The sequence below is a fragment of the Rattus norvegicus genome, chromosome 4 (genome assembly GCF_036323735.1).
Source record: "Rattus norvegicus strain BN/NHsdMcwi chromosome 4, GRCr8, whole genome shotgun sequence".
Lineage (NCBI taxonomy): Eukaryota > Metazoa > Chordata > Mammalia > Rodentia > Muridae > Rattus > Rattus norvegicus.
This window is the reverse complement of record NC_086022.1, coordinates 42,764,157-42,825,104: the sequence shown is the minus strand read 5'-3', so window position 1 is coordinate 42,825,104 and position 60,948 is coordinate 42,764,157. Positions and strand designations below refer to the sequence as shown.

At 39.0% G+C, this 60,948-nt stretch overlaps 2 protein-coding genes across 2 annotated transcripts; one reads left to right on the top strand and one right to left on the bottom strand.

Annotated features, from left to right (window-relative positions):
• The first annotated feature begins 250 nt into the window (after positions 1-250).
• On the top strand, positions 251-28,391 carry Tmem168 (transmembrane protein 168). The gene is made up of 5 exons (NM_001014054.1): positions 251-450; positions 4,654-5,906; positions 12,683-12,825; positions 17,204-17,478; positions 26,362-28,391. Exons 2-5 carry the CDS (start codon positions 4,779-4,781, stop codon positions 26,907-26,909), a joined length of 2,094 nt encoding a protein of 697 aa, NP_001014076.1. The 5' UTR covers positions 251-450; positions 4,654-4,778; the 3' UTR covers positions 26,910-28,391.
• Positions 28,392-29,391: 1,000 nt separating this feature from the next.
• LOC100911252 (peptidyl-prolyl cis-trans isomerase A-like) lies at positions 29,392-30,144 on the bottom strand. The gene has a single exon (XM_039108606.2). The coding sequence runs from the start codon at positions 30,097-30,099 to the stop codon at positions 29,605-29,607; it is 495 nt and encodes a 164-aa protein (XP_038964534.1). The 5' UTR covers positions 30,100-30,144; the 3' UTR covers positions 29,392-29,604.
• Between the last annotated feature and the right edge of the window lie 30,804 nt (positions 30,145-60,948).

Genomic DNA, 60,948 nt, shown 5'->3' with positions numbered 1-60,948 from the left:
AGTCCATTCCTAAACTGTGACCTTGCTGCTTTTGAGGCCTGATCTTCGGTGGTGGTCTTCCGGTTCCCTGCTCTTGCTGCTAATAATGGGTAGGAGTTAATCCAGGCCCAGGGTGGGGCTGCTGGCTTTCCCCATAGCGTTTGTAGCACTTGCCTCCTCTAGGCTCGCTGCTGGGCGTGGAGAGCCACTGGGAGGCCGGGCCAGGGAAGGAAGCGCGCATCGCGCGTTGACCCTGACGGCGATCCGTAGCGCCAGCAGTCAGTGGCGGAAATATGGCGGCAGTGTCCGTATTAGAGAAAGTTTCTATCGAGGCCCTGTGGTGCTAGTGCGGGAGGCCTCAGGCTCAGGTCCCCACACCACCTCCAGGTTCTGACTTGGAGGCTTCGCGCCCTTTTGTTTTGTAAGCTTCGCAACGGACGGAGAGAGGCTCGGTGGCGACCACTGATTCAGGTAAGGGGCATCAGAGAGCCGCGGGGCGGCTGAGGTCTGGGGCGCCGCCCAGGGTCCGGCTGACCGGACCAGGCCCCGCCCCGTCGGCCTCCCGGTGGGCAAGATGCCAGCCTGGGACCGGCGACCGCGAAGGGAGGGCGTTCCTCGGTGTCCCTCGTTGCCCCGACCCGGGTGTCTCGTTGTGTCGCCTTGTCCCAGGGTTAAGGGGTAGCGAACAGCCAGGTCCCAGCCCCACTTCTCCATCTCTCCCTAGATAGAGGCCTAACGGGAGAAAAGTTACTATAGCTGTTCAAACGGGAGGCACTTAAAGAGTCCGAGTTGCCATTCTTATAGTTAAGAGGTGGCCTGAAAGAGTTACTAGCAGGAACTCAGAGAAACAAATGCAGTTCTCCAACTCTTGACTGCTTAGTGTTGTTCTTTAAGGTTTTGACACTTCCCCTAGCTGGAACAGAAATAGACTATTTCTGAAAGATTATGAAAGCAATACACTATGTTTTAAAGTCCATTGTCTTAGGACACGGGGAGGACACTTTTCTGTTTTGGAAGAAATTTGGTGAATTCAGTAAAGGTTGGAGTAAAGCTAGGAACAAACAAACCAAAAATTTCTGGAATCTCCCTTAACTACTAGTACTAGCTATGGCATATTAGAAAGCTGTTTATTTTATCTGCATTTCTTAAGTAGTTGTTTCTATTATTAGTCCTTCCCCCATCCCCCAATCTTAACAAATTGAATGTTAACTTGATACTGAGCACTCATTGTGGAAGACAGATCTCCCCCGAGATTTTGTGACCTAGTGAAGAATGCAGACGTTAAACAAATGGTGAAGAAAAAAGAGTAGTTTTACTTTTCCATTTCAGAGGGAATGGTCAAGAGGCGATTCTCCTAAGAAAATACTTTTAAGCCCAGACCTGAAGAGTTTGACAGATAAAGGGCAGATGGGAGGAAAAGGAGTGTGTCCAGAGAGGGCATGGCATTTATGTAGTTCATAATTGAAGTGTCAGTGTGCTTGGAATAAAAAGTGAGAAGAAGAGCAGTAACAGTTGGGGCAGTTATTCCTGCCCAGTTTGAAGTGCCCTATAAGGCACTGAAAGAGTTTAGACTGTAATTCCATGGCGGTGGAAAGCCATTAGAGAATTTGCATAGTGGAGAATAGCAAGGTAAAATTTGCTCTTAAAGCACACTTTATGTAAGAATGGCAGAAGTTGGTGGGGAAATTAAAAAAAAAGGGGGGGGGAAGACATTCAAGAATGAGGTTATTGTCACCAAAATTTAGGTGGTGATTTTGGGGATACAAAGTAGAAAAAAAATGTGAAAGAGATGCTTAAAAAAAAAGAAAAACCAAGAACTGGTGAGGATTAAGTCACGGGTGAAGAAATGTGGAAGAAGGTTAAAGAAGTAGATAGGATTGAAGGTTGGGGTACTACTGGGGTCAAACCCAGTGCCTACCAAATACTAAGCATGATTTCTGAGTTACAGCCACAGCCTGAGTTTTTTTTTTTTTTAATGGACTTTAGCAATGACTTGCTGATTGACTCTGTTGTGATCTGTTTTTATTTGCCTCTGGAGTTTTCCATCAAATCTTTAGGGAAGGCAGCTCAAGTAAAAACAATCACAATGCTTTTTAAATTTGTTTTCAATTCTTGTTGAGGCTGTTTTTAAAGGTTCGAATGGATTAAAAAAAAACTTTGAAAACTAAGTCCTTTAAGAACGTGGCTGCAAACTATTTCAACAACACAGCTGTATTGTCTTTTTCAAAATTACATAATATGTGGACGCAATTGAGATTGCTCAAAGCCTAGGGTTGGGATTGAGTGTCTAAGGCATGATTTGAAAATGAATAACTTTCAAGAGAATCATGGATTTCTTGAAAAAATATGGATTCTTAGACTTTAGAAGCCAAGGGAAATTTCAGAAGGTGATAGTATTCATCAGTCTAATCATATTCAGGAGCTTGCAGATCATTCCAGAAGTTGTCTGAGCAGTTACACTGAGGGAATCACACCTTTCAGCGTCTTGAAGTGAGTGTATGAGAACTTAAACATTAGCTGTCAAGAGGGGAAAAAAATTGAGCGTGGAAGACAAGATGGGGAGAACAGACTTTTTGTGTCGTTGTTTCTTTACCCTTCTGTAGTTTTAAAAGCTGACCCACAAATGCTTAAGTACTAATGAGTGAAAGAGATATGAGAGCTTGGAGAGAGAATGGGATTCTGGAACCGGGAGGATTTATACAGGAAAGGGGAATGGATCTTTTTGACTGGAATGAAGAGATGCAGAGAGAGGTGGATTTGTGCTATTGGAAACCTAAGGAAGCTTCTTTTCTATGACCCTGTAGGAAGCAGTCATGTGGTTAAGATGCACTGAAATGTGGGTGTCAAGAGAGTTGAGAGAAAGGGATTAGCACAGTCTCAGATCAGGAAAAAGTGTTGACCAGGACACACTGAAAGGTTGTTTGATGAGTGTGGAGTAGTACCTTTTAGCAGAGTGTGGGAATTCTTTCTCCCTTTAGTAGCACTTATTCTGAGCCTATATTCTACTGTTAGTATTTTAAAGATCTCTCATTTTCTCTCTCCCTTTGTGTGGTATAGGAGTAATATTTTATGAAACTTTTTTGTAGTCCAGATTTTAATCAGTTTGTTACACTTATTTTAAAAAATCCACTATAAACAACAACAACAACAAGAACAACAACAGAATACTAGATATTTTCATTAATTCCACATGGCAAGAGGTGCTTACATGGAAATGTAATAGAGGAAAGTTACTTTAAATGCTTAATGAGTAGACTTAGAAATAAAAATAATTTTTGGAACCTTTGAAATTAGAAATAGGAATAGCACTTGAAATATGCTTGAAATCCTACAGTTGTTTGAGAAACATTCCTCCACAGCCAAATGCTAAGTAGGGGTTAATTCTAAGTTATCTCGTGTTTCTGTTGAGTGTCTTTATGATACCTGTATTAGGAAAAGTTTAAATAAACTGATCTCCTGTGTGTGTATTTGTTGATGTGATTCAAATCTAATGCCTTGTGCATCTTAAGGAAGTACCCTAGTACTAACATGTAGCCCTAGACCACAAAGTATTTGTTGTCTGAGTTAATATATGAGTTTTTGAGTATTGTAAGGTTATAAGCTATTGCGATAGATCTGTTCTTACGGTATACTGGAAAACATTGAAGAACTACCTACTGGGTGGATCAGTTCTTCTTTGTGTGTGTGTGCACTCTCAATATGTGTGCGTGTGCAGTGACATGCTTGGAGAGGTCAGAGGACAATTTGCAGGAGTTGGTCCTCTTTTTCCAGCATAGCACCATATGAGTCTCAGTGGTTGGATTTGTAGTCAGGCTTCACAGGTGAGCTATCTCAGTGACTCCCACAGTATATATATTTTTTAACCATTATTGTATTTTAAGTCAAAGTTATGAGAGCACTTATGTTGACTTAATTATTTGGGTCCTAGAAAAATAATTGTTTTAGTGACTTTTTGAAGTTCTTCTTAACTTTACTCTGACCTGGTAAGTGTTTCAGTATTTGGGTTTTTAGAAAGACGTTCAGTAAGGGATTTACTAAATAGATAGTATTTAGATGTGAAAAGTAAGTGATTATGCAAGTAATTCATTTTGGTAGGAGTGAAAGTACAAGAACTATGGCTCAACTTTTGGGACCGAATAACCGTATAGAGTTAAATTTTACTTCTAGTTAAGTTTATTAGCTAAACAATGTGACGACTGAAATTTTATAGCCTTTTTAAAATGGTCTTATAAAAAGATGTGGAGGATCACAGTAGTAATAATGGCCACCAGCTCCGTGTACTAGTGCTTTCCAATTAGAAGTAATAATGAAGTCTTCATTCCATTTAAAAGTCGAGTGACATTTCAGAGTGTCAAAGCTAAGGGCTTATGATGTACGCCAAACTGAATATTCAAACAGGAATAGATTAGATAAGTTCAGCATTAATACTGACACAGAGACTACCGATACTTTGTGATTCAGTTTATCAATATGAACAGAAATCATGGGCATTTTCCTTTGTGTAACTTGCAGAGTTTATAAGCCAGAAAAATTATTATTAAGATATATACAGTTGGTCTTTGAACTGGATTTCAGAAGAACCTATAGTTTTCTCTGATTCATTTATTTAGTATAAAGAAGATGGTACAAAATATTATATACAACTAACTGTGAAATATCTTTTTTTTTCTATAGGTCACTATAAAGAAAACTTCTGAGAAAATGTTGGAATAGGCGTTACCAACACATTGGATGCATTGAATGAAATACAGAAAGTTAGTTTTTGTGACGTGTGGGAAGCCCCCCGAGCGCCAGAGTACATGTGTAAATCACTGCGTTACTGCTTTAGTCATTGTCTCTACCTAGCAATGACGAGGCTGGAAGAAGTCAACAGAGAAGTGAACATGCATTCCTCCGTGCGCTATCTCGGCTATCTAGCCAGGTTCAACTTACTGGTGGCCATTTGTTTAGGCCTTTATGTGAGATGGGAGAAAACAGCAAATTCTTTAATTTTGGTGATTTTTATTCTCGGCCTCTTTGTCCTTGGGATCGCCAGCATTCTCTACTATTACTTTTCAATGGAAGCGGCAAGTTTAAGTCTCTCCAATCTCTGGTTTGGATTTCTGCTTGGCCTCCTGTGTTTTCTTGATAATTCATCCTTTAAAAGTGACGTGAAAGAAGAAACAACCAAATACTTGCTTCTGACGTCTATAGTATTGAGGATACTGTGTGCGTTGGTGGAGAGACTTTCTGGTTATGTCCGACATCGGCCTACTTTACTAACCACAGTAGAGTTTCTGGAACTTGTTGGGTTTGCCATCGCCAGCACAACCATGTTGGTGGAGAGATCTCTGAGTGTGATCTTGCTTGTCATGGCTTTGGCCATGCTCATCATCGACCTGAGAATGAAGTCCTTTCTAGCTATTCCAAACTTAATCATTTTTTCAGTATTGCTATTTTTCTCCTCATTGGAAACTCCCCAAAATCCAATTGCTTTCGCATGTTTTTTTATTTGCCTGATAACTGATCCTTTTCTTGACATTTATTTTAGTGGACTCTCAGTAACCGAAAGGTGGAAGCCCTTTCTGTACCGTGGCAGAATTTGCAGGAGACTTTCGGTGGTTTTCACAGGAATGATCGAGCTTACATTCTTCACTCTTTCAGCATTTAAACTTAGAGACACTCATCTCTGGTATTTCGTGATACCAGGCTTTTCCATTTTTGGAATTTTCTGGATGATTTGCCATATTATTTTTCTTTTAACTCTTTGGGGATTTCACACCAAATTAAATGACTGCCATAAAGTGTATATCAACCACAGGGCAGATAACAACAGCCTTGACAGAATCATGGCATCCAAAGGGATGCGGCATTTTTGCTTAATTTCAGAACAGTTAGTTTTTTTTAGTCTTCTTGCAACAGCAATTTTGGGAGCCGTCTCCTGGCAGGTAAGCGCATGGGTTTTCGTTTGTTTAGTTTCTTATGTCAGTGCTAAATAAGATCCTAGCTAGAGGTGCTGAAGATCTCAGGAGATGTTTGCCCTTAAAAGCAATTATTTTGTAAAGAGAGGAAGAGACTAAGATGGAAAGAATTTAATCATAAACTGTTTCTATCGTGACAGACTGTCTAGTTGGAGTTCTTCAGGCTGGGATGTGGGCATATAAGAGCAACTCTTCTTGGTGCACTGCTTTGCTTTGCCCCAATTTGTTGCTGCTGCGTGTATTATAGACGTGAGTGTTAAAGGGAGATATAGAGACTTGCTGGGGCATGGTGCTTCTATTCAGTGTGGGTGCCTCTAGGAGCCTGTGTGGGAGTCAACCCAGTGGTTGCCCCAGGGCAGCTTCCTCCTGCCAGCTTGCAGTAGCCAGGGACTTTCAGAATTAGATGATGTCAGAACGCTAACAAGAACTTCCCCCTCTTCCTCCTCTTTCTGAGTTGGCCACTTTCCCAGTCATAACTACTTATTCTTTGCCAAGTCAGCCTCATTCATGAGGGTTCTTTCCAGGTCATGAAATTCTGTTAACCAAGTACTTTCTTGGTCAGTAGATTTTTCTGCTCTGCATGTATCAGTGGATTTCAATATATGTATCAATGGGAGTACACCCAAACTTTCTATGGAATCTCTCAGCAAAGATAATGTTAGGACGGTCAATCTCAAGGTTGTAGCTGTCAGTGGTAGTGTTTCCTAAAGTTGACCCTTAAGTGGTATCTCATTTGGGTTTTAATTTATAGGTGCCTAGTGCAAGTTGTATCATTTTGTATATTATTACACTTTCAACATATTTTCTAATATCCCTTCCAATTTCTTCTTTGACCCCTGGGTTATTTTTATTTTTATTGTGGGAAATCCTAATATTTGTGGATTTTCCTACATCCATCTTGTTGATTTTTGGTTTTTCTTTTAATTGGATGATACAATTTGTATGGATTTAGCTTTTTAACAAAGACTTGTTTATGATATAAAAAAAAGACTACAGTGCTATTGGGCAGAGCATACTATAAATATCAGCCAAGTCAAGCTGGATAGTGATGTTGTTCTTATATCAGTATCCTTGATGATTTTCTATCTAATTCTGTCAATATTGAGAGATATTAAAATATGTATTTTCTCATTTAAGAAATGTGTGTGTGTGTGTGTGTGTGTGTGTATGTCTGTGTTAGGTATAGGTTTAGATGTACATGCTGCAGAGATCAGATGGCTGTCAGATTCCTTAGAGCTGGATTTGTGAATCACCTGATGTCGGTTTTAGAACTCCTTGTTACTTGATTTTATCATGATAGATGGCATAATTTAATACTTTCAATAAAAACCCATTACCTCCTGCAAAGCTTAAAATATTAACTATAGAAAGAGTGTACCAAGCCTTGTTCTCGGGATCTGTGCATTTGAGTCATGTGATGTTTAAGTTCTGAAGTCTGGGATTCAGTGATTTGGGGAAGAGTTTAGGATTATGCTTTGCTAAAAGTCTCAAGGGATGAAGTGGGCAGGTCTCTTCAGCAATACACCTGTTAAATGCTTGTTAATTTAGCTCTTCAAAACTAATGTAAATCCCCCTGAATAGATTTACATTTCCCAATTGGCTGCTACTTGATCACTGTTGTCTGTGATGCTGGCATTGTGCCTTACAGAAAAATAGACTTTTCAGCATAGTTTTCACTTAATTGATTATAGAAAGATTCCAAACTTTTACTCTGCCCAGTATTCTGTGAAAGGTAACTACACCAAGGGGGGCGGATGAAAGATCATCATTTCTACAAATCTGTCCATGAAACCGTTGTCTCTAAAGCTCACACACCTCTATATGTGAGCTCTCCTTGAACTTCTGCTGAAGAGCAAATGTAACATTCATATGAAACATAATTTGGGAAACACCCACTGGGTCTATACAACTTCCAGTTATTTCAAATGATTTTGAATCAGAAAATTACATAGTGAAAGGGAAACAATTAAGGTCTTCATTGATATAAAACTATTTTTGGAGAGAGTGACATTGCTAATTCAATTACATTGTTGGCTATTACAAATTAAATTGAGTTTTAACAGATTTTTATATTGAACTGTTTTTTACTAAATGTTTCTAAATATTGTTCCAAATATTCTCATTCATTCTCTCTCTCTCTCTCTCTCTCTCTCTCTCTCTCTCTCTCACACACACACACACACACACACACACACACACACATACACACAGACACACACACACACACACATACACACAGACACACACCACATTTCTGTAAGATTAATACTGAAGTGTGATTTCTTATGTCTCATTAATTCATCTTTCAGAGGATTTATACTGGAAAGGTTTTCCCCTGATTGGGTGGGCACAGACCTAATACTACAAGGAAATACAAGACGTTAAAGAAACTTTTCAGCAGATCAGTTTGCCAGCTTCTGTCAGGGTACATAAAAATTGAGATGGCATAAGCAACTCCTCAGTTATTTTTCTTTCATGACTTTTTTTTTTATTGTAACTAAGAAATCGTCACAAACTCTGTTTAAGTAGGTTTGCTTTTTGTTAGTTTTTCCACTCTGATATTACCAGAATGAGGCAAAAGTTTCATTCCAAGTTACTTTCATTAAAGCGTTGGAATTTCCTATTAGCTACTGTTGTAGTTCATAATCTCTGACTTTCAAACGCACCATCATTACAGCTGCCGTTTCTCACAGTTTGTTTTACGTTCACTTCCTGCCGTTTGCTTGTGTCTTACACTTTTCCTTTAAGTCAATTAGAAAGACACAGTAACATAGCATAGCTAGTATTGCTTTTATGGTAACTGATAGTTCATAGAAGGGTGTAAGGGAGACTGTAGCTCACTTAGAAACCCACCCCATTGTTAGACATATTTAGACATGCTTGCTGAAATATTTCACTTAAGCTTTCATATTCTTTTCCTTGCTGACTACTTCATTTGAAGATTCCATGGGGATTTGACACAGCTTTTTGTAGAAGCCCTTTTCACACCAACTAGAAAAGCCATAATACGGTTAATTTCACTGTAGGTGAGAGAATGACCAGTCCTGAATATGATGGAATCTTAGTGTATGCCTCACATTCAAAGGTGAAGTCTGTCAGTGTCGCATGACTTCATTTGTAGCACACTGGAAGGACTGCTCTGTCATCACTTGGCATGGGCAACAGGGAGCTCTCCAGTTTGCTGCTGAATTAGAAGTGCACAGTACTTTCATTTTTTTGTTTCACTTATTTGCCTCAGTTTAGTCTAGGTTATAAAGGGGATGTTATTTTTGTTTAATGCCAAATTTTTTTCACTTTTTCTAGAACATTGTAAAATGGAATCTTATGCATTGCTGTGACAGTGACACACAGTAGGACATTTATAAAGAAATGACATTTACTTTTGCAGTGTTAATACTGGGAAGCCCTATTTCAATAGTAGAACTTGGGGAGGTGTGTGTGAAAGGGAAGGGTTTAGAAGCATCTTTCACAGCTTTGAATCCTTACATAAGAATCATTAATTCATTTTTAAAAGTCTGTTTTAAGTTCTGTATCCATACACTTCCAATTAGACTTCATTTCCTAAGATTGCTCTATTGAGAATTCAGTTTCCAGAGTATGCTTTGAGGGAACATGTTGAAACCATTTCAAAAGAGTAGATGTTCTTTTCCCACTAAATCCCCTCCCCAGCAATGGTCCGAATAGTGTTTTCTCCATACAGTATGAGTGGATACAGTTCCCAACAGATAACTTCTAAGCAGTGAATTGGGAACATCATGGTGTATGCTTTCATAGATCTAAATTATATGTCAGTCACCCTGTCTGGCCTGTTGATGCAGTCAGCAAACACAAAGTGGGGACTGATGCTGGTAAATGTGGTCTACCACTGTAGGTGAGAGAGGGACAGTCCTGAGTATGATGCAGTAAACTTTTACTATGTAGGAAGTACAGGTAATAAAAACATGGACCACTAACACTCATTTACTGTTGACTGTGTGCTGTGTGTAATTATATGACCAACAGTGCGGGTTTCTTTACATACAACACAACAATGCTTTACACTACGTTACAAGACAGGAGGAAGTTTTCAGTTCCATTATGATCTGTGGGACACGAATAGATAACTTGTTTACAAGTACAGAATTGGTGTATATGGTCCATAATTGGGAGGAAGTATTGTTACATTGTGCATAACTATTGTTTCCTCTTCACCTAATTTTTCCATCCTTTAAATGAGGACCCTGTGTGATAGTGCATGCTGTTAATCAAGGTACAGGTGGGTGGACCTTCTTTCTATAACAAGTTACAGTCAAGCTAAAACTACAGCCTGAGACCCTGTTTCACCAAACAAAAATTCCAAACAACCCACCAATCAATGAGAAAAAACTATTAGCCCATCTTCTCCATTTTAATAAGACCTGCCATTTATAAAGTGCCGTGTGCGCTACCTCCATTCTCTGTACTGTGTATGTCTAAGTGGACTGAATTCTTGAAACTGTTGGATGTAGCTATCCGTACTGTTCTCCTTCGAGGCAGAGATGCTCTTGAGAGATGAGGGATCTTGACGGTTGTACCTGGTTGAATCTCGGAAGCCTCCCCTCCCAGGCTTGACTCTGTAGCGGGTCATTGCTTAGTTTCATGTGCTTTCACACTTGGAAGACCATAGAATTACTGCATCTAACTGCTTTGGTTGGCTATAGGGAAGCATAAGCAAGTAGATTTGCCTGAGATCAATTCCACAACTGAGTTTTCACTTTTATATAGGTTGTGGTTTTAAATATTTTTGTGGTATTGTCTCTTGAGAACATTCAGTCACGGAATAGATTTCTAATGCTTCTATTGGGACTTTGATGATTGTACATCAAGTCACCTATGTAATAATTAGATATTTACATAAAAAGTAGTTCTCTAGATTTTTATTATTTTGCTTCTAATGACCTCTGTATTTTGTTGAGGCCTAGAGAGGTATGGCTTTACTATTAAAAAGTGGTCTATGAAAATGGAAAGTTCTGATCCCAACATAACAAATACAGTGTCTCTCAAACACCTATGCCTCCAGCTTCAAGGGACCTGACTTTCTCTTCTGGCCTTTGAACACATGGGTGCATGTAATTGCACACACATGTACACACACGTGAATTCAGGTATTTATAAGCTAAAAATATTAAAGAGGGGGTTGGGGATTTAGCTCAGTGGTAGAGCGCTTGCCTAGGAAGCGCAAGGCCCTGGGTTCGGTCCCCAGCTCTGAAAAAAGAACCAAAAAAAAAAATATTAAAGAGATAAATCTTCTGTGTAGTTATTTTTAATTCAACAAACATGAGCACTTTAATATGAACAATGTCTTTTGAAATTATGTGATGTATATTACATAAGAAATATGTATAAATTATACAACAATAATGTAAAGCATAGTATATTAACACTGAAAGGGGTTTTGATACATTAAGCTGACAAATGGGAATGTAAATATATACAGATTAATGACTTTCCAGAAATGTTATATATTAGCCCTTTTTAGTAAAAAATAGACCCGTATATATGTACATATAAATATATGTTTGTTATTAAAATATTTATAAAAAATTGTATGTGTGTTTTGTTTGCATACATGTTTGTGTACTGTGTATGTATCTGGTACCTGCACAGGTCAGAGGAAGGTATTAGATCCCATGAAGCTGGAGTTACAACCCATTGCGAACTATTTTGTGGATGCTGGGAATCAAACTTTAGTCCTGTGTAAGAACAAGTGTTCTTCTCTCCAATGTCTATGTGTGTGACTATATGTACATATATAATATATATTATTTATGAATATTATATATATTATGAAGTAGGGAAATAGTCTAATAGGCTATTTGAAGTGATTTAATCATTTATACATTTCATACTTTCAATGTTCAGAATTGATTATTTTACACTGAATGATTATAATTTACTCTAATCTATATTATACAATTGATAAACTAACCATATTGGTCAGTGTGTCTGTTTTTCATTATGAATACGTTTTCTCCTTTTGAGACAATGAGCCACTTTTTAGTGTTGACATTTGTTCCTGCATATAGGCCTATCTATTTATACACCAGCAATGTAAGAATCTGGAATTGGCCAGTATTAAAAAATACAGTAAATGGCTACTCCCCCCACCCAGCTTTTTAATATTTAATTTTGTCATTTTAATTTTTCTGTTTTCCTGCTGCTTTAAAGGTATTTAAATATGCATAATATTTGTTGTTGTTGTTATGAGCTACAACTTAGACAAATTGAGTTTGGGCCTTTTAAAAATGAAATTAATTTTTAAGCCTTATGGCCTTGACTTTCCTTAAGGTTTTGTTCTCATATTTCTGTATGCTCTGAACTTTTCATGCGATAGGACAGTGAGTCCTCCGTGCAGCAGCCTCCTTGATAAAGTAATAGTCATGGGTATGTGGAAAAATGATGCATATGTGGGAGAAATGGTTTTTCTTTTTCTCTTTCATATCAGAGTTGGTTTATTTTTGTTTTCAGTTTGGATGGAAGGTTATTTAACAATTTTTTAAAAAATATGTGCTGTGTCTAGCTACAACTTCCAGAAACCTTAGCGTTCTGTTTAAGGGTCACTGTTGTGGTAGTTCATGTGTGTCTACAGATGTGTGCAATTACTTAAGATTATTTTTAGATTATCAGTTGTATTCTTTTACTTTGTGAAAATAAAAACTGAGTTAATAAACACATATATAAGTATCCACAAATTATATAAACCTTTTGTTTTTAATTTCTTTTAGCCCACAAATGGAATCTTCTTGAGCATGTTTCTTATTGTTTTGCCACTGGAGTCCATGGCTCATGGGCTCTTCCATGAATTAGGTAACTGCTTAGGAGGAACGTCTGTTGGATATGCTATTGTGATCCCTACCAACTTCTGCAGGTACTGCGGTCTGGGGGGCTTGACATTGGCGTTCTCTCAATGATTATGATAGATTGTTTTACCACAACTTTATTGCTGTAGAATATAGTGCCCTTGCACGTCATCCTTGTGTAGAAAGCTTGTCTGTAACTGATAATGTGATTTTGATTAAATATAAATATCTCGATATATATGTTTAGTTCGTATTTTGACTAGGCCTTAGAAACTGTAGGAATTTTTCAAGGAAAGGTCCTTCCTTAAACGGAGTGTCTGACACTTCCTGTGAACCAGGGTCACAATAGAATGTCTAATGGACTGAGAACCTGCAGTCCCAATTGTCTCTCCCATGGACAAATTGTAATACCTCTGTACCTCAGTATCCTTATCTAAAATAATAATGGTATTATTATTAGAGGAACTTCCTAGAGAGCTGGCAAGATTTAGGATTTAGAAATATTCTGTTCTATGAAAAATTCTGCACTAACATGACAGATTGGTAATTAAGTTTATTAAAATTTAATTTTATTGTAGCTTCATTCTTATAATTTTTTCCCTCAAATATAGGGGAAATTTGAAATTACTAATACTACTACCTTTAAATCCTTTAACAGATAACTATATTTACAGTAAAAAAAAATAGTTTCTTTCATAAATGAATTCTGACTAAACTTTCCTTATAGTTCCTTTGGTTGGGGAGTTATCTTGAAACATTTTTTTTTAAATCTGGTTTCAAATATTTCATAGGAACCCCCAAATAAATCTGTAATTGTTCTGTGTTGAAGGCTTACTAGAAGTAGAGGGGTCTCATGAGAAATGGAGAATTTTAGGAAACGTCTCATCAAGTAAGACATGGCAAATATGTGAAAGAATTTGTGGAAAGAATAATACAACATAATTTTTGCCCCATTATAATTTCAGTTTAAGTGAGTTGATTTTTTGGTTACCATTAAATGTCAGAAATATGTGCTTTTATTTTAGTAACACTGACACATTATTAGAATAGGATTGATGGTTCATGAAGTAAAACTTAGGGTTTCAAAATTTCTGAAATTTTGTTTTGGAAAGAGAATGGTGCTGATTTTCTTTCCCAGCATTAAAAGCTTTTTATTTCTGTGAGTTGTCAGGCAGAGGTCAATGTTTCCCAGGGTTTCATTTGCTTCAGGATCAGGCCCACGTCTTCAGTTAGTGTTCAGTACTATAATGACCTATGCTATAATAACTGTCTTAGAGTTATCTTTTTAAATAGATAACATCTTCTGCTTTAGACTGTATCTTGAGTTAGTAAATTTTAAATGCATTACAAAGATCTTGTGTTTTTCACTACAGAAATTAAATATATAGTCACACTATTGCTTTTTATGTTTTATGTGTCAATTTAGTTTTCTCAGGAAGAAAATGTCCTTTTCTTTGGTCTTGAAACAGTTAGTACAATCTTGATTTTAAAAATTCTTATTCAGTAACTGTCATTCAGTAAGAAAATACAAATACGGACAAAGAATTGTGCTATGTATTTCATGAGACATTGTTCCAGCCTTACTGTTTTACTGATAAGAAATACAAGTTTTCAAAACTTTGTTTTGATTTTTCTAAATTTAATTGTTGAAATGAAAGGAGCTATAGAAGAGAAACCTGCCAGTTATTAGCATGGTTGATGATGGATAGTCATTCTAGATAATGGATGAGAATGTACTAGAATAATTCTTTTTTAAAAATGTATGTATTTTATGTATGTGGCTACTTTGCATGTACATTTGAACATCAGAAGACATCATGAAACTGTTGTGAGCTGCCATGTGGGTGCTGACCATTGAACTTAGGGCCTTTTGGAGAGCAGTGAGTGCTCTTAACCACTGAGCCATCTCTTTAGCCCTGTACTACCAGCAATTTAAGCTTATCCCTGACTAGCTTACAAATAAATGAGACTCAGACTATGGTTATTTCATTTTACTTTGACAATGACTGGGGTCACCCTAATTTACTCTTCTAACTGCAGGTCTGGCTACCTCCCCACCAGTGCACCTTGCTGTTCTCCTGGCCATGTGCTCAGGGCTCCTTTCCTACTTCTTTTCTTCCAATCTCTCCTCCTTCAAGCAGGTCACTCTGAAGCCACCTACCTTACCTCTAAACCCCCCAGTAACTGGCTATAGCCAATTTCATTTAACCAATAGTTCTAAATTAAGGAACAAGGTTTGCACAACAAATGCTTATAAACCTGAGAAGTCTCTGGTAGGCCTAGACCTTAGGGTATAGAATTTAGCATTACAATACATAGCAATAGACCCGACCTCAGTAATTCTCTTGTTTTGTCTAAATAAAAAAAGACTCTTTCTTTTAAAATAAACAATATACCTTAAGAACAATTATGAAATTATTATTACGATTATTTAGTAAAAGTTGCATTAAAAAAATCAGTCTATTTATATTTAGTAACTCAGGAAAAAGTATTCTATTATCGTCCTGTCCTGGTGAATTCAGAGTTCTGTATCTAAATCAATTCTATCCTAACCTGTATTACACTACAGAATTACCATCTTAGACCTAAAATATCTTTTTAAGTCCTAAACACCTTAAGATTATAGTAAGACTATGACTATTTTGTCTTCAGCCCCATCAGAGGCCTCAGAAGAAAATAAATACTACTTGTATGCAGGAAGCACAAGGATATAGCTTCCAAAAAAAAAATAAAATTAAAGAGACAGCGACCACTTGGATAATCTCCAGTATTCTCTATAACGTTGGAATATCTATCTTCAGCCTTCTGACCCAGAATATCCGAAAGAGCTTTTGTGAAGCAGGAATTATGAAGGACTTGCTTACTCTCTTTTGGCAGAGCTTGGAAATCAACTTCCAGGAGTGTATCTGCAGATAAAGTTAGAGCATTTTCTTTCCCAGTGGCTAGCTTGCCACAATCGAAGCAACTCCATATGGAGGCCTTTTGACGCTCATCATCTGTTTCTAGGTTGAGTGGGGCTGTTGCCAGGACGGCTATGTCCCAATGTCAAAAGGCCTTACATTAGTCAGAAACATCGTAAATGGCATATTCTGGAGTCTCTGGGTTTTGAAGACCATCTGAACAAGCAAACATTGCTTGCCTCCAGCTTCCTATTACCTGTATAACCCAGAATGTATATCTGTAATAATACAAACTAGAGTTTAACATGACTTGAGTTTGATTGACTGGCTAGTAATTTGCATTGCTAAATTATCCTGAACAGTTTGTAACAGCAGCTATTAAAAGGACTGGGATTAAACCTGGTCCTTTTAAATGAGTTGCTTAGGCACAATGCCTACCTAAGAGTTGAAACATACATATATTATGGTTAACAGAATTAATCTTAAATTTGTCTCAGTATACAAAGATTTATACCAATGAAACCCTTAAACCTTGTCAATATACAAAATTCTGTACCAGTACAACAAAATATAACCTTTTTGTATCATACAAAATTTTGTACCAATGTAAGATTATGGCTATAAAATGCTTTTGCCTTAAGACCTATATTTGTCTAATTTTGTATAATAATTACATATTCCCCCTTCTCTTTTCAACTCCCTTTCCCTTACCTAGGAAAGAAAGAGAGAAATCCCTGAGTCTAAGCTCCCTATTTTGTTTTATCCCTATCCGAAACCATAATTATTTATAATATCCCTTAAAATGACAATATATCTATAATTCATAAAATAACCAAAACCATCCACCCTAACTTAAGGGACTGGGATAACAGTCTTCTTATAATGCTTCCTACTGATTTGTGGCAAAGAATTCCTTTTGTGGGGGCACCCAAGAAAATTAGAAAAAAATGTTAGAGTTAAGACTATATATAGCAAGGCATTTGTTGTCCTGTCTCTGTAAGGTGAGAAAATGCATGTGTAAATGTAGCCCTGACAGGAACAGTCTGAAAACGGGACTACCTGAGCTAGCTGAAAATGTCCCTGAAGCAAGTCGCTAGAGGAAACAGCTTTGATATAGTTGAGGTAGGATCAGGCAGGGAGCTGGAACAACAAGTCTCACATCTCAGCATCCTCAAGGCTGAATCCTATTAGGGCTCTCCTCCTTGTCTTCTATTCTGCAATATACATACTTTACAAGGAATACATAGCTCTATAAAGACAGTTGCTCAGGACAATTAAGTATGATTTCCTGCTCTTTGTTTGAGGAGGTGAAAAACAATTGTCTTTCTTTAGAAGTTAGTTTGATCATATAATCAAACTGCAATGTAAATCTCCATTCATGCCTTATGAAGGGATGGTCTGAAATACTACATCTTAGAATTTTGTAGCCAATAAGACTTATTGGCCATGCAAGATGAAGTTCTGGCTGGAGACATGTATATGTCCCAGTCAATTCCAGAATAATATTTTTTAAAAGCCAGAATTTTCTTTTTTCCTCCTTTTGCAGTCCTGATGGCCAGCCAACACTGCTTCCTCCAGAACATGTTCAGGAGTTAAATTTGAGGTCTACTGGCATGCTCAATGCCATCCAAAGATTTTTTGCATATCATATGATTGAGACCTATGGATGTGACTATTCCACAAGTGGACTGTCTTTTGATACTCTACATTCCAAACTGAAAGCTTTCCTTGAACTCCGGACGGTGGATGGACCTAGACATGATACATATGTTTTATATTATAGTGGACACACCCATGGCTCAGGAGAGTGGGCTCTAGCAGGTAAGTTCACTTTTGTTTTGTGAAGTACATATATTCATGGATTATTCACATAGAGTCATTAAAGTTCTCAACTCGCTGCTTCACACATGACCAAGGTTATATGATTACATTTAATTTTGCCAAGAATACCTACTTTATTTTAGTAAGCTGTAACTAGGAATTGAGGTTAGTTTCCTTTCTAGTATTTAGAGAGGAAAATAAAGTGATTGATTTGAGACTTAGAATCTCTCTGCCTTTAAAAGTGTTTCCCACATAGTAATACCTTTTAGACACTGATGAACTGGTGACTAGTCCTTCTTAGTCTTTCAATGCTCTAAGTTCAGATTTCAGTAGTGCTGTCACATGTGCAGAATTGCCGGACTTGGTGTCAGGCTGTGTGGTAGGAGCACCGCTAGGTAAGAAGCCCTGGCTCTGTTCTTCACCACAGACAGAAGTGCTGTTTCACGCAGTCCTACTGCCTCCATTTTTCCACCTCCATAAAATGAGGGAAGATAGGATGATCACTGTTTCGTTGAAAGCTATAAAATTCTTTAAGGTTATTTTTGATTTTTGATGTATTTATATTTTTTTAGAGTCTTGAGGGGGAAAACCTTTGGTTTACCTGTATATAGAAAAAGAAAACACTTTATTGTCAACCAGGTTCCAGAGAAACATTACATGAGTTTGCCAGTCTTCCTAATTATAGTAAAGATTTCATTAGTTGTAGACTTTGTTTTATGAATTATTACATGCCCAGAACCTAAGAGAACTTGGAATGCAGTAGGGGCACCCTTAAGTAATGCCTAGGTATGAAAATTCATGAGATATATCATGAAAAAGTAAGACTTTTTTACATTTTAGATTGAAAATAGATCATTAGATTTAGATCCACCCTAGTTTTAAATTGAGATCAAAACAATGATAGTTGTAAAATGTAAGTGTAAGTGTTGTGATGTCTGAACTTCATTGCCAACCGTCTTGATTTAGTAGTGAGCAGGAGACTAGGAAAGCACCTCTGGGTGTGCTTTGCAGCATTTCCAGAGACAAGGATCCCTAGGCCCAAGAAATGTCCCTGAATGTAGCATGATGGTCTGGAGGGCTGAGTGAAATAAAAAGGGGAAGAGAGCCAGCCAGCCCGCCCAGGTAGCTTGCTCTGTTTCTGGGCTGTCATGCATGATCTGCTCTGCACTGCTGCATTAAGTAGTATTGTCACCGAAACCTCTGAACCTGGGAGCCAAGTGACTTCTGTACATTGTTTCTGTCACAAATACAAAGATGATCACACCTACACTCAGTAGGAGACACCACATCAGACAAAGACAGAGCTGCAGTAAGAACCTCAGAGGAAACATACTCACGTAGCAGATGACTTTTTTTAAGCATTTTTTTTTTTTTATATATAGCCTTCTGCCTGCATATGTGACTTCAGGCCAGAAGAGGGCACCAGATCTCATTACAGATGGTTGTGAGCCACCATGTGGTTGCTGGGAATTGAACTCATGACCTCTGGAAGAGCAGTCAGTGCTCTTAACCGCTGAGCCATCTCTCCAGCCCGTAGCAGATGACTTTAAGCCAGCTGTGCCCACTAGTTTCATGTCTGATTTGTGACTGAGGTTATATCATAAATGAAAGCAGTTTAACGTTTCTGGCTTCTCCAGTTCTCATATGCATGCACAAGTACTTTTTACTCCATCTAAATTTTTTGGAAAACAGAAAAAAGTGTTTTGGTTTTGGGAAAGGCAACAGATTTCCAAATACCCAGTAATACCTCCTGCTATAATATCTGCAGATAAGCTTATGTGTTGTTCCTCATAAAATTGTAAGTTTCATTTTATTATGAAATTTTCTTAAGATTTTTGTAAACTTTTTTTCTGTTCCCCTTGTTTTAGAGTTTATATTACCTTAGACAACAGTGGTAAGAAGTGCTTGTAAGTTTGCCTCTACTTCTGTTCTTTTTTTTTTGGGATAGATTACTAGAGTTCAAATGATTGTATCCTTTTGTCATTGAGACAGCCAGGGATAGAATGAGGTGAGGGCAGTTGCCTCAGGCACAAAATGGAAGAGAGAAGTGTGCCATTCTCTCATTTCCTATACTTAGAAAGACTGAAGACTACCAAAAGACCCATAGAAATGACAAAAATTGAACATACCAGCAGGATACAAACTAACACACAAAAAGTTTCCTCTGTGTTTATAGTCGTGAACTCAGTCAGGAAAGTATTCTCACTGACAATAGACTCAGAGAACAAAAAAGAACAAACCAAAACTGTAGGAATAATCCTACCCAAGGAGGACAAAGACCACTGTAGCGAAAATTGCAAAACGACTATGAAATCAATTGAAGAAAGCAGTAGAAGATGGAAAATTCTCCCATGTCCATAGACTGAGAGAATAGCACCGTACTGCAAAAGCAATCCACAGATTAATGCAGTTCCCATTCAAGGACTAATGAAATCCCTTATAAGTAATAATAAAATCTAAATCCTAAGATTTGTAAGCGGGGGCCCAGTGAAACCACGGGACGTAGACTTTCTGTGGGTAGAAGGAAGGGTATACTGAGGAGCTCAAACTGCAGGGCTGTTGCCAGGTGGCCGGAGAGAACAATACATACAGAAACAGTCCTGCCAGTTTTATGGGGATCAGACAGCAGTGGGGTGGTGCCTGAGAGTCAGAGAAGTCTGGCAATTCGAGTAGCTGGTAGTGGGGTGGGGGCCCGAACAGCCCGGGAGCTAGTGTGGGAACTTTGGTCTGTTACAGGCTCCTTTGCGTTAATCAGGTACTAGACACCGTTGCTAGAGGTAGTTGGCTGGGGTTTGGGGGTGGGGGAAAGGGCAAAGGATGAGGGAAACCATGGCTTTTCTGACAAACAGAAACTCACTTTACAAGGTTTCTGACAGTGCTGCATTTAAGTTTTGTTTGTCTGCTAGTAATTCTTCTGTTTACTGGGTCAAAAATCCAGCCAGCGAATAAGCACTGACTCATTCAGGACATCAGCAGCAGTGCCTGCCCTCGTTGGGCCTGCTTTGGACCAAACAAAAATTCATAGGAAAACGCAAATACTTTGAGTAACCAAGCAGGCTAAGCAAACAGTGAGGTGCCTGTGGTCTATAGTATAGGCGCTGGAAGCATTACTATGCTGTTTTGCTTTGTATGTGCAGCAGTGACTCTTCCTTACCAGAGTGGGTTTGAGTGCTGAGTCCCCATGGAATTTCCTTCTAGTGACTGAGAAGCCCAGCACACAACAGTTAACAGAGCTTACTTGCTCTGTCTTGGTGTCTTCTAGCACCCCAGTGTCTCTCCTTTTCACCCCTCTCTTCTCTTCCCTCCGCATCTGTCCACATCCTCTTTTTTTTCTTCCATTCCCCATTCCTTATTCTTTTTTTTTTTTTTAATTAACTTGAGTATTTCTTATATACATTTCGAGTGTTATTCCCTTTCCCGGTATCCGGGCAAACATCCCCCTCCCCCCTCCCCTTCCTTATGGGTGTTCCCCTCCCAACCCTCCCCCCATTGCCGCCCTCCCCCCACCAGTCTAGTTCACTGGGGGTTCAGTCTTAGCAGGACCAAGGGCTTCCCCTTACACTGGTGCTCTTACTAGGATATTCATTGCTACCTATGAGGTCAGAGTCCAGGGTCAGTCCATGTATAGTCTTTGGGTAGTGGCTTAGTCCCTGGAAGCTCTGGTTGCTAGGCATTGTTGTACATATGGGGTCTCGAGCCCCTTCAAGCTCTTCCAGTTCTTTCTCTGATTCCTTCAACGGGGGTCCTATTCTCAGTTCAGTGGTTTGCTGCTGGCATTCGCCTCTGTATTTGCTGTATTCTGGCTGTGTCTCTCAGGAGCGATCTACATCCGGCTCCTGTCGGTCTGCACTTCTTTACTTCATCCATCTTGTCTAATTGGGTGGCTGTATATGTATGGGCCACATGTGGGGCAGACTCTGAATGGGTGTTCCTTCAGTCTCTGTTTTAATCTTTGCCTCTCTCTTCCCTGCCAAGGGTATTCTTGTTCCCCTTTTAAAGAAGGAGTGAAGCATTCACATTTTGATCATCCGTCTTGAGTTTCATTTGTTCTAGGCATCTAGGGTAATTCAAGCATTTGGGCTAATAGCCACTTATCAATGAGTGCATACCATGTATGTCTTTCTGTGATTGGGTTAGCTCACTCAGGATGATATTTTCCAGTTCCAACCATTTGCCTACGAATTTCATATAGTCGTTGTTTTTGATAGCTGAGTAATATTCCATTGTGTAGATATACCACATTTTCTGTATCCATTCCTCTGTTGAAGGGCATCTGGGTTCTTTCCAGCTTCTGGCTATTATAAATAAGGCTGCAATGAACATAGTGGAGCACGTGTCTTTTTTATATGTTGGGGCATCTTTTGGGTATATGCCCAAGAGAGGTATAGCTGGATCCTCAGGCAGTTCAATGTCCAATTTTCTGAGGAACCTCCAGACTGATTTCCAGAATGGTTTTACCAGTCTGCAATCCCACCAACAATGGAGGAGTGTTCCTCTTTCTCCACATCCTCGCCAGCATCTGCTGTCACCTGAGTTTTTGATCTTAGCCAATCGCACTGGTGTGAGGTGAAATCTCAGGGTTGTTTTGATTTGCATTTCCCTTATGACTAAAGATGTTGAACATTTCTTTAGGTGTTTCTCAGCCATTCGGCATTCCTCAGCTGTGAATTCTTTGTTTAGCTCTGAACCCCATTTTTTAATAGGGTTATTTGTTTCCCTGTGGTCTAACTTCTTGAGTTCTTTGTATATTTTGGATATAAGGCCTCTATCTGTTGTAGGATTGGTAAAGATCTTTTCCCAATCTGTTGGTTGCCGTTTTGTCCTAACCACAGTGTCCTTTGCCTTACAGAAGCTTTGCAGTTTTATGAGATCCCATTTGTCGATTCTTGATCTTAGAGCATGAGCCATTGGTGTTTTGTTCAGGAAATTTTTTCCAGTGCCCATGTGTTCCAGATGCTTCCCTAGTTTTTCTTCTATTAGTTTGAGTGTGTCTGGTTTGATGTGGAGGTCCTTGATCCACTTGGACTTAAGCTTTGTACAGGGTGATAAGCATGGATCGATCTGCATTCTTCTACATGTTGCCCTCCAGTTGAACCAGCACCATTTGCTGAAAATGCTATCTTTTTTCCATTGGATGGTTTTGGCTCCTTTGTCAAAAATCAAGTGACCATAGGTGTGTGGGTTCATTTCTGGGTCTTCAATTCTATTCCATTGGTCTATCTGTCTGTCTCTGTACCAATACCATGCAGTTTTTATCACTATTGCTCTGTAATACTGCTTGAGTTCAGGGATAGTGATTCCCCCTGAAGTTCTTTTATTGTTGAGGATAGCTTTACCTATCCTGGGTTTTTTGTTATTCCAGATGAATTTGCAAATTGTTCTGTCTAACTCTTTGAAGAATTGGATTGGTATTTTGATGGGGATTGCATTGAATCTGTAGATTGCTTTTGGTAAAATGGCCATTTTTACTATATTAATCCTGCCAATCCATGAGCATGGGAGATCTTTCCATCTTCTGAGGTCTTCTTCAATTTCTTTCCTCAGTGTCTTGAAGTTCTTATTGTACAGATCTTTTACTTGCTTGTCACCTGAGTTTTTGATCTTAGCCATTCTCACTGGTGTGAGGTGAAATCTCAGGGTTGTTTTGACTTGCATTTCCCTTATGACTAAAGATGTTGAACATTTCTTTAGGTGTTTCTCAGCCATTCGGCATTCCTCAGCTGTGAATTCTTTGTTTAGCTCTGAACCCCATTTTTTAATAGGGTTATTTGTCTCCCTGCGGAGAAACACCTAAAGAAATGTTCAACATCCTTAGTCATCAGGGAAATGCAAATCAAAACAACCCTGAGATTTCACCTCACACCAGTGAGAATGGCTAAGATCAAAAACTCAGGGGACAACAGATGCTGGCGAGGATGTGGAGAAAGAGGAACACTCCTCCATTGTTGGTGGGATTGCAAACTGGTACACCCATTCCTTATTCTTAATGGAATATTCCAGTGTCTCTGTGATTTTTGTTCAGGTAACTTCAGAACCTGGAAGGGTTGTTATGTTGAATCTTGGGATTATTAAGCTGTGTTATCAATTTGGGGAGAAGTTCCCTTCATTTAGTAGGTGCCTACTTTATGAAGGTAAAGAAAACTTGTTTTTTGTTTTGTTTTGTTTTTTTCAGTAATATACAATAGGGATTAATAGGCTATGTCGGTATAGAGTCAGTTTACTATGTTGAGTTGGCATTGTCTAGAAATTAACATCTACATTAGTTAGTTTAAATTTCATTTTTTCCCAGTTTGTATGAGTCATGTCCTCTATTAAATATGCAAGGTTTTATCTATGTGGATATGATCATAGAAACTAATGAAGTGTTTTTTAAATACTGGGGAAAAACTTATTCATAAAAATAAACTAATGAAGTCTTTTCTAAATACTGGGGGAAATGTATTCATAATAATAAATATAATGTTTTAATGCTGTATTTTTAAAAAGAAAATCAATGCCAAAAAATTCACAGTGAGCCAGATAGACTCACATTTACTTTAGAGTGTTGTATAGGGGGGGGTAGGAGTGGGGGTTCTGTGTTACTTGAAGGTTTTTCAGGTATAGCTCTGCTTTAAATGTAAGCACACCCATAAGTTCTTCTCCAGGCTTAGGAAATGCTAAGGATTTCTGAGGAGTGGCCCTTGCCCTCACCCGGGAGGTGCTTGCTTTTGAAGGCAAAGAAGGATTGGATTATCAAATGATTCTGTATGGAGCCAATTATTTTGAGACTTTTACATCTTGAGCTGTAACCGTAGTAGCTATGAAAAGCAATAGGAAAAAGAAATGAAAAAGGTGTGGTTGTATTCTGCTCCACTGTTCTTTGTGGGAATAATTATGAAAATTGAATTTTTCTATATATTTAATATTTCATAAAGCCTTCTCTTGATCTTTTTCCTATGTAAAAATGTAATTGTCAATTCCCAGGTCATTAAAGCAAGGTGACAGCTTGCATTTGGAATTAAGAGCTCTCGTTTCTACCCAAATTTAGAATGTTTGCTTTTCTGTATAATTTCACTTTTCTTTTACTAAATTAATCTACAGACAGTCTCTAACTTACAGCAGTTCAGCTTAATGATTGTACAGTGGTACAAAAGCTGGGTGCAGCCAGTGAGCACATTTGTTTTGTTTTGCTGCTTGACCAGACCGGCAGCATGATACTAGTGCAGGTCTTCTGGATATCAGTTCCCTCAGACCCCACCAGTCATAGTAACAATGTAGACAGCTAATGTTAGAATGTATTGTGTCCTTTGGCTTTGGGGTTTGTGTTGAGTACAATTTCAACTTTGGATGTTTTCAGTTTAGTAAGATTTTTATCTGTGTTTTACCCCATTGCAAATCAAGCAGCATACTCATTTTATGTAGTTATAGGGTTAAAATCGTGTTTTAAAAGTATCTTCTTAAAAAGATACTTTTTAAAATTATTCTTATTTTTTTACCATCCATTTGTTCCCCCCTCCTGGCTACCTCCTCCCAGTCCCTCATCCCATTCCTCCTCCCCCTGTATCCCTGCCCCTTCCCCCACACCTCCCCACCCCCACCCCAATCAGGCCTCCCTACTCCTGTTGCCTCAAGTCTCTCAAGGATTAGGCACTTCTTCTCCCACTGAGGCCAGGGCAGGCAGTATATATGCTGCTGTATATGTGTCCGGTGCCTTGGATCAGCTCATGTATGCTGTCTGGTTGGTAGCTTAGTGTCTGGGAGATCTCAGGGGTCCAGGTTAGTTGAGCCTGCTGGTCTTCCTGTGGGTTCATCCTCCTCCTCATATTTCAGCCTTTCCCTAATTCAACCACAGGGTTCCCTGGCTTCAGTCCAACAGTTTGGTGTAAATATCTGAGTCTGTCTTAGTCAGCTTCTTGTTCAACCTCATGAAGGGCAGCCATGCTAGTCTCCTGAATGTAAGTACACCATAGATAGCATCCGTAATAGTGTCAGGCCTTGGAACCTCCTCTTAGGATGGATCCCAATTTGGGCCTTTCACTGGACCTCCTTTCTCTCAGTCTCTTCTCCATTTTTGTCCCTGCAGTTCTTTTAGACAGGAACAATTCTGGGTCAGAGTTTTTGACTGTGGGATGACAACCTTATCTCTCCATTTGATGGCCTGTCTTTTTACTGGAGGTGGATTCTAAAAGTTCCCTCTCCCCACTGTAGGGCATTTCATCTAAGGTTCCTCCCTTTGAGCCCTCACTTCTCAGGTCTCTGGTACTTTCTAGAGGGTCCCCCACCTCCCACTCCTGAGCGTTGCATATTTCCATTCATTCTGCAGGCCCTCAGGGCTTTTCTCTTGTCTTCCTTCCCCCCCATACCTGATCATGTTCTCCTTTTCCCCTCCCTCTCTGCTCTCCCCCTCACTTGGGCCCTTCTGCTTGTTAATTTCTTGATTCTGGTTTGTATCCTAGTTATTCTGTACTTTTTGGCTGGTATCCACTTATTAGTGAGAACATACTGTGCATGTCCTTTGGGTCTGAGTTTCCTCACTCAGTATGATAATTTTCTAGTTCCATTCACTTGCCTGCATAACTCATTATGTCCTCATTCTTAATAGCTGAGTAGTATTCCATTGTGTAATGAACCACATTTTCTGTATCCATTTTTCCATTGTGAAACATCTGGGTTATTTCCAGCTTCTGGCTATCACAGATAAGGTGGCTATGAACATAGTGAAACGCATGTCTCTGTGGCATGGTGGGACAGAAAAGACACTTTGTTAAAGGTATCTCTCTCTCTCTCTCTCTCTCTCTCTCTCTCTCTCTCTCTCTCTTTTTGGTGGTGTTGTTAAGTATTCTAAAAATTAAAAGAAACAGACTTCAGAAATCATCACTGTACCAACTTTTTTCTTGTCCACAGGTGGAGACATACTTCGCCTTGATACACTTTTAGAATGGTGGAGAGAAAAGAATGGTTCCTTCTGTTCCCGGCTTATCATCATATTAGACAGCGAGAATTCAACCCCCTGGGTGAAAGAAGTGAGAAAGATTAATGACCAGTATGTTGCAGTTCAGGGGGCTGAGCTGGCGAAGACAGTGGATATTGAAGAAGCCGACCCACCACAGCTGGGCGACTTTACTAGAGACTGGGTCGAGTACAACTGCAACTCCACAAACAACATCTGCTGGACTGAGAAGGGGCGCACAGTGAAGGCTATGTATGGTGTGTCAAAGCGTTGGAGTGACTACACTCTACACTTGCCGACAGGAAGTGATGTGGCCAAGCACTGGATGCTACACTTTCCTCGTATTACATATCCATTAGTGCATTTGGCAAACTGGTTATGTGGCCTGAACCTCTTTTGGATGTGCAAAGCCTGTTTTAGGTGCTTGAAAAGATTAAAAATGAGTTGGTTTCTTCCTACAGTGCTGGACACAGGACAAGGCTTTAAACTTGTCAAGTCTTAATTTGGACATCAAGGAAGGATAGTATGAGAGTTCATGTTACCATTTATCAGTAACTTGCCATTTTTTGTATGCTGTATTTTTATTTGTGGGAAGTATTTTGCTACATTTGTAGCTGCTCTCACTTTGTCTTTTCTTAAGTAATTATGGGATGTGTAAGATATTGGGAATATGCATGATTTTATACTAAAAGTATACAGAGGGTCATAAATATGCTGAATGTAAATGTGTAAGAGATGTTAAAAGTAACAGTGCACTTTCAGATAACTTTCCATTTGTCTCCAATGAAAAGAAAGTTGTCTGTGCTCTGAAGTGGCCAATTGACAATTTCTAATGCCTTATTTTCTAGGCATACATTAGAGAATGTAGACCAGACAAGTGTGTTTTAAGAGAACTACCAATTTACTTCATAGAAGATTCTTCCATGTGTGTGATTCATGTAGGTTTGACCCCAAGACTGTTTGCAGAAGTATAAACTCTTGGAGCAGGAAGAGACCTGCTCATAATGACTGCAGAATGCCCTTTCTCCATCACACCCAAAAGTCTTGGCTATGACCTTTACCAGTACAGCAGAGAAGCCACAACTGCCTTTGAGATGAAAGCATTATTAATGTAGGTTACAATAAGAGCTTAGAGGCAACAAAGCCTTCCTTCATGATTAGTGAGGGACTTTGAAAATACTGGTAATTTGAAGAGTCCTTCTCAGGGTAATTTAGTTTTCTTAATGAGTAATATTTCCAGCTACAGATTCCTTTCAAGTAAATTGCCATTCTTTTCAAAAAGTACACTTAGAAAATAAATGTAGCAGTTTCTCATTGACCAATTCACCCTGTCTTAAGTATTCTGAGAAGTAGTGCTCTGCCATGAAAATTACTTTTCAGATCCTATTGTAATAACTCTTTTCTGCTGAAGGTCAAAGGATGGGAACAGATCATTTTGTTGTTGTTGTTGTTATATACCTGTATTGTATTATGTAAAAAAGTATTCATTTTGGCAATTTTAGGTAAGCATAATGGTGAGGTTGTAATTTTTAAACTTTAATTCAGTGTTTTGTTGGAGTAAAGTAGGCACTGATCAGGATATTTCCTTAAGAGGTAATTCTCTTCCTGTTCCCTTCCAATAATCCTTACATTTTTAGATTTTCATCTTGGCAAGAGGGAGGTATAATTAAATTGGAGATTAGACTTTGCTAACATGGTGACTTCTCACCATTGAAGCCATTTTTCCAGGCCCAGAGAGAGAAGGTAACGCATCTACCATTTCTACCGATGACTTGAAAACTGACGTTTTCTTTAGAAAGAAGTCACTCCGTCAGGGAACATGTATACCGCTATCTATGCAGCATTGCAGCAGCCTATTCCTATGTTTTGAATACTGTACTCTTAATACTTTGAATAATATTTTGTTAAAGATCAATTTTTCATTGAATGTGAAATGAAGAGTTCCTGAATATTTTACTGTATTAAAAGTGGAAGTTATACAAAATGCCTTTGTTGGAGAGTTTATATTTGGTGGCAGGTTGATTTGAAAATATTTCCTTATTTCAGAATACTGAAGAATTGATACAATATTGGAAGTGAGTGGCATCCTCTACACAATATTTTTTTAAAAAATGGATCTTGTTTAACAGCTTGAAATACAAATAGTAAATTTCACTGAATAAATCATTCATTTGTATGCATCTAGAATTTCAGACGGGTGCTGTTTCAAATCAGTTTTGTGTAATTTCTAGGTTTCTTGGATCCACAACTAAATACGGAAAATAGGGTTGAGATGTTAATTTGTTGTGCATGTCCATGTATATCAGTAGCTATTCTTCCTTACCTAAGTGGAAAGACATTGCTCTCTCAAACTCTAGTCTTTGAATTCCTTTCTTCCTTTCAGTATGAAGCAGCTTTTGAGATAGATAGACCCCAGTCCAGTTGTTCGGGACCCACATGAAGACCAAGCTGCATATCTGCTACATATGTCCAGGGAGGCCTAGGTCCAGCCTGTATATGTTCTTTGGTTGGAGATTCAGACTCTAAGAGCCCCAAGGTTAGTTGACTGTTTTCCTGTGAAGTTCCTATCCCCTTCGGGGTCCACAATCCTTCCTCCCATTCTTCCATAAGAGTCTCCAAGCTCCATCCACTCTTTGGCTGTGGGTATCTGTATCTGTCTGAGTCAGTTGCTGGATGGAGCCTCCCAGTGGACAACATGCTCCTGTCTGCAAGCATAACAGAGCATCATTAATAATGTTAGGGATTGGCACTTGCTCATGGGATGGGTCTCAATTGGGCTGGATATTGGTTGGCCTTTCCCTCGGTCTCTGCTCCATCCCCATGCCTGCATTTCTTGTAGATAGGATAAATTTTGGGGTGAAAGTTTTGTGGATGGGTTGGTGTTCCTGTTGCTCCATCGGGATCACTATGGGACCACAGGAGGTGGCTTTTTCACATTCCAAATCCCCAGGGTTGTGAATCATAGCCAAGGTCGCCCCCATTGATTCTTTTTTTTTTTCTCATTTAGTTTTTATTCATAATCATAAACTTAACTTTGCAATCCTGCTAGACTTGAAGGGGAATGAGGAAAATATGGAACCCAAAGAACTTCAGTGAGAGCAGAGATTACAGGGTATTGCGAGCAGATGGGGTGGGGGTGCTCTCCTGAGCTACAGAAGGAATGGTTTGATGGGTAAAATGCCCGCAAGTCAAAGAAATTAGAGTTGTCCACAGTCGGAGATGGTGATCTTCTTGCTGGTCTTGCCATTCCTGGACCCAAAACGCTCCATGGCTTCCACAATGCTCATGCCTTCTTTCACCTTCCCAAAGACCACATGCTTGCCATCCAGCCACTCAGTCTTGGCAGTGCAGATAAAAAACTGGGAACCATTTGTGTTTGGTCCAGCATTTGCCATGGACAAGATGCCAGGACCTGTATGCTTCAGGATGAAGTTCTCATCCTCAAATTTCTCTCCGTAGATGGACTTGCCACCAGTGCCATTATGGCATGTGAAGTCACCACCCTGACACATGAATCCTGGAATAATTCTGTGAAAGGAGGAGCCCTTATAGCCAAACCCTTTCTCCCCAGTGCTCAGAGCACGAAAGTTTTCTGCTGTCTTTGGAACTTCGTCTGCAAACAGCTCGAAGCAGACGCGACCCAAGGGCTCGCCATCAGCCGTGATGTCGAAGAACACGGTGGGGTTGACCATGTCTGCAGCAAGCGGCGAAAAGAGACAGCGTCGTCTGCAAAGCCGCCCCCATTGATTCTTATCCCAGGTCTCTGTCTTGTCCTGGGGATGCCCCACCATATACACACATCTCAACTCCAACAGTTGCAGAATGCATTTTCCATTCCTTTTTCATCTAAGCCATCTCTACTGTCCTTCCCCACACTTGATCTTAAAACCCCATTACCCTCCCCATGGCCTTTTCTCCCAGTTTCCTCATGCCTTCTGCCTTACTACCATATTATTCTCTCTTCTAAGTGAGATTCAAGCTTTATTGCTTGGGAAATCCTTCCCTTTTTTTTTTCTTATATATTTTACACATTTTATTTCCTTTAATTGGATATTTTATTTATTTACATTTGAAATGTTATCCCCTTTTCCAGTTTCTTCTCCAGAAACCCCCTATCCCATCACTCCTCTGCCTGCTAATATGAGGGTGCTCAACCACCCTCCCACAAGCTCCCACCTCCATGCCCTGGCATTCCCTACACTGGGGCATCAAGCCTTCATAGGACCAAGGGCCTCTCCTCCCACTGATGTCTGACAAGACCATCTTCTGCTACATATGTAGCTGGAGCCATGAATACCTCCATGTATACTTTTTGGTTGGTGGTCTAGTCCCTGGGAGCTCTGGAGGTCTAGTTGATTGGTATTGTTGTTCTTATGAGGTTGAAAACCCCTTCAGCTTCTTGAGGCCTTTTTCTAACTCCTTCATTGGGGACCCCACTCTCAGTTCAATGGTTGGCTGTGAGCATCCACCTCTGTATTTGTCAGACTCTGGCAGAACCTCTCAGGAGACAGCTATATCAGGCTCCTGTCAGCAAGCACTGCTTGGCATCCACAATAGTGTCTGGGTTTGGTGGCTGTATATTGCATGGAGCCCCAGGTGGGGCAGTCTCTGAATTACCTTTCCTTCAGTCTCTGCTCCATTCTTTGTATCTATATTTCCTCTCTTGAGAATTTTGTTTCCTCTTCTAAGAAGGACTGAAGCATCCATACTTTGGTCATCCATCTTTTTGATCTTCATGGCATCTGTGAATTGTATCTTGGGTATTCTGAGCTTTTGGGCTAATATCCACTTTTTTTTTCCTTTTTTCGGAGTTGGGGAACGAACCCAGGGCCTTGCGCTTGCTAGGCAAGCCCTCTACCACTGAGCTAAATCCCCAACCCCCCAATATCCACTTATTAGTGAGTGCATATCATGTTCTTTTGTGACTGGGTTAGCTCACTCAGGATGATATTTTTTAGTTCCATCCATTTGCCTATGAATTTCATAAAGTCATTGTTTTTGATAGCTGAGTAGTACTCCCTTGTGTAGATGTACCACATTTTCTGTATTCATTCCTCTGTTGAAGGGCATCTGGGTTCTTTCCAGCTTCTGGCTATTATAAATAAGGCTGCGATGAACATAGTGGAGCACGTGTCTTTTTTATATGTTGGGGCATCTTTTGGGTATATCCCCAAGAGAGGTATAGCTGGGTCCTCAGGTAGTTCAATGTCCAATTTTCTGAGGATCCTCCAGACTGATTTCCAGAATGGTTGTACCAGTTTGTAATCCCACCAACAATGGAGGAGTGTTCTTCTTTCTCCACATCCTCTCCAGCATCTGCTGTAACCTGAGTTTTTGATCTTAGCCATTCTGACTGGTGTGAGGTGGAATCTCGGTGTTGTTTTTGATTTGCATTTCCCTGATAACTAAGGATGTTGAACATTTCTTTAGATGCTTCTTGGCCATTGGATATTCCTCAGTTGAGAATTCTTTGTTTAGCTCTGTTCCCCATTTTTTAGTAGGGTTATTTGTTTTTCTGGAGTCTAACTTCTTGATATATATATATATATATAGTATATAATTTAATAATATAATAATATATATTCCTTTCTATATATTAGATATTAGCCCTTTATTGGATGTAGGATTGGTAAAGATCTTTTCCCAATCTGTTGGTTGCTGTTTTGTCCTTTTGACAGTGTCCTTTGCATTACAGAAGCTTTGGAATTTTATGAAGTCCCATTTGTCCATTCTTGATCTTAAAGCATAAGCCATTGGTGTTCTCTTCAGGAAATTTCCCCCTTTGCCCATGCGTTCAAAGCTCTTTCCCACTTTCTCTTCTATTAGTTTGAGTGTATCTGGTTTGATGTGGTGGTCCTTGATCCACTTGGACTTGAGCTTTGTGCATGGTGATAAGCATGGATGGATCCACATTCTTCTACATGCTGAACTCCAGTTGAACCAGCACCATTTGTTGAAAATGCTATTTTTTTTCCACTGGATGGTTTTAGCTCCTTTGTCAAAGATAAAGTGACTATAGGTGTATAGGTTCATTTCTGGGTCTTCAGTTTTGTTCCACTGATCTATCTGCCTGTCCCTGTACCAATACCAATACCATACAGTTTTTATGACTATTGCTCTGTAATACTGCTTGAAGTCAGGGATGCTGATTCCCCCAGAAGTTCTTTTATTGTTGAGTATAGTTTTTGCTATCCTGGGTTTTATGTTATTCCAAATGAATTTTCAAATTGCTATTTCTATCTCTATAAAGAATTGAGTAGGAGTTTTGATGGGGATTGCATTGAATCTGTAGGTTGCTTTTGGCAAAATGGCCATATTTACTATATTAATCCTGCCAATCCATGAGCATGGGAAATCTTTCCCTCTTCTGAGATCTTCTTCAATTTCTTTTTTCAGAAACTTGAAGTTCTTGTCATACAGATCTTTCACTTGCTTGGTTAGAGTCACACCAAGATATTTTATATTATTTGGTACTATTGTGAAGGGTGTCATTTCCCTAATTTATTTCTCAACCTGTTTATCCTTTGAATAGAGGAAGGCTACTGATTTGTTTGAGTAAATTTTATACCCGGCCACTTTGCTGAAATTGTTTATCAGGCTTAGCAGTTAGTTCTCTGGTGGAATTTTGGGGTCACTTAATATACTGTCATATCATCTGCAAATAGTGATATTTTGACTTCTTCCTTTCCAATTTGTATCCCCTTTACCTCCTTTTGTTGTTTGATTGCTCGAAGACTTTGAGTGCTATATTGAATAAGTAGGGAGAGAGTGGGTAGCCTTGTCTAGTCCCTGATTTTGGTGGGATTACTGCAAGTTTCTCTCCATTTAGTTTATTTTTACTACTGGTTTGCTCTATATTGCTTTTACTATGTTTAGGTATGGGCCTTGAGTTTCTGATTTTTCCAAGATTTTTACCATGAAGGGGTGTTGAATTTTGTTTAATCCTTTCACATCATCTAATGAGATGATCATGTGTTTTTTTTTTCTTTGAGTTTGTTTATATAGTGGATTATTTTGATGGATTTCTATATGTTGAACCATTCCTGCATCCCTGGAATGAAACCTACTTGGTCATAGTGGTTGATCTGTTTGAAGTGTTCTTAGATTTGGTCCATGAGAATCTATTGAGTATTTTTGCATCAATATTTATTAGGGAAATTTGTCTGAAGTTTTCTTTCTTTGTTGAGTCTTTCTGTGGTTTATGTATTAGTATAATTGTTAGTTCATAGAACGAATTGGGTAGTGTTCCTTCTGTTTCTATTTTGTGGAATAATTTGAAGAGTATTGACATTAGGTCTTCTTTGAAGGTCTGATAGAATTCTTCAATAAACCCATCTGGGCCTGGGCTTTTTTTGGTTGGGAGACTTTTAAGGACTGCTTCTATTTCTTTAGGGGCTATGGGACATTTTAGATGATTTATCTGACAGTGATTTAACATTGGTACTTGATATCTGTCTAGAAAATTGTTCATTTAGATTTTTCAGTTTTGTTGAGTATAGGCTTTTGGTGTAGGATCTGATGATTTTTTGAATTTCCTCAGACTCTGTTATTATGTCTCCCTTTTTCATTTGTGATTTTGTTAACTTGGATACTCTTTCTATGCCCTCTGATTAGTCTGGCTAAGGGTTTATCTATCTTGTTGATTTTCTCAAATAACCAGCTCCTGGTTTTGTTGATTCTCTGTATAGTTTTTGTTTGTTTGTTTCTTTTCTTTTCTTTTTCTACTTGATTGATTTCAGCTCTGAGTTTGATTATTTCCTGCTGTGTACTCCTCTTGGTTTATTTACTTTTTTTTTTTTTGTTCTAGAGCTTTCAGGTGTGCTGTCAGTCTGCTAGTGTATACTCTCTTCAGTTTCTCTTTGGAGATAGTCAGAGCTATGAGTTTTCCTCTGAGCACTGCTTTCATTGTGTCCCATGTTTGGGCATTCTATGCCTTCATTTTCATTGAATTCTAAAAAGTCTTTAATTTCTTTCTTGACCAAATTATCACTGAGGAGAGGTTGTTCAGCTTCCATGTGTATGTGGGCTGATCCTGTATTTAGGGCCTTCTTTAGTCAAGGGAAAACCCGTCACAACCTTGCCCTGACAAGTCTGGGCCTGCATACAGATCTAAAGCTACTTTTCAGCACCTTCTCCAGCACCTTCTCAGTCCTGTTTGCTTCAGATTTCTCAGATGTAAAGCAACTGTTCTGTGATCAGCCAGGAACCTATGTATTTGTAAAGCCCAATTTTTGTTTAGTCACTTTGCCATCATTGCAACAAAATATCACAAAATTTAAATGGCGGAATGAAAAGGTTTCAGTCCATTATGGACTGGTTTCATTGTCTCTGAGCCCTTGCTGAAACAACCATTATAGGATAAAGGTAATTTAGTCATTCTTTTTGTGGGTATTTATTTATTTATTTATTTATTTATTTATTTATACAGGGTCTCACTGTATAGCCCTACCTTGCGAGACTGGAAATGAGTCTTAAGAACAGGGAGACCTCCCCAAGTGAGACATGAGAATAGAGTTAGATACAAATACAAGAGGTATATTTTCAGTGAGTTGGGGTCAACCTTCAACCAGCCCCTTGTGGTGAATGGCTGTAACAAGCAGTTTTTATACCCTTTAGGGGTACAGGTTGCACCAGCAAGGTTACAGTTTAAACTTATTGACTAAGCATATTGACCTTTGAATATATTGGCTAGCAAACATGGGCAGATTATGACATGCATTTGAACTCTCTGGGACCAGAGGGTCAGGTGACTGTCAGTCAGTACATTCTGCGGTTTTTCAAGAATGTTCCTCCTCCTCCCAAGAACCGCAGGTTGCGAATGGAACTTGGCCTAGGTGGGAAGCTGGAATCGGGTCTAGCCTTGACCAGAGGCAGGTGGGTGTGAGGCTGGCGAAATCCCCTAGGGTTCCTTCAACCTAACTTCTGCAACTCCCTAGGACACTGTGCTGGTGTCACATTCCTAGAGATCCAAAGATTCACTGGCCTATAGTTCCTGAGTGCTGGGATTAAGGCTTGGATCCACCTCATCTAACCTAGTTCAGCAGTTTTTATGAGAAACCCATAGTAAGCCCTTTTCATTTGAAGACCTGTATCTTCTTAGAGCTGACGATTGTAATGTTTTCTCTCACTTATTTTCAGGCTACTCACTTGGTTAATGCCCTGCTGCTGGAGTGGTCTGTGGAGCTTAGGGTAGCTGTTCTTTTGGATGTTGTTCTTTAGTTTGAAGGATTTCCTTGGCTTTATCTTCTAGTATCTTCTAGTACTTCTCATGGTACTTTCTCCTTACCAACTCCATTTTTAACTTCCACGATCTCTTTCAACTTCTTTTTTACAGTATGAATTTAGTGTCTTCGACTTTTCTAAATAGTAATTGAGATTTCAAAACAACAACAACAACAACAAAAGCAAGTCTCATTGGATTTCTCCAGTGTTTCTCCTGGAATTGGTGTCATTCCTTTCCCATTTGCAGTTCCAGCTTCTTCAAACATCTGAACACCAACGGCTGCCTGTTGGTATTTAAGAAAGAAGAATATAAAACGATGGCTTCAGTTTCCTGGTCCATGATAAGAAGTGATAGCCTCTGAGCTTTAAATTTAAGTAAAATTATGGGAATTCAGTTCGTATGTTTTGGTGATCCCTCCCATGGTAAGAAAAAAAAAGATTTAACCGTTAGGTGAATATGAATACCTTTCTTAGAACTACTGTAGTTATTTTGCTTAAAATGCTATGAGAACAGAGGAGATAGGTGATTGGTTAATATAAACAAACACCTTTATTAACTACAGAATTATGAATCCCCTTTCCTAAGCTTGCTCTTGAATTATTTACCCCGTTTCTTAATTCCTCCCTCAATTTATCAATAGTCACTGATACTAGGCAGTGGTTCTCAACCCCTTTGGGGTGGTGAAGACCCCTTCATTGATCTCTTTAGACCATCAGACTATTCATAAGCATAGCAAAATTATAGCTATAAAGTAGCCACACAATAGTTTTATGGTTGGGGGCCACCACAACATGGGGAACTGTGTTAAAGGTTATAGCACGGCATTAGAAAGGTTGAGAACCCCTGTGTTAGAGCCTTTCTAGAGTTATGCTGAATGTCACTGATTTTTCTCAAATTTCTTGGCGGCTGTTCAGCTACTACAGTTTGCTTCTCTCTCAAATATCCCTTCATGCTCCTCTGTTTTTATTGTCTAGATATGTATAAACCTCAGGTCTAATGATAGATCATCCCATTCCCTACATCTTGATGGTATAGTCAGTTTTTATTTCCTTGTTAATTTGATGTGAACTGGAGGGGAAAAAGAGTCATTGGGTGTACTATATTGAAATATAAGTTGATGACATTGTCAATTTTCACAAAATATGGTGAAATAGACCTGTACTCCTAGTCAGAATGTGAGCTGCTGAAGGGCTTTAATCCAGTATCAATGCAAGGGAAATTCCAGATGACGTTACTGTGCGCTCTTTAGTGGACTGACTACAGAGAAGTTTGTACAAGCAAGTTTGGGTGAAGTAAATGACAGAGAGTTGAATTTCTGTCAGTAAGCAGGGGCATATAGCAACGAACAAACATAGGTGTAAATAATTTCTCTCTGTCTCTCTCTCTCTGTCTCTCTCTCTCTCTCTCTCTGTCTCTCTGTCTCTCTCTGTCTTTCTCTCTCTCTGTCTCTCTGTCTCTCTGTCTCTCTGTCTCTCTCTCTCTCTCACTCTCTCTCTCTCTCTCTGTGTGTGTGTGTGTGTGTGTGTGTGTGTGTGTGTGTGTGTGTGTGAAGAATGTAACTGCCAGTATTTCTGAGAATTGAAATGGTTAAATGGGTTTCTAAATGTCTGCTTGAACCACCAGCTGTATTTGGTTTTCTCTGGAACACTGGCAAGATAATCACAGTGGAGGAGAGCCTAGTATGCAGAGATTCCATGCAGCTCTGTACACTCTCCTGTTGCTTGGATTCTAGTGTTTGCATTGCTGGAGGAAGCTAAATTACCTAAAATTGGGTACTCACTCTTCCAGTTCCAACAGTGAAAAGAATAAACTGCTCAGTCTCTCAGCAGCTAAAGCATGGAAGGTTAGGGACTTGGCTAACTGAAATAGAACTCAATCTAATTAAATCTGCAGCCTACCTCTGGTTTATTTCAACTTTCAGGGTATTCTAAAGGGTAAATTCCTCATTCTAAGCACCTCAACTGAAAAATATGTGGTTCTGTACAGACACATGTGCTGAGTCCTACATGGTCATAGAAGGGATGGTGTGACATAGTTCTCATCTCTGGGACAAAGCCAGCAAAGTGTGGGCCTCCATTGAGTGTTGAACTGGGAGTCTTGTTTGTATTGTGTGTGTGTATGTGTGTGTGTGTGTGTTTGTGTATTAATATGATATATCTTCATGTCCCTTCAGGAAATATTCTCCCTGCCAAGGTTAATGACTCCATGATAATCAAAGATAGCAAGTCTAGGAGTTGAGGGTGTATCTATGTCCTTAGCTAAAATGATAGATGCCAGAATATTCAGGATAGCCCTTAAGGCTGTGGGGAAGAATTCTGAAAACATGAGTTCAAGAATATATAATTTCTCAACTATGCAAAATATAAGGATGCAATATGAATTATATGAAGGGCTTCACAGACCTAAAAGAACAGTAACAGTTGCACTATAAACCAGCTTGTCAGAAAGATACAAAAACAGCCAGATATAAAGGCAGGCAAATTCCTGAGTTCAAGATCAGCCTGGAACAGAGGAACTTTAGACACAGGCATGGTCCAAACAGTAATCTCAATAAGGGATCCACCCAGCTAAATTCATTGGTTATGTTTACAAAGGCTGGCAGATCTCTGAATTCATTTGCAATGTTATATTTATAAAAAAGTACTTGCTGTCTTTTTCTAAGACTCCCAGGGCTGAAATCACTTTGTGGGATAATCAAAAGGGAACCTGAAGTAAATGACTGATTGTTAGGTAAATAAAAGATTGGGCCTTGTTCTGTGAGAGCTGAGGTATCTGGATGAGCTTCCTGGAGCTCTCCAGAGAAAGCTGTATTGAGCAGACCACAGGACATCAGCTTGTACCCCATGATCTACATTGAAGCATTTTTTGGACACTCTCAAACACCCTTCTCACAGGAACTCCTCTGTAAGCTGAGGCTGGCCCTTCGCACATGTGTACATGCATGTACATACTAGATGCTACTTTGCAATGTTCTTCGACAGTCATGAAGAATGCACCTAATAAGGAATGATATCAGATCCATTATCAAGAGTATAGGGTTAATGGTAGTAGTACTTTGAACATCTTTCCCCATCTGGTATTTTACAAGGTAAGCCCACATAGAAGGGGAGGGGGAGAGGTTAAGGGGGATGTTGGCCCAGAAACTGGGAAGGGGAATAACAATCGAAATGTAAATAAGAAATACTCAAGTTAATAAAGATAAAAAAAAAAGATCACAGTCCCCTCAATCTAATAAGAATACATGCCAGCCAATGCTCCATTACTGAGCTAAACACCAGTCCTTGACCACTTATTATTATTATTTTTGCTCTGAACTATTTTCCAAATATTAAGAGCTCTTTATTAGAACTATACCATTTGTCATGTGGCATATGTGTATTTCTCTTCTGGTCATTAGCATTTTAGATTTTTTATTTTAATTTTCAGTGTCAACTGTCTCATATCTTTTTAATTGTACTTTTAATTTGTGAAAGTTCATTAAAGTATATGTAAATTAAATTTTGAGGGAAAAGGATTAAGGAGATAATAAACTTGTAATCAGGAGGTAAAAATGAATTAAAAATTATTTCAGAAATTTATAGGAAAGAAAAGATATATAAAATGTCAGAACCAAATGAAAATGTAAAACTAATAATTAGTTCAAAATTTTATAGTTATACTTGTATTTATATATTTTTAAATAGTTTAAGAGTAAACAGAGTGAATGTATCTAGTATGGGGTTTTAAGGGATGAAACAGTATTCCACAAAGAGGAGTGATTTGGCATAGGGTGAGGAGGATATGAATACCAAACAGCAGAGTGGAATGATGGGAGATCTACATGACAGGGAGTCTAGCTCAGATTACAATGAAGATAATAAGAGTAAATTCTATTGAAAATGATAAGAGAATATAGGGATAGAGCTATAAGATCCCTGGAGTGCTGAGAGAAATGCAAATGTATTTGTCCCCTGGTCTAGACCTTTGGATACTCCAATCTGTCTCAAGCTTCTGATATAAATGTAGTATTTGTCTCTGCTTTATGAATACTTGTTTATCCTTTTAAGTCATTTTGTATTACCTGTGATAAAAGTTATTGTGTTACATTGTCTAGGGAATAATGCCATGTTTGGGCAGACTCCTATTTGTTGTTGGTGGTACTGTTTGGTTTTTTAGCAAATTTTTCAACCTACAGCTGTTTGAATATTTAATGCTGAACCTGGAATAGAGAAGATCACAATACATTTGTAAGGACTATAATTGGATCTCAGATCCTGGCTCTTTAATATTATCTTTTAGTGACAGGGCTCTTTGGAGATATAATTATTTCTGCATACTTTTGGTGAATGTCAGAAGTACAAAATGAATTTGGGATATTTTAATTCCAGAAGGCAAAATCTTCCTCAAGGAATGATATGAAGGAGTCAAAATGATATGGAGACCAGTTTGCAACAACTACAAAAGTCAGAGGTGGGAGAATTGGGACAAAAAATGATAGAAATGTATCAGAAAGCCAAAAACTCTTTGATCATATTGCTATAAATAAATATGAACATTATTGAAAACAATATTCATATTAAAACAAAGGCATTAAAAATCAATAGGAGAAATAGGAAACTTCAAAATTATTGGGTTGATTTAGCAGAAATCAAGAATGAATAAGTAGTTTTAATAGGCACAGCAAATAACAAATAGCAAGATGATAGATTTAAATCAACTTTATTAATTTATGGATTGATGCTTTTGATTTATAACATAAGGGATTGTTAAATTAGATCAGAGAGCATTTTTACTCTTAAAAAATTTTAAATGTTTTGATATTCCGATTATATATGTTCTTTTCTCCTTCAGTTCCTCCCAGATCCTCTCAACCTTTCTACCTACACAAATTCATGTACTTCCTCCTTATTGCTAAAGTTAAAAAACAAACAAAAACAAAAAGACAAAAACCAATAAGACAGAAAATATCAAACCAAATCAAAAAGGTCACAAAACATATGGAGTCCATTTTGTGCCGGCCTAGTCTTGGACACAGGGACTGCCCTGAAATGCCATTGATGTACAAAGCGAGACTCCATTGGAGAGTCTCACTTTTCCTTTCCCATCATCTATCAATTGTAGATGGCTTCTTTGTTGGGGAGGACTTTGAGTCCACTCCCCTTCTCAGTGCTTGGCTTTTGTTAGTTTGAACTTTTCACTGTTGCACACTTTGTGAGTTCATATGTGTAGCAGTCCAATTGTGTTTGGAACATGTAGTTCCTTAGAGTCATCTTCCACCTTTGGCTCTTAGAATCTTTCTAACTCTGTTACCTACCTAGACCTACCCTCTATCTACCTCAGGGATATATGTGGAATACACACACACACACACACACACACACACACACACACACACACACACCCCTGCTATAGCAAATACCAAATAGCAGGGTGATAGATTTAAAATCAACTTTCATTTACAGATTAATAATTTTCATTTAAAATATCAGAGGCTGTTAGACTAGATCAGAGAGAAGTTTGAGGGGTGGGAAATTTCATGAAGGTATCCCATTTTAGGGCTGAGGACTCTGAAGTACCTCGCTCTCTCTATATATCGTCCAGTTGTAGGTCTCTATTCATTATCGTTTACTGCAAAAAGAAAAGCTTGGATCAGGCTTGTTATGTGTTAATTTATGGGTTTAGCAATGTGTCATTAGGAGTCATTTTATTGCTAAGTTCATTTAACAGAATAGTAGTAGTAGGTTTTTCTCCTAGGACTCATGACCTGGTGAGTCTTGGGTTCTTGGCTTTATTAACTGTCAGCTTTGTGTTTCATCCCATGGAGTGGTCCTTAATACCAATCAAAAAGTTGTTGACTATTCCCTGAAGATTTGTGCTATTATTGAACCAGTGTATCTTGCAGGCAGATCATGTTATAGGTCTCAGGGTTTGTAGCTGGTTAATGTTAATGGTTACCTTTCTCCTCTAGCAGGTACCATGTGTAGTACATGTGTAGCATGGAGCCTCTGGCACCATGATACTAGTCAGTAGGGGTGAGGCTTTTAGTTGATCACCAACTTGCCTTCTCCATATTTGTTGACCCAAGTCAAGTGGTATCTTCAGAAATAGGACCTTACTGTTAAATATTAAGTAACCAATAGCCTTAGAGATGGCCTGTGTTTTGTGTGGGGAAGGGCTCTGTGGGACCTGTTGAACCAATGATGCAACAATATGTAACCCATTCCTTGTGTGTTTTTACTTGGTAGAAAAAGAAGTTTAGTTAAGGCATTGCTTCTCTCTCTCTCTCTCTCTCTCTCTCTCTCTCTCTCTCTCTCTCTGCCTCTCTCTCTGTCTCTCTGTCTCTGTCTCTGTCTCTGTCTCTGTCTCTGTCTCTCTCTCTCTCTCTCTCTCTCTCTCTCTCTCTCTCTCTCTCTGTGTCTGTCTGTCTATCTATCTCTGTATACTTTAGGAAGTTCTCCTAGTGGATTTCCATATGGCTTTTCAAAAGACTTTTAGTGTCCCTCACCATAACCCCTCCTTTGCCCTGCCTTTTCATCCTCCTCCTTTTAACATTTCTATCCATTTTCCCCCTTTATCCTTTTACCATATTGTATGCTGTTTCCCCTTCCCTGGAAGATTCCCTTCTCTTTACTAGCTGCCTAACTTCTGTAGTTATTCTGACTGAAACATACATGCCTAAAGCTTAAAAGCTAACAATCACATATAAAACATACAATATTTACCTTTTGGGTTCTGGCCAGTCTCACTTAGGATTTTTTTTCTAACTCCATCCATTAAATATTAAATTTCATAAAATATTTAATTTTATTCTTTTCTTTTATTGTTTGTTTTTTCAGAAAGGGATTATCAGTGTAACCAGCCCTGGCTGTCCTGGACTAAATTTGTAGATCAGGCTGGCTTCGTACTCACAGAGATCTGCCTACCTCTGCCTCCTGAGGCCTGGGAGTTAAGGTATGTGCACTATACCTGGATAAGAATGTAATTGCTCTGAACAGCTGAGCAATATTCCATGGTATAAATGTACTACATTTTCTTTATTTCTGTTTTGTTGAAGATGGATTATTTTCTCATACAATATATACTGACTACAGCTTCTTCTCCTGTACTCCTCCCAGTTCCTCCCACCTCCCTTCCCATCTGGATCTTCTCTGTCTCTTATTAGAAAGGTACAGGCTTCTAAGAGATAACAACAAAACATAACAAAATAAAACGTAGTAAGATAAAATAAAAAAACCTTACATAGAAACTGGACAAAGCAAACCAGCAGAAGGAAAAGAGCCTCAAGAGAAGGCACAAGAATCAGACTAGGAATCCCATAAAAATCCTCAATCAAAAGCTACAGCATATACAGAGAGTACCTGGTGCAGATCCATGCAGACATAATGGTTGTCGCTCACTCTTCGTGAGTTCGTATAAGTTTTGCTCAGATGATTTAGGTATCTTTGTTCTCCTGGTGTCTCCTATCACCTCTGACTCTTCCACTCTTTCTGCTTCCTCTTCTTTGGGGTTCCCTGAGCTGTAGGGGAGGGCTTTGGTGCTCTATGTTTCAAGTCTCTCTGCATAACATCTGGCTGTGGATCTCTGTATTTGTTCCTATCTGTTGCAGTGGGAAGGTTCTCTGATGATGAGTGATCTATGAGTATAGCAGAATAACAGTAGGAGTCATTTTATTGATATCTTAAAAAAACAGTAATGTTTAGTTTTACCTAAGGTTGCTGGGATATTTAGTGTCTTGTTAGTTCTTGGTGACTGAAGCAGTATCAGGTATGGGATCCATCTTTTGGGATAGACCTTAAATCAGGCATTGGTCGGTTACTTCCACAAACTTTGTGTCACCAATGTCATAACATATTTTGCAGGAAGGAAAGCATTGTAGATTAAAGGTTTTGTGGATGGGGTAGTGTTTATGTTTCTCTTTTCTTAGTGCTTAGAGTGCATTCCAATGTCAAAGATACTACAAAGTAAGGGTGAAGGTCCTGTGTAGGCACCAGCTTGACTTCTCCATGTATAACCAGTTCTGTGAATATTGGCTTCACCTTGGGGCCTTATTGTCAGTCTGTAGAGAGCAACCTGTTGCCTTGGTAACAGATTGGGTTGTTTGGAGATTTCCATGGGGCCCCTTTGGCCCCCAACGCAATTGAATGTAACTAGTCCTGGTTCTGGTAACAAGAAATAGCTAGTGAGGAATCTGTCACCCTCATTATCTGGACACTTTATTAGGATTGCCTTCCCATTTTAGGACGTTTCCACTGCATTAGTTTTCCATACCACTCCCTAAATGCTTTCAATTCTAGCCGTCTCTTCCCACATTCCTTCCCCCCAACCAAATCTTCCCTCTTCCTCCCAACGTGATAATACAGTACATTTTCATTATCCATTTATCAGTTGATAGGTATCTAGGCTGCTTATAAGTTCTGCCTAACTGGACAAAATTTCTTGAACAAAACACCAATGGCTTCTGCTCTAAGATCAAGAATCGACAAATGGGATCTCATAAAACTGCAAAGCTTCTGTAAGGCAAAGGACACTATGGTTAGGACAAAACGGCAACCAACAGATTGGGAAAAGCTCTTTACCAATCCTAAAACTGATAGAGAGTTTATATCCAAAATATCCAAAGAACTCACGAAGTTAGATTGCAGGAAGACAAATAACCCTATTAAAAACTGGGGTTCAGAGCTAAACAAAGAATTCACAGCTGAGGAATGCTGAATGGCTGAGAAGCACCTAAAGAAATGTTCAACATCTTTAGTCATAAGGGAAATGCAAATCAAAACAACCCTGAGATTTCACCTCACACCAGTGAGAAAGGCTAAAATCAAAAACTCTGGCGACAGCAGATGCTGTGGAGAAAGAGGAACACTCCTCCATTGTTGGTGGGATTGCAGACTGGTACAACCATTCTGGAAATCAGTCTGGAGGATCCTTAGAAAACTGGACATTGAACTATCTGAGGACCCCAGCTATACCTCTCTTGGGCATATACCCAAAGATGCTCCAACAAATAACAAAGACACATGCTCCACTATGTTCATAGCAGCCTTATTTATAATAGCCAGAAGCTGGAAAGAACCCAGATGCCCTTCAACAGAGGAATGGATACAGAAAATGTGTACATCTACACAATGGAATATTACTCAGCTATCAAAAACAATGCCTTTATGAAATTCATAGGCAAATGGATGGAACTGGAAAATATCATCCTGAGTGAGGTAACCCTATCACAGAAAAACACACATGGTATGCACTCATTGATAAGTGGATATTAGCCCAAATGCTTGAATTACCCTAGAGGCACAGAACACATGAAACTCAAGAAGGATGACCAAAATGCAAATGCTTCACTCCTTCTTTAAAAGGGGAAGAAGAATATCCTTGGGAGGGTATAGGGAGGCAAAGTTTAGAACAGAGACTAAAGGAACGCCCATTCAGAGACTGTCCCACATGTGACCCAATATAGTCACCAAACTAGATAAGATGGATGAAGCAAAGAAGTGCTGGCTGACAGGAACCGGATGTAGATCTCTCTTGAGAGATAGAACCAGAATATGGAAAATACATAGGCGAATGCCAGCAGCAAACCCCTGAACTGAGAACGGGGCCCCCGTTGAAGGATTCAGAGTAAGGACCGCAAGAGCTTGAAGGGGCTTGAGACCCCATATGAACAAAAATGCCAACCAACCAGAGCTTCCAGGGACTAAGCCACTACCCAAAGACTATACATGGACTGACCCTGGACTCTGACCTCATAGGTAGCAATGAATAGCCTAGTAAGGGCACCAGTGGAAGGGGAAGCCCTTGGTCTTGCCAAGACTGAACCCCCAGTGAACATGATTGTTGGGTGGAGGGCGGTAATCTGGGTAGGATGGGGAGGGGAACACCCATAGAGAAGGGGAGGAGGAGGAGGGGTTAGGGGGATGTTTGCCTGGAAACTGGGAAGGGGAATAACAATTGAAATGTAAGTAAGAAATACCCAAGTTAATAAAGATGGAGGAAAAAAAAGATGTTTATAGTTTTTCTAAATTTTATTGAAATAAATTTTAGCTCTAGACCTTCAAAAAATAAGTTCTGCCCATTATGCATATAATAATAGCAGCAATAATTATGGAAGTATTTGGTAATTAAAAAAAGCCATGTTTTCAAAGGACACTGTGGTTAGGACAAAACGGCAACCAACAGATTGGGAAAAGATCTTTACCAATCCTACAACAGATAGAGGCCTTATATCCAAAATATACAAAGAACTCAAGAAGTTAGACCGCAGGGAAACAAATAACCCTATTAAAAAATGGGGTTCAGAGCTAAACAAAGAATTCACAGCTGAGGAATGCCGAATGGCTGAGAAACACCTAAAGAAATGTTCAACATCTTTAGTCATAAGGGAAATGCAAATCAAAACAACCCTGAGATTTCACCTCACACCAGTGAGAATGGCTAAGATCAAAAACTCAGGTGACAGCAGATGCTGGCGAGGATGTGGAGAAAGAGGAACACTCCTCCATTGTTGGTGGGATTGCAGACTGGTAAAACCATTCTGGAAATCAGTCTGGAGGTTCCTCAGAAAATTGGACATTGAACTGCCTGAGGATCCAGCTATACCTCTCTTGGGCATATACCCAAAAGATGCCTCAACATATAAAAGGGACACGTGCTCCACTATGTTCATCGCAGCCTTATTTATAATAGCTAGAAGCTAGAAAGAACCCAGATGCCCTTCAACAGAGGAATGGATACAGAAAATGTGGTACATCTACACAATGGAATATTACTCAGCTATCAAAAACAACGGCTTTATGAAATTCGTAGGCAAATGGTTGGAACTGGAAAATATCATCCTGAGTGAGCTAACCCAATCACAGAAAGACATACATGGTATGCACTCATTGATAAGTGGCTATTAGCCCAAATGCTTGAATTACCCTAGATCCCTAGAACAAACGAAACTCAAGACGGATGATCAAAATGTGAATGCTTCACTCCTTCTTTAAATGAGGAAAAAGAATACCCTTGGCAGGGAAGGGAGAGGCAAAGATTAAAACAGAGACTGAAGGAACACCCACTCAGAGACTGCCCCACATGTGGCCCATACATATACAGCCACCCAATTAGACAAGATGGATGAAGCAAAGAAGTGCAGACCGACAGGAGCCGGATGTAGATCGCTCCTGAGAGACACAGCCAGAATACAGCAAATACAGAGGCGAATGCCAGCAGCAAACCACTGAACTGAGAATAGGTCCCCCGTTGAAGGAATCAGAGAAAGAACTGGAAGAGCTTGAAGGGGCTCGAGACCCCAAAAGTACAACAATGCCAAGCAACCAGAGCTTCCAGGGACTAAGCCACTACCTAAAGACTATACATGGACTGACCCTGGACTCTGACCCCATAGGTAGCAATGAATATCCTAGTAAGAGCACCAGTGGAAGGGGAAGCCCTGGGTCCTGCTAAGACTGAACCCCCAGTGAACTAGACTATGGGGGGAGGGCGGCAATGGGGGGAGGGTTGGGAGGAGAACACCCATAAGGAAGGGGAGGGGGGAGGGGGATGTTTGCCCGGAAACCGGGAAAGGGAATAACACTTGAAATGTATATAAGAAATACTCAAGTTAATTAAAAAAAAGCCATGTTTTTAATAATAACCAAATTATTTTTCAAATCCAGAGGCTCTGGGGTCCCCCTTGTGGAGAACTGTAGAATTTTGAAATATAAAATCTCTATTTTGTGAAAGAACACAGACCCTATTCACATAGAAGCATTCTGACTAGTATAGAAGAAGGGTAATGTTTCAGAAAAGTGTTTGAAATGATTCCAAGATGCTGCTTACAGCTGATAACAGTTACTAATGTCCCTTGTCCTAACAGGACTGTTGGCCACAGAGTTGTAGCATAGCGTCCTCTGATATTTCAACCTTAGATATGAATTGCATCTTTGCCTTGGGTAGGCCAAATGCCTTCATTATAAAACTTCACCAAAATTCATGATAGCCTATGAGTGCCATGAAGTTCTTATAGACTTATTTCAGTTATTTTTATCTGGTCCATACAAACTAGTGTTCAGATTCTTAAGCAGGCATTTTCAATTATCTAACCCTAGGATCATAATTTCTTACTATTTTCTTGGTCAAATATGCCATAGAGGACCCAAACAAATCTTTTCTCAGCTCTAGCATGTTTTGGGTAGTCAAAAAGAAGAGGTTTGTTAAATCATCTAGCTGATATTTTAGAATGTTTGGGGAGTTTTCATTTTTCTTTATATTTGAAGGAATGGAAAATTAAAGTAAATAACATTTATTATTTAGGAGATAATGTAGAGGTATTTTAATCCAGCAACTCAGGATCCAGTTACTCTGGCAAGGGTCAAAAGACCTAGGTCTTTGTGATCTGGCTGAAATAGAGACATGCTTTTAGTATATACCTTTAATCCCAAGCAATGAAGTCTAATTAAGGGGTAGACAAAGTGATGTATCAGAGAAGTATTTGACAAGATGAGTCAGAGATAGGATACACCCAACTCTCAAGAGAACAGCACAATTGATAGGCCCCTGTCTGTAAGCACACTATAGCATCAGTAATAGTGACAGACCATGGGGCCTCCCCCTGAGCTGGATCTCAATATGGGCCTGTCACTGGACCTCCTTTTCCTCAAGCTCTGTTACATTTTTGTTTCTGCAGTTCTTTCAGACAGGAAGAGTTCTGGGTCAGAGTTTTTGACTATAGGATGGTAACCCTATCCCTTCACTGGATTCCCTGTCTTTCTACTGGGGGTGGGTTCTTCACGTTCCCTCTCCCCACTGTTGGACATTTTATCTAAGGTCTCTCCCTTTGAGTCCTGAGAGTCGCTCACCTCCCAGTTCTCTGGTACATTCTAGAGGGTCCTCCCACTTTCTACTTCCTGAGGTTGCCTGTTTCTATTCTTTCTGCTGGCCCTCAGTGCTTCAGTCCTGCTCCTCCCCAATACCTTATCATGTTCCCCTCTTCCCCTCCTTGTTGCTTTTTCCATTAGGTCCCTCCCTCACAGCCCCCCACCCCCCATTGCTTAAGTCTCCTTCCCACCTGGGATTGAGGCATCCTCACTTGGGCCCTTCGCTTGTTACCCTTTTTGAATTTTGTAGATTGTATCCTGGGAATTTTGTACTTTTTGGCTAATATCCACTTATTAGTGAATACACACCATGCATATCTTTTTGGGTATGAATTACCTCATTCATAATTTTTCTGCTAACAGACTTGCTGGAAGGGAATAAGCATGCTCTTTGGACAAGTAATATTGGAAAAATAAGATTAGATTAAAGGTTATCTATGCAGTCAGGAAAGAATAACAACAAAGCAAGTCATTATTTATAACTTACAGTCATAAGAGGGCACACCTAAATGAACATCAGTTTTCAAAAATAGTATAAAAAGCTTCATTGCAAATATGTAGAAAGTTAGCACATTAAACAATTGAATATTAGTTATGTCTTCATGTGATGACATTGAAGTAATACTATGTCATTTCTAGGATACATGTAAACCTTTCAGACCAAGAACAGAGAGGAAATGAGTGAAATGAAGTTATCTGGTGTAAGAAAGCAGGAGAAGAGAGGGGCAGCAGAAGAGGTGGGGTATGCAGAGAGCTTAGCAGCAAAGCAGATACAAACTCGAACTCAGTGAGACTAATACAGGGAGGCGGTGGGAAAGGTGCAGTCCATTTTGCTTTGCATTATGGAGTCCTTTGCACTAAGTTTTCCTAACTAGCATTTCAAAGTTGTCTGCTTTGTAGGTACTTTAGTTACTAAGTGCCCAGAAAGGCATTCTGCATCCATCCTGTCCGTTAGTGAACTATGCTGATAGATTTTGAGGCCTCCTTTAGGGGTGAGGGTTTGCCTGACATTGTTCTGGCAGTAAATGAAAAAGAATACAAGAAAAACAGAAGAGAAAGAACAGTATTCAAACCAAATCTAAGGCACCCAAAAACATAACACATCCCACTGTTGAAACAATTATGCATTTATTACCATTTGGTTTAGTCATTCCCAAATATATCCCACGTTCTTAATTATCCAGAAGAAACAGATGGACAAACCTTTTGCCCACAAACCTACCTTATTTTAAATGCAAAATGTTTGAGATTTTTCAAGTTATAAAAATACATCTTCAAAATGATTATACTAAACTTAACCTATATCCCATATATAGCCACTCATTTTCATATTAGGTATTCATGGCCGGGTTGCATATCCTATTTTCTCCTGTGTGGTCCACAATGCTCATGAATTTCAGGTTCTGTCTAGGTCTCCATTTAATTCTGCTTAAAACAGGCATTCATTTCTTGATTAAGAAGTAGAGCTTTTATTTCTAAAATGATTTATAATAGACGACAATGTAATTACATTAGGAGACATTTTAATTTACAATTTCATTTCCAGCTAAAATTTATGCAAAATAAAATCCAATTTATTTTAAAGAATATCAAACCTGCTAATCAATTCTCTTTTAATGAATTCCTGGGAAGAAACTAGTGTTGGCTATGATTCCTTACAGAATCTTCCAGCCATATTGCTTTTTAAAAGTATTCAATCTATTTTTATGCTCTTTTGGGAGGGAAAATTGTATTATCTATTTACCACAAAATGAGGTCTTTGGAGCCTGACCTACCGAAAGGGAAAATGTTTGTTGTTTTCCTTTGGCCGTGTATATTCAGGTGTGTTCATTTAAATTCTCTTTAATGAATGAATTAATACTCAGGTTCTGAGAGTTTCTAGTAAACATAGTTTCTAGCTTAACTGTATTTTAATATACAACTTAAAGCTGATGTGACCGGAGCTTCTCTGAGGACCATTCAAAGAGAAGGTGTTGAACAAAGAAAAATGATCACAAGAAAAGATAAATGGATAGAGGAGTGGTTCTGAAATCCTGCTTCTAGTGGAAAATCCCATATAAAAGATGAAGAGTTGCTAGACAACATGAATCAAGTCATTAACTTTATGCATCCATTCCATCAGCAATTGATTTTTAATGCTTTTACTTGTTATTTATGGTCCCCAGAACTCTTCATATCCATTTTAAGTTAAGCTTAATAACATAAACTTGTTACATCATATTGCTTACTGTGTCATCTATTTAAAGCATCTCAAAGAACAATCCACAGAGGAGAAAGAGAAAGCTGATGGGCCCATGTTGTTTTGTGATGCAAATTACTAATTATTAAATATCAAATGTGGCAGCTGTAATTGCCACTTCATTTGAAGTGACCTAAAAACTGCCAACATACTGTGAAGTATACTTTTTGGAGCAGCAAGTTAACATGGTTTTCTTTTATTGTTGTTCCGTAATATCTTTCTGCTTGGGCTCCTACCAATATATAGATATATTATGTGAATCACAGCCTATTTATTACTAATAGTATGACACCCATTTAGATGTTTCTGCATGTCAAAGCAAAGCAGATTGAAATGGGCAAAATACATTAGTTTTCAAAGGTGGTTCTAGAAACAGCAATTCAGTAGCACATTAAACAACCCATTGGGTTTTATAGAATAGTTGAGAATAATTAATTCTTTTTGGTAGGAAGCAATTTTATTTCCAACTTAATATTTCATTTATTATTTGGAAATTTCTCATTATGCACCCCAAGCACACTTACTCCACTGTCCTCCCTGGCCACTCTCTCACCCTGTGACTCTCCCCCAAGAGAAAAAGAAAAAAAGTTCAACTTGTGTGGCCCATATAATCACTGGAGCATAGTTAAACTCCCAATGGCCATTCCCTTAAAGAAAACTGAGTCCTTCCCTACCTGAATCCTGGCCTGAAGTCATCAGTTGTAGAGATCCACACTTTAGTATCCTTATCGCAATTTTTAAGAGTTCTCCTCAATGGCTTTCCGTCTAGGGTGTGACTCTTTTTGGAGGAAGAGGTAGGGGTGGTATAATGACTATTTCTGCTTGTCAACTTGGCTATATCTGGAATGAACTACAATCCAGAATTGGAGGACTAATCTGTGATCCAGATCTTGAAGCTGTAAGGAAGACACAAGTTTCCAACCTGGATATCTTGGCATGGATATCTTGAGGCACAGTGGCCAAGAAAAGCTTAGGCCCTGGCAAAGTAGTACATTCCTTTCAGCTCAGGAGGCTGAGGCAAGGAGATCTCAGCGTTCAAGGTCAGCCTGGGACAAAGCAAATCCCAGATCCAGACGTGATGGTACACACCTCTATTCTGGGCCACGCCTTTTGCTAGATACCTATATAAGGACATTGGAAGAAAGAAGATTCACTCTTCTTTGCCTGTTTGCATTCACTTGCTAGCACATCTGTTGGAACCCACTTCTACAGAAGACCAGCTGAAACAGCTAGCCCTGTGGGACTGAGAAACTACTAGATTCTTGGACTTCCCATTCGCAAGCGGACATTGTTGGATTAGTTAAACTACAGACTGTAAGTCATCAAAATACATGCCCTAATATAGACAGACATTCCATAAGTTCTGTGACTATATCACCTTGACTGACACAGGTGGTGTGGGCATCAGGTGGCAGCACAAACTGCAGACATGCCCGTGGTCTCAGCCACAGACAACATGGAGGAAACAATTTTTAAAAATACCATGTAAAGCAAATAATTTAATGTATTTAATACATTTTGTGTATTTGGAATGTATGTGCATGTTTCTAGGTGCGCATGTACTGTGACACACATTTGATGGTCAGAGGACAATTTGCAGGAGCGGATGCTCACCTTCCATCATGGAGGTCATGGAGTTGAACTTGGGTCTTCAGGCTTGGCAGCAGGTTCTTTAACTGCTGCACCATCTATCTCACCAGTGCAAAAGTAAGGGTTTTCAACGACAGTTTCTAAATCTGCTCAGCATCAGTGGAGTAAAAGATTAAAGCTACTGTTTTTCCAGAACTATGTTAAAAATAACATAAGTTGATCTGGAAGGCTTTCATGTTATTTAGTTTTTGAGATACAGTCTTCCTATGGGACTCAGGTTGGCTTGGAACTCAGTACATAGAACAGGTTGCCTTTTTAAAAATATTCCACTTTTTTCACTTTATTTTTGTGATTATTATAATGATCCTCCCAGCCCACAATCCTTAGTGCTGGGATGACAAGCGTGCACCTGCAAGCCATACTTATGCTGCTACTACACACCCAGCATATAGTTTAGCTCAATATTTTTATTGAGTTAAGGTATATAACTTATTAATATAATATATAATAAAAGTTATTATTATTATTATCACATCTACTTTATGGGTGAGAAATGAGGCAGAGAGGTAAAGTGAAGCAATATATCAGATTAAGACTATTTGGAAGGGAAGGTATAGGGACAGGAAGGACTCAACCTGTGTGTTTGGGCAATGAGTCAAGATCCTAACCTAACTCTGTGCTAAGATATCTCTCTTAATCAAATTTTCATCAAGTCTCTGTGCTTTCATTGAGTAATGTGGTTTCTTTCATTCAATATGCTTTTCATTTCATTCATTCAAGAATATCTGGTGGAATCCTAGTGAGTACAGGAAGACTTAGCAGCTTTATTATACAGTTAATCACTAGTTGGTGTCCTGTACAGAGTTTTGGCCAACTTGACCAAAGGCTAGAGATATCTTGCAAGGGGAACCTCAGTTGAGAAAATGTCTCCTCCACTAGATAGCACTCAGGTAAGTCTGTAGTTTATCTTCTTGATCGATGATTGGTGTAACTGGGCTATCTCTCACAGGCAGTCCTAAGCTGTATAAAAAGAGTGAACAAAGTATGTAGAACAAGACAGAAAGTAGTACGCTTCCGGTGTTTTTGCTTCAGTTCTTGCCTCCAAATTCCTGCCTTGAGTTCTTGTCCTGATTATTATATGAATGGGCAAGCCAAATAAAACCCCTTCCTTCTTAAATTGCTTTTGCCATAGTGTTTTAAAGCAGTAGAAGCTCTAGCTGAAACCATTAGGTTATTGAACTTTCACTCAATTCTCTAAAAAGTCCCTGCACCTGCCGACTTCCTGCCCCCCAACATTTAAATTTTTGCTCTTTCTGTTCTATCTCATATAATCCTGATAGGAGGTTTGTAGGTTACAGTGAATTTCATCATACCCATTTAAGTCAACACATGAAATGATGCTGTGGTTTGAATTTTAAATAATCCACAAAAGTGCAAGTGTTAAACACTTGGTCTCCCCTTCCCCCTTTTTTTTGTCATGGGAGGTGGTAGAACCTCGAGGAAGAGGAGCCTATAGTCTTTAATCACAGAAAGTATGGTTTCCAAGGAATTATGGAGCCCTTGTGTCTTCTTTCTGCCTTTCCCTCTCCAGTTATGAGGTGAATGGCTCTGCTCTGGTAAATGTTTCCAACAAGACATACAATTTCCCTTTCCCACTAGAGTTGAAAGCAATGGGTTCTGGTATCCTTGTAATCATGGGCTGTGTCTTAGTTAGAGTTACTATAGCCATGTTAAAACCCCATGATCAAAGCAACTTGGGGAGGAAAAGATTGATTTGGCTTATACCATTACGTCACTTTTATTACCCAAGGAAGCCAGCTCAGGAACTGAAACAGAGCAGGAACCTGAAGGGAGGAGCTGACAGAGAGGCCTTGGAGAAGTGCTGCTTACTGGCTGACTCATCATGGCTCATTTAGCCTTCTTTTTTTTTTTTTTAAATAGAACCCAGAACCACCAGCCTAAAGTGGTACCACCCACAATGGCTGGGATGTCCCCATCTATCACAGATTAAGAAAATGACTGCCACACATATAGGCTTGCCTACAGCTAGATCTCATGGAAACATTTTCTCACCCGAGGCTACCTACCTCTTCTAAGAAGATTTGCTTGTAAATAAGACAGTTTGGAATCTCCAAATCTGTAGGTCCAAAATAAACCTTTCCTCTTCTTAGGGTGATCATCTCTCTTATTTATTTATTTATTTATTTATTTATTTATTTATTTACTTATTTATTTAATTTATATTTTTATTTTTTACTGTTCTAGGAAGCTGACAAACACACAGAATTCTATCAGATGAAGACAGGGTCACCACAAATGTTAATTTTAATAAAGCTAAGAGCTTAATATCATTTTTATATCCCTTTCATGGGCTTTTTTTAAAGTGAAAGCTTTGTCTTAAGAAGTTAAGAACACAAGTTCTAAGTCAAAGTTATGTTGATAGTCTGTTCTCTAGCATTTTCTAGCACAGATAAGTTAATATAAAAGATTTATAGGGATGATATCCAGATAATGTGGATAATGGCTTGGGTTATAAACTGCTTCTCCTTATCAACAGCATCTGATAGAAATAGGATTACATTTTGTAGCAGAAAGGAGAAAATGCCTGGGTGGATGACCTGGTAGCATTAACCTTTTAGCTGCATTTTAGGAAAATCAGAAATAAGATCCAGTGCCAGGTTTTTTTTTCCCCCAAAAGAAAGTGTCCCAGCCGTTTATTCCTATCAGAGTCATTCTCTGCCTTGCCTATCTTGAAGTCTTATGCCCTCTGGTGCATATCTACTGGCCTTGTCTCAGCCCCGACCAAGTCAGTGTGCCTAGTCCATCAGTGTGTGTAAGTTCTGCTCCTGCTGAAAGATCTCACTCACAGCAAGCAATTTGCCTTCATGTGTCATTGGAATACTCAGATACAAATAGTTCTTTTTCTTGTTGTTATTACTGGTACTTATCATCATTTAGTAACATCATCACAAAGGAAACAATCTTAACTATATTTAAGTATAGAAGATCATTGTGTTTTTTTAACTGTTCCTTGTTATCACGTTCCATTATAGGTGTATTTTAATTATATTCATATCTATTAACCTCTCCTATCCCCTTTGTGCTCCTGTTAATGCCCTTCTTCCCAACCAGCTCTCTTTCTATTTCCAAATATCTTTTCTTTTGACCTTGTGGCCTAATGAGTTTCATTAAGGCTATGTACAGAAGCACAGGTGAGAGTTAAACACAGGATTATGAAGGCCTCACCAGTGGCTACACCACTGACAAAAATGTCTCTCCCCAAACAACTGTTAACTGCACACAAACCTTCGGGGAAGACTGAAGCCCCACTGGCCCCTCCCCAGTTCCATATCATCGCTCCCATCTTGTGCACATAATTACATCTGCTTTAAACTCAATGGTATAACAGCCCTGCCATGCCCTGGCTTCAGAAGTTCAATTATTCAGCTTCTTGCCAGATGTTCCCTGAGCCTTGTAGGTGGGTGATACAGATGTTCCTTATGGCCTATTGTCCTGCAGTCATTTATTCTCACCAGTTTGGTAAGCTGTGAGTCTCTGCAGTCTCCACTAACCACTGTAAAGTAAAACTTCCCTGACCACATCTGATAGATAGATAGATAGATAGATAGATAGATAGATAGATAGATAGATGTATTCTATGAGCATAAATACAACTGTTTCTCAGGCAATTTGACAATATATCATGTTCTTTTAGAATAGTGTCAGCAGCTTTCCCACTCTGAACTATGCCTTCTCTAGTCATAGAAAAGATCACAAACATACATAGAAAAGGCAACATACACACACTCATAGAAACACGCACACACACACACACACACACACGCACACACACACTTTTAGTTACTGGTTTTACCTTAAACATATACTACTTTTTCTGTTCCTCTGCTTCCCAAGGAGGTTTTCATCCAGAAACGTACTGCCATGTGGCTAGTGTGTTGAATAAGCAACACACTTGAGACTGGAAAATTTATATTCCTGTCTGCTTTGTCTCTCTTTTACTGTCTCCTGCTTCTACCTTAAAGTGTCCACCATTTAAACTTAGTGCTCTCTCAAGTTAGACAGTTGAGGGGCTGTTTTACTCATTGGCATAGATGAATTTTGTTTATTTATGATCGGAATTCTGTGTATCTGTAGCTTATTTGAAGTAACCAAAATAAAAATAAGGAGTCCAGTCCTCTCAGGCACCCCAAGCTGCTCTGAACTTTCTGCTATCCCTATTGGACTCCCATTCCCCCCTGCAACCTCTCTGTCCATCTTTATCTGACCTGTGAAGCAACAACCATACAGGTTAGCTTATATCCACCACCCATCTTCCCTGTTTGCTGAGTACTCTCAGAAATTCTGAGATGCCTTGAGCAGCCTGCTATCTCTGGTAGACCTCCATTCTCCCACCACCTCTATACCCATCTTCATCACACCTAGGAATCCTGAATCATACAGACATGTAGATTCCAACCATAAAGACATGTTGATCCAGAACCATACAGCCCAAGAATACCCATTAGAGGCCTGCTACATCAGGGCCACCAGTGTTAACCTCCTTCCCAATACCTATTAGAACGTGTATATCCAGGGACCAAAGACTTCCAGATGTCTAAAGGCCCTTGAAAGCACACAATCAACAAAAGCTAGGGCAATATGAGATCCTCAGAGGATAACTACCCTACTATAGCAAGCCCTGGATATCCTGACATAACCAAAGCATAAGAAAATGACCTTAAACCCAATCTTATAAATGTGATAGAGGCCTTCTAAGAGGAAATGAATACATCCCTTAAAGAAATACAGGAAAATACAATCAAACACATAGAGGTCTTTAAAGAGGAAACAAATAAATCCCTCAATGATATACAGGAGAATGCAATTAAACAGGTAAAGGAAATAAATAAATCTGTGCAAGACCTGAAAGTGGAAATAGATGCAATAAAGAAAACACAAACTGAGGGAACCCTAGAGATGGGAAACCTAGGGAAGAAAACAAGGACAGATGCAAACATCAATGACAGAGTAGAGGAGATAGAAAAGAGCACCTCGGGGTAGAAGATAAAGGTGCAAGAACAAGAGATGTAAGCATCACCAACAGAATACAGGAGACAGAAGAGATAGCCATAGGCAGAGAAGATACAATAGAAGAAATTGATACCAGTCAGAGAAAATGCTAATCTAAAAAATTTTTGGCATAAGACATCCAGGAAATATGGGATACTATAAAAAGACCTAACCTAAGAATACTAGGAATAGAGATATCATAAGGCCGCAGGACAGATTGCCACCTCTGCACAACTTGACCCACATCCCTGGTCCAAGGGGAAACTGCACAGTGCCTCTGGACACAGGGATATAGGAACAGACAGGTACCAGTACCTATGGTTCTGGTCTGTGCCCAGGACCAAACTGATCTGGCCAAACAGCTCTCTGCACCCAAATCCCATGGGGGAGAGAGCTGGACCCTCAGAAGTGTGAATACTCCTGAGAAGTCAGAGGAGAATACCCTTTGCCCACAGTCCAGACCCAAGAGAGAATTGCATAGTGCCAACTGTGCCTGCGGGGGGCAAGGACTTACACGAACAATCAGGGGCAGGACCCTTTGATTACTGCCAGTAACTAGAGCTGGAAGACAGTCTCCAGGAGCACTGACACACCTGAAATCAGAGCACCTGTTCTCAGGAAAAGCTGAAAGAAAACAGGAAAACAGTTCTACAGGAGTGCTGACACAGAGGCCTACAGCAGGGTCAAGTCACTCTCAGAAAGAGCAAGTGAACACCAGAGACAACACAATGACTAGAGGCAAGAGCAGGAACCTAAGCAACAGAAACCAAGACTACTTGGTATCATCAGAGCCCAGTACTCCCACCAAAGAAAACAATGGATATCCAAACACACCAGAAAGGCAAGATTTAGATTTAAAATCACATTTTTTGATAATGGTGGAGGACTTTAAGAAGGACATAAAGAACTCCCTTAGAGAAAAGCAGGAAAACACAAGAAAACAAGTGCCCCTTAGAGACGAAACACAAAAATCCCTGAAAGAATTACAGGAAAACACAACCAAACAGGTGAATGAAGTGAAAATGGAAAAAGAAACATTAAAAAAGCACAAAGGGAGACAACCCAGGATATAGAAAACCAAAGGAAGAGATAAGGAGTCATAGACACAAACATCACCAACAGAATACAAGAGATAGAAGAGAGAATCTCAGGGGCAGAAGATACTATAGAAAACACTGACACAACCATCAAAGATAATGTAAAAGGCAAAAAGCTCCTAGCCCAAAACAAAGGAAATCCAGGACACAATGAGAAACCTAAGGATAATAGGTATAGAAGAAATTGAAGACTCCCAATTTAAAGGGCCAGTAAATATATTCAACAAAATTATAGAAGAAAACTTCCCTAACCTAAAGAAAGAGATGCCCATAAACATACAAAAAGCCTACAGAACTACAAATAGATTGGACCAGAAGAGAAATTCCTCCCATCACATAACAGTTAAAACACCAAATGCACAAAACAAAGAAAGAATATTAAAAGCAGTAAGGGAAAAAGGTCAAGTGACAAATAAAGGCAGACCTATAAGAATTACACTAGACTTCTTAACAGAGAGTATGAAAGTCAAAAGATCCTGAACAGATGTTATACAGGCCCTAAGAAAACACAAATGACAGCCCAAGTTACTGTATCCAGCAAAAGTTTCAATTAACACAGATGGAGAAACCAAGATATTCCATGACAAAACCAAATTTACACAATATCTTTCTACAAATCTAGCCCTACAAAGGATAATAGATAGAAAACTCCAACACAAGGAGAGAAACTACACCATGAAGAAAGCAAGAATATAATTTCCTTGCAATGGAACCAAAAGAGAGACAAATATAATTCCACCTCTAAGAACAAAAATAACAGAAAGCGACAATCACTATTCCTTAATATCTCTTAACATCAACAGACTCAATTCCCCAATAAAAAGACATAGACTAACAGACTGGATACATAAAGAGGACCCGGCATTTTGCTGCATGCGGGAAACACACCTCAGAGATAATGACAGAAAGTACCTCAGAGTGAATGGCTGGAAAACAACTTTCCAAGTAAATGGCCTGAAGAAACAAGCTGGAGTTGCCATTCTAATATCAAATAAAATTGACTTTCAACCAAAAATCATTAAAAAAGGATAAAGAAGGACACTTCATATTCATCAAAGGAAAAATCCACCAAGATAAACTCTCAATCCTAAATATCTATGCTCCAAATGCAAGGACACCTACATTTATAAAAGAAACCTTACTAAAGTTCAAAGCACATATTGTAGCTCACATGATAATAGTAGGAGATTTCAATATCCAACTCTCATCACTGGACAGATCATGGAAATAGAAATTAAACAGAGAAGTAGAGAAACTACAGAAGTTATAAACCAAATGGATTTAACAGACATTTAAAGAACATTCCATCCTAGAACAAAAGGATATACTTTCTTCTCAGCACCTTATGGAACCTTCTCCAAAATTGACCATATAATCAGTCACAAAACAGGCCTCAACAGATACAGGAAGACAGAAATAATCCCATGCATTCTATCAGATCACCACACACTAAAACTGGTCTTTAGTAACAACAATAATGACAGAAAGCCCACATATACATGGAAGTTGAGCAGTGCTCTACTCAATGCCAACTTGGTCAAGGAGAAATAAAGAAAGAAATTAAAGACTTCTTAGAATTTAATGAAAATGCAGATACAACATTGCCAAACTTATGGGACACAATGAAAGTGGTACTAAGAGGAAATCTCATAGCTTTGAGTGCCTGCAAAAAGAAACAGGAGAGAGCATATGTCAGCAACTTGACAGCACACCTAAAAGCTCTATAACAAAAAGAAATAAATAAGTAAACCCAAGAGGAGTAGAAGGCAGGAAATATTCAAACTCAGAGCTGAAATCAATCAAGTAGAAACAAAAAGGACTATACAAAGAATCAATTAAACCAGGAGCTGGTTCCTTGAGAAAATCAACAAGATGGATAAAACCTTAGCCAGACTAATCAGAGATCCAGAGAGTGTATCCAAATTAACAAAATCAGAAATGAAAAGGGATAGATAACAACAAAATTTGAAGAAATTAAAATAATCATCAGATCCTGCTACAAAAGCCTACATTCAACAAAACTGGAAAATCTGGAGGAAATGAACAATTTTTTAGAGAGATACCAGGTACCAAAGTTAAATAAGAACAAATAAATCATCTAAACAACCCCATACCTCTTAAAGAAATAGAAGCAGTTATTAAAAGTCTCCCATCCAAAAAGAGCCCATGTCCAGATGGGTTCAGTGCAGAATTCTATCAGACCTTCATAGAAGACCTCATACCAATATTATCCAAACTATTCCACAAAATTGAAACAGATGGAGCATTCCTTCTATGAAGCCACAATTACTCTTATACCTAAACCATACAAAGACCCAACAAAGAAAGAGAACTTTAGATCAATTTCCCTTACGAATATTGATGCAAAAATATTCAATAAAATTCTTGCAAACTAAATCCAAGAACACATCAAACCAATCATCCATCATGATCAAGTAGGCTTCATCCCAGGGATGCAGGGATGGTTTAATATAGGAAAATCT

Coding starts and splice junctions, on each gene's coding strand:
- Tmem168 (NM_001014054.1), top strand. CDS start 4,779: ATGTGTAAATCACTGCGTTACTGCTTTAGTCATTGTCTCTACCTAGCA. Junction 12,826..17,203: donor ATCCCTACCAACTTCTGCAG/GTACTGCGGTCT, acceptor CTCCTTTTGCAG/TCCTGATGGCCAGCCAACAC. Junction 17,479..26,361: donor AGGAGAGTGGGCTCTAGCAG/GTAAGTTCACTT, acceptor TCTTGTCCACAG/GTGGAGACATACTTCGCCTT.
- LOC100911252 (XM_039108606.2), bottom strand. CDS start 30,099: ATGGTCAACCCCACCGTGTTCTTCGACATCACGGCTGATGGCGAGCCC.